The 72089-nt window shown below is 43.1% G+C and overlaps 1 protein-coding gene across 6 annotated transcripts; it reads left to right on the forward strand.

The window, feature by feature from the left end:
• Positions 1–25412: 25412 nt before the first annotated feature.
• On the forward strand, positions 25413–53265 carry GATA2 (GATA binding protein 2). Of its 6 annotated transcripts, none has more exons than XM_034431494.3 (6): positions 25413–25666; positions 36886–37356; positions 38741–39364; positions 42403–42581; positions 48557–48682; positions 49633–53265. In XM_034431494.3, the coding sequence occupies exons 2-6, from the start codon at positions 37128–37130 to the stop codon at positions 49930–49932; spliced, it is 1458 nt and encodes a 485-aa protein (XP_034287385.1). In that variant the 5' UTR covers positions 25413–25666; positions 36886–37127; the 3' UTR covers positions 49933–53265. The 6 variants fall into 6 exon arrangements, with proteins under 6 accessions (XP_034287385.1, XP_034287390.1, XP_034287386.1 ...); XM_034431499.3 differs by having other exon boundaries at positions 42436–42581; XM_034431495.3 differs by lacking the exon at positions 25413–25666 and adding an exon at positions 36120–36443.
• The last annotated feature ends 18824 nt before the right edge of the window (positions 53266–72089 follow it).

Consider the following 72089-nt stretch of genomic DNA (forward strand, 5'->3'; position numbering starts at 1 on the left):
TATGTCACTTTTTCTTGGAAGCACAGGGCAGAGCTATGAAAAACTTAGGCAATGTCATCAGGACAAATATTTTCTTCTAAGCCAAGCTGTAAAAGGTCGGCCCTGTTTGTTCCATTTTCAATCCCTCTGTAACAGTAACAGGGTTGGAAGGGACCTTAGAGGTCATCTAGTCCAATCCCCTGCTCACACAGGAGACCTATACTAGGGATTCGAACCAGGGGTGGGTTCTACTTACCTTTACTACTGGTTCGCATGCGCAGATCGCTTCTGATGATGTCAGGGTCAGTGGGTGGAGCCTCCTGCCGGTTTTACTACCGGTTCTATAGGACCGGTCTGAACCGGGGGCAACCCACCATTGATTCGAACCACCAAACTGCCGACCTTTCTGATCAATAAGCTCAGCGTCTTAGCCACTGAGCCACTGAGCCAGGCTATCTGAAATAATAATCTGAAATAATAACATTGTGCCTTGTGACAAGATGCTAGGTAACTAAAATGTTACATGTAGGGAGATGCTGGGCTGAATCCAGAGCAAAGGAAGTGGTGTGACTTTTGAATCCCTGCCAATAGTAAATCTGCCTGCTTGCAACATCTCAAAAGGAGAATCTCTTCAACTGCAGATCAATGAACCACATCTCAGCTGAAATTGAATTAGTTCAATTGGCAAGCAGAGACAATGGCATAAAGTCACAAAGGCCCAGCCCAGTTCAAGAACTGTGGAAATTCTTATGTTAAATGATTTATCTGTTCTGAGGAAAGAAGGAAGGGGATGACACCAGTCATTGTAATACTGAACTTTGCTTGGAATCTGCTCTAACTCTCATGTAGCAGTTTTCAGTGCTAAAATAACAAACTTGGTAATGGGAGAAACTCACCCTATTTTGATTCTAGCAAAAGTTCTGAAGGCATTTTGGGGCTTATGTTGGAAATATGCTAAAAACTTTATTTAGTTTATTTAATGTTTTGATATCTAAAACATTTCACACTAATGCAGTGTGAAAAGCAATCCACACTAACCAAGTGCTTTATTAGCAGCCACTCAAGAGGAGCCATGTAAGAACATTATTCAGATGAGTACAAAGAAAATCACAGCAACCCAGAATACCAAAGAAAAAAGAATAAACAGGCTGTCTATGGAACATCTTCAATTATATAATAATCTTAATCTATAACAAACATGCAAGGACCAAAACAGTCACTATGTAGGACAGGCAGGAAGGAAATTAGCAGAGCGCCTCTATGTGAACTCCATCTAGCAGTCAGAAGACACAGTGAAAACTCCTTAATCTCACAACACATGGACAAATTCAACCATAGTTTTAAATGGGAAACTGTGAGCATCCCAGTCCCAGTTAAATCCAAAAAATGCTAGGGAATTTCCATAAGCTTGACATTCAGACAAATCAGCCATCAATAGACACAGAGAAAAAAAACACATTTACACATTATTTAAAGTAGACAATTAAAAAGTTAAGAAAGAAACAAAAAGATCAGAACATCTTTTTCTTATTTATCTCCAACAACCAATGCCCAGATAAACAGGGATCAACACCAGACAAACAAGCAAGCAAGCAGAAAACAATATCCTAATCAAGAAACTACCACAGAGCAAACCACACCCCCACTAATACTGACAAGGCAAGCTACTAAAGATATAAAGAGGAAGCAAACCCCACACTCACTAGCACTGATGATGTTATCTAGTTGGGTAATGAAACATCTGCAAGCAAGCAATCAAGCTCAGAAAGCACCATGGACTTCACAGTTCAACCCTGTGCTACAAACATTATCTTCTATTGGTATCTGCAGCTGTAGCTGCACCTGTGTCTCTATCTCTATTTCTCTATCATCTATGTATCTATTGTAGTACTTTAAGAAATACCACTTTAATCCCAGCTCATCCCAGACTACTGAAGCGTGGCCAGAATGATACACCAGCCTTATAGAAAGAAAAAGAGATGACAAGGGGGACATAGACAGACATCGGTTGCCATAGGTTCATGGATATGCAAGTAATTTAGAAATAATAATCAAATATAATTTTTTAAAATGATTATATGGGGAAAATAGTGATTGTGTGTTCAATCTGCAATCCACAAGCTGTTGATAAACAACTGGACTATCTACCACACCTTATTATAATTACTGATGTTTCGGTGGGGCTTCCATTAGACAGTCCTTAAAGTAGAAAGATACTTCCAAATAGAATTCTGCATGAAAATGGCATTCATGGCCTCCCTGTGCACAGCTTCTGACTCATGAAAATAAGTGCTATTGTTGGTCTTCTCATAGAACTATAAAAGAGGTTTTTAGGGTTTGGGTTTAGAAGTACAAAACTGTGGGCCTCAGAGTCATCTGGAGCCCAAAATGTAAAATGTTCTTCACTCAACATATGTATTCCAACCCAATAGAATTTATCTATTGTAACATTAAAAAGCTCATGTATTTTTAGAAAAAAAAATAAAGGCAGTTTTATTTCAATGGGCTTTCAGTTGTAGCTAAGTGTGATTCCTGCCCATGGAAAGGCAACAATATGGGAACAATTTAATTCCTAATGAAAGACTATTCCAGGGTGTGATTTGTTATTGCTGGTTTATTATTACTGATATTTTTATTGTTTTATTTTGTTGCATATAAAATTTTAACTTGTTTTAAACAGCCCAGAGACTTTTGAGTTGGGTGGACTATAAAAATTGTAAATGAAATGTAGCAAGGGCCACCAGCTTGGATAGTTTAAAAATGAATTCATTTTATTCACTTATTCTGCAGTACTAATAAACCTACCACAGTTCCAAAAGTCTCTGGGCAGACACAGTCTCTGGGTTGTGTCCAGAGGCAGACCCACAATGAGACAAAAATAAAATGTAATAGTAAATCAATCAATCAAAACAATGTCAGAACCTGAAAATAATCACACACAAAAAAGCAAGATAACCCTCAGATTAAAAACCCCAGTAACTCCTCAGAGGCAACTGCAACCAAAAGTGCACTGAAATAACACTCTTTGTCTTATTTTCAGAATTGCAACAACGTGATTGCATATTTTGCAGGGGGCATAGAGACTATTCTAAACCGGCGGGAAAGACAGTTTGATCTAGTGGTTAAGGTACCAAGCTAGAAAGCAGAAGATTGTGAGTTCAAGTCCCGCATTAGCCATGAAAGCCAGCTGTGTGACTTTGGACCAGTCCCTCTCTCTCAGTTCAATGCACCTCACAGGGTTGCTCTGGTGGGGACAATAGGAGGAGAAAGGTATATTGGATACGTTCGCACCTTGAGTTGTTTGTAAAAAATAATAAAGGCAGCATACAAATAAATAAATAACCATGAACCAAGTGCCCGGATTGCAATCATATGACCACAGGAATGCTGTGACAGCCAGAGTTCACCTCACAGGGTTGTTGTTGTGGGGGAAATGGGAGGAGAAAGGTTTACTGGATATGTTTGTCACCTTGAATTATACGAAAATACAAACAAATAAAATTCCAGAAGCTGTGATCTATTCTAGAGAAGGCTTGCCTTCTTACTGATACTTGGTGAATGTATTTATCATGACTATGATCATGATTCATCACTTATATCTTTTATTTACACTGAGAGCTTATGCACTGAAGACAAATTCCTTGTGCGTCCAATCACACTTGGCCAATAAAGAATTCTATTCTATTCTATTTTTTGTGGACCTCATGAATTTGCCCCTCTGGCAACTGGACCAGGTGGACAGATTCAATTTTACGGAGGCCTTGTCTGATGAATCCTTTTGCTGCATCATTTTGGCCTCTAAACATAACAATCAGCATTTAACCAGCACTCTAAATGTAATAATCAGTGGAGCCTGGAAGCCTACTGGCAATTAATGCAGGGATGAAATGTGATCAGTGGTGAAATCCAATTTTTTTTTACTACTGGTTCTGTGGGTGTGGCTTGGTGGACGTGGCAGGGGAAGGATACTGCAAAATCTCCATTCCCACCCCACTCCAGGGGAAGGATACTGCAAAATCTCCATTCCCACCCCACTCCAGGGGAAGGATACTGCAAAATCTCCATTCCCACCCCACTCCAGGGAAAGGATACTGCAAAATCTCCATTCCCACCCTACTCTGGGGCCAGCCAGAAGTAGCATTTGCCAGTTCTCCAAACTACTCAAAAGTTCTGCTACCAGTTCTCCAGAACCTGTCAGAACCTGCTGGATTTCACCCTTGAATGTGATTCTACACCTGATACAATAACTGCATCAGTTTTCAGCTTCTGGATTGTATCCAGAGGGAGACCCACATGCAGCATGTTGCAGTAATCTAGTCAAGTGGTAGTCAGGGCATGAATATCAGCCTTTCAACGTAGATTAGAACAGGAGTCCAAATCCAAATGATACATGAGAACAAAGGAAGGTCAAGTCTAAGAGACACTCTCTCAAATTACATTTCTACCTTGGACTCAGATATATATATATTTAATTGGGCTACTGTCTTAGTTGTGGACCTTCCCCCTGTTTCTCAAAGCTTATTCCTTATTCCCATTACAATAAATTACTGAAGTCAGGATTTCTTGATCCAGATGAAAGTGGTATAGTAGCCGAGTTCAATAAATGCATGGGAAATCAATAGGTTTTTTTTAGTAATGATGGCCATATGTTTATCTGTTGGGAAACATGAGCAGGTGTAGAGGGAACGGCCTTGAAGGACAGGAAGAAGAGCTGCTACCAAAGCAACAGTCAGATAAGAGAGCTTGAGCCCCTACCAAGAAAGTAATTTGTAAAGTAAAAAGTAGGAAAGTAATTTCCTACTTCACACAAAGATAAAATAAGAGAAGAGGAAGCACATTCAGACTTGCAAAATTCTGCTACTGTAGCTTGTTATCATAAAAAATAGTCCTGGCCTATATGGCATTAGTTTCTTAATCTTGGCTCATAGCAGGAGTGTTTTACATGCTGGACTACCAATACTTTTGGTCTGAACCTGCACAACTCTTTTGATATTGTTAAGGTGATTCTTTAAAGTTACTTTAGATCAGATGTGTCAATCACAAGTCCCATGGACCGGATGCCACCCACGAAGTGGTAGGATTAGCCCAGGGAGCTGTCCTGGAAAATGTAAGGGGCCGACTCATGTCACTTCAGCCCAGTCTACCCAATGCAAAGAGGAAACATCGGGCCAGTGTGGCTTCGGCCTGGTCTACCCAGTGCAAAGAGGAAACATGCCAGCAGTTGGGGAGTGGCATCAAGCTAGCCACGCCCACCCAGTTGGCCATACCCACCCAGTCAGCCACGCCTGCCCAGCCCCTCCCCCGGGTCAACCACAGCCCTGATGCGGCCCTCAATGAAATTGAGTTTGAACCGCTGCTTTAGATGTAGGCAGAAAGCATACTTTTGAACTAAGGCCCTCTTCCTGCAGCAGTCTGAAGACTTACCTGATCCACACAGACTCTTTACTCAACGCTCCTTTCTTTATAGTTTTTTTGTTGGCATTTTCCCTAACAGTTCTCATGAAGCCAATACAGAGTTGTTTCATCATGCAGCTGCCTTGTAAAGAGATTGGGGGAAAAAAAGGAAACAAGAAAAACAAACACCTCAAACAATGGAAGGACCTTTTTTAAAGTCAATAGTTACTGCTTGTTAGCTATGAGTAACCGTTTAAATCATTAGCTCCTGGTGGCAGTTAGCAAAGCCCCATTCTTCTCAGCTGGGCAGTGGGTGACGAATGGGGTCAGCTCAGCACCAGCCTAGTATTCCAACAGGAGAAAAGCCAGACAGCATTTTGCTTAGATGGGTGGAAACGGGCAAGGGAGCCTTGAACACCAGAGAACACTGGATGATGGATTGGCCCGGCAAGGTTGATGCCTGGTCATTCATTGGTGAAAAGGAAGGTTAAAGAAAAGCCCCATTTCAGAATGAAGCATCCTTTCCTCTTTCTTCTGCCACACTGCAGTAGTCTTTAAAATGCTATTCGACTCTTTGTTTTTTGCTGCAACACACTAACAACAGGGATCCCCAAACTTGGCAGCTTTAAGACTTGTGGACTTCAACTCCCAGAATTCTCCAGCCAGCATAGCTAAGAAGTCCACAAGTCTTAAAGCTGCCAAGTTTGAAGACCTCTGGACTACAAGCTCCATCTCTCCACCTGGAATGTGAGATTATGGCTTTAAAGTATCCGTAGCAGAGTCTTCCTCGATCCTGCTGCACCCTCACAATGTGATAGACTGCAATTCCCATTATCCAGTGGTGAAATCCAAATTTTTTTACTACTGGTTCTGTGGCTATGGTTTGGTGGGCGTGGTGTGGCTTGGTGGGCATGGCTTGGTGGGTGTGGCAGGGGAAGAATACTGCAAAATCTCCATTCCCACCCCAGGGGAAGGATACCGCAAAATATCCATTCCCACCCCACTCCAGGGGAAGGATACTGCAAAATCCCCATTCCCTCCCCACGCCTGGGGGAAGGATATTGCAAAATCTCCATTTCTCACCCCACTCTGGGGCCAGTCAGAGGTGGTATTTGCCAGTTCTCCAAACTACTCAAAATTTCCGCAACTGGTTCTCCAGAACATGTAAGAACCTGCTGGATTTGACCCCTGCCATTATCCCCATCAAGCTAAGGTAGCCATTTTGAAGGGAAATGTTGAGCTTGGGGAATGCTGCTGAACAGGCAGCATCTTCTAATTGACAACAGTCCCAAATGTTTAGTTTACGCTTTCAGTTTAGCCGTGCTACTCATTTGCTTTTTTTTGCTTTAAGCCTGGCGGACTTCATCTCCCAGAATTCCCCAGCCAGCTTTGGGAGTTGAAGTCCTCCAGGCTTAAAATTGCCAAAGTTGGAGACTCCTGTTCTAAACTCTTTCAAGGAAATGCCATACACTCCGATCCGTTTATGAGGCTTGTAGAAAGCAACCATTCTATGCCTCAGACGTTACCCATGACTTTCTTTGACTGATAGACTCCGGTGAAGTGGATAGTAAGCCCTCTTTTAGCTGTCCCCAGAGAGAGAACACTGGGAACCTTACTGAGCAGGCTGTTTCTGGCAGGTGGTCATTGCCTCGCTTTAAAAGGGGACATTATTGGCAGAGCAATGAAAGAGACTGTGGTACATAATTCCTTAAGACGCCCATTCTGGATTTTTCTCTATTTGATAGCTATCACCCTACCTTAAATCTTCAGTTGTGGGAAGTTATTTTTCTTGTGGTCAGAGCACTCTAGAAGAAGTGGATTACCAGCACCCTTTTTGGTCAGGATAATGCACCCAACCTGATTTTCCCAGACCTCTCTACAGCTTTTTCACCAGGGTATTATTCTGGACTGACTGCAAGGGGCAGGGATTAGAGGGACAGGTTTCCCATCGTTCCCCTCCTTTGTTGTGGGTGATTCTGGGTATTGGGGAAGGAGAGATCAGTCAAGCAGTTGCTTATCTTTGAGGTGGAAGAGCATTTAGCCCTTTCCCCCATGCTCATTTATATGAAGCCACAAGGAGAAGTCCTCTGTCAGTTTGGGGTATGGTGATATGAAAGAACCAACCTGCTTGTGGCTTCCCCACAATTTCATGAAATGGGATAAATAAAGGCATTGTTTTTATGGAACAGCCTTTTATTTAGAAATCAAATTATTCCTGTGCAGTATTGTTGCCTTTCTATAGATTTTAAAAACTAAGCTATTTCAAAGTTATTTGGGGTATGAAAGGATGCCAATTATTGGTTGAATGCAGTGGTGGGATTCAACTAATTTAACAACCGGTTCTCTGTCCTAATGATTTCTTCCAACAACCAGTGTGCAAAACTGCTCAGAAAGTTAACAACAGGTTCTCCCGAAGTGGTGCGAACTGGCTGAATCCCACCACTGGTTGAATGTATGTATAATGAGAGGTTGGCTAGATTGCTCTGTTTTACTCTTGATTGAGTAATAGAGTGGATATTCTGTGGTATTTTTCTTGATGTATTGTAAACTATTAAGGTACTTTTTCTGACTGCAGTGGGGATAAATCCACCAATCAGTCAAACAACGAACCCATAGAGGAGTTTGGAATTCTATCTGAGCATTTGTTTCATCCAATCTAGTCGTAATTGTCCAAAATCAAAAGTCTAGACTCTGGAGATGCCAGCAAGTAGTTCTTGATTAATTCAGCCAACTAGATATTCTAAAAATGGTAGAGTTTTTAATCAATACACAATATTCCTTGATAGTTTACATTTGTGAATTCAACAAGAATTAAACAATTCCACTGGTATTGTCTGATGTCTTGTTGTTTGGGTTTGGCTTGGCACAATATATCAGTCTGATCATGTTGTTTGCAAGCCATTGTTCTTGCTATAGTGCTGTAGGTGAGCTATTAGATGTTATTCAGCAAATCATGGTTAAAGCAAAATATGATCTAGCACATTGTGTGAATCTATAACTGTTAAAAGTTATGAAGAACAAACTCATAGGTAATGATGACAATAACACTGACAATGATTGCACCTTCATGTCAATGTTGGGTCCTTGTGACTGCCTAGACAAGTCTTTGCAGCTTTCTTGGCAAGATCTGTAGAAGTGGTTCACCATTGTCTCTTTCCTAAGATCAAGAGAGAGTGACTGGCCCAAGCTGGCTTCATGCCTAAGAAGGAACTAGAACTCAAAGTCTCCTGGTTTCTAGCCTGGTGCATTAACCCCTATACCAAACTGACTTTCTAATGAATTAGGTGTGCTCTGATCTTTTCTTGGGATGCGGTGACTCAGTGGCTAAGATGCTGAGCTTGTTGATCGAAAGGTTGGCAGTTCAGCAGTTTCAATCCCTAGTGCCGCATAATGGGGGGTGAGCTCCCATTACTTGTCCCAGCTTTTGCCAACCTAGCAGTTTGAAAGCACATAAAAATGCAAGTAGAAAAATAGAGACCACCTTTGGTGCGAAGGTAACAGTGTTCCGTGTGCCTTTGGCATTTAGTCATGCCAGCCACATGACCACTGAGACATCTCGGACAGCGCTGGTTCTTCGGCTTTGAAATGGAGATGAGCACTGCCCCCTAGAGTCGGGAATGACTAGCACATATGTACGAGGGGAACCTTTACCTTTACCTTTAATCCTTTCTTCTGTTAGGCAGGTCCTCTTGATTCTCTTTGCACAGGTCAAGTATCAGCCAGGGAAGGTTAAAGACTGGGGGCCAATAGCATCAGCACCCTACAGCCTCTATTCTCAGCAAATTAGCAGGCTCTCCTTCCATATTATCAAGAAAAAACACAATGAGTTCTGTCATGGGATGTCCTCTTCAACACTTTGGGCTGCTGTCTCTGTCTCTCCTTCTGTGAGTTCTACGAAAGAGACAGTTCTGTGCAAAACTGGGCCACGTTCATGTGTAGCTTGTCCCAGTGAGGCTGTAAAACATAAGATGTATCCGACCCTCCTGCAAGAAGGAAGAACTCATGAGATCTGCCAAATATATTGGTGCCGGATTATTTAGGCCTTCTTGGTTCAAATCCACTATGTGGGAATGCTCTTGAGATAATTAATTGACAGCTGGCATGTTTGTTTGTTTTTTTAAAAGCATTTTCCATTCTAAAATGCAGGATCCCATCAATGTCATCTCTCTAGTGGCCACTTCAGAGGCCTCAGCTAAAAACACAAAACAACTGTGGAATCATATGTTTCCTGGTGCCCTGGATCACTGAATTTATCACCCGTGCCTCTCGTGTTTTTCTTTTATGGAATTTTATGATTTCTTCATGTTGCAGGGAAACTATTCCAGCATGTCCTTTTGCAATCGATTAGAAATTAACACAGCTCCATTCCAGCTAGCCAGCCTGATCCTTCATTGGTCTCACACCAGAAGCTACTGAGCCAAAAGAAAATATATGTGTTTATAGCTTCAGCAGGGATGATTACAGCAAGCTTCCTGTTCTACCACAATTAAACAAACGGTGGCTTACAACAATATGTAAACTCCAGCCAATCCTTTCTACTGACTTCTGTAGCTCACACACATTTCCGAGACTGGCTCTATCCTGTCTTGTTCCTATGTGGCCTTCATACAAATCTACACTTAAAGGTTAGATCTCTTACAATGAATGAAAGGTTTTGAAACTAGAACATTATAGCTCTCCTCAAAACTTTGGATGTGAAGAGGGAAATACTCTAGCAAAAACCTGCCTAAGCAATACAAGGATGTGGAGACTAAATGTTTTTACTTCTGACATTAATAGTCTATCAAAGAAAGAGAGAAAAAAAACTGCAGTAGAAGACATAGATGTGGATATGCAGGTAGATAGCCATTTTTATTCCTACTCCTATTTATTCTGCCATTATTATCACTCCCCAGAATTTCAGCCTCGACTTGATTGGATGAGTCCTCAGCATAGTCATCCTTAGGATAACCCTGAGCACCAGCATTTCTCCTTCAAATGTGCTTTGAAGCAATTCCTCTTCCACTGTAAACCAGCCCAGGTCAAAACAGTTGAGCTGCCCAACAGAGATAATTGTGTGGAAATCACAGCATGGATCAAACATCTTGTCTGGATGTGCCCTGCAGGTACTGCCCTTTGGGACTGCTATGGGCTCAGTTTAATCTGGGGAAAACTGTACTAATCTGAAACCCTTTCGGGATGTGATCTCTGAAAGCCTCCAAACTGAATTATCATGTGACACATTTAATGCATCTGGAAGGGAAAATTATTAGATATAAGGGAAATAATCATATTAACGGGTTAACATCGTTTTGATTAAATTTAAAATGAGCTTTCTCAGTTTTGACTTGGTATCACCATCTTCTTTGACTGAATTCTATTGCTCGGATTGTGACCCAAAGCATGCCAGTGATTGTGGCCCTGTTTGTCTCAACCACCATCTGCCCATAACACACACTTTAGCACAGGTAACAATAAACCACACTTCAGGGGAATGAATTGTAAGCTGCCCAGAGTTATTGACTGAAACGGGAGGCTAACAGAAACAAACAAACAAACAAACAAACAAACAAACAAATAGTTTTCTTCACATTCTTAGTCATCCCCAAATTGTAAAAGAAGGCATTTTCTGAAGGCAACTCGGAGTGCATTTGCACACATGACTCAGTATGTACTCTACAGTTGCTATAACAGGTTACTCTTTTTACAATTTAACATTTGTTTCTTTTAATTCTGGCTTTCCTTACATTGGGATCTTTGCAGATATTTATGTAATTACTATAGTGTAGTACGGGAAAGGAAGCCACATCAAAATATTAATTATTTTGATCCTGCTAGCTCAGGTGATTGAGGCCTGCAGAACTGATAACACATTCAGAGATGCTTCCTTATTCTACATCAGAACTGTTTAGTAGTCCTAGCATAGATTCTGGCAACAGCTTGCCTATGCTTTCAGCTAAAGTATTCACAACATTGATGTATTAGTTGATCCTTTTGGAAATAGGAGTGCCAGGAACTGAACCCAGGACTGAACCCAAATTATGATGCACAGCTTGCATATATATAGCTACACACCACTACCTGCTTAGCCTCGGCTGTGGTACTGAAAAGATTGAATGTGCTTCTGGCCAATAAGAAGCCAAGGAAGTTGTCCCTTTATGGTAGGACAGCTGCTGATTCTTCTGTACTGCCTTTACATTGGCCCAGAACACAGTTAAGAAGATCCTTTCCAGTGGCTTCAGAGGCTTCAAAGTTCTTTGTGGCATCTGAAAGGCTTTATCACATTGTCCAATATAGAAGTTATATCAGGCTGTATGTTCCTGTGATTTATGGAGAAGCAAGTCGATGCCTTGCTTTTTTGAGTAGAAACCAACACCAGACTGAATACATGCTCTCAGCTTTTCAGTCTAGCCTTCAGTGTCTTTCCATAAGTGCGGTCCTGTAGTCCAAGGAAAGAGAGATCTGAAGCTGTAGAAATGGCAAGGAAACATATCTGAGTGGCTCATTTTGTAGAGGAAGGCTGTATTGATTTAGGAGACAGAGGACACTCTGTGGTTTGAAGGTTTTGGACAGAGATGTGGATGTTGTCTCTCAGGGATGTTGTAGGAGCATCCGGCATGGATATGCTAGACTGAGTACTGGTCTGGACAAGATGAGCCTCAAAATCTCTTCTGATGATAAATTTAAAGTGGAAGGCTCTCACAAGCTCATGAGAAGGAAGATAGGATATGCAGGAATTAATAAATGATGTATGATGGTGAACTTTAAAAAAATGTATATCTTATCTTTAATACTTTATAAATAACTCAAGAAGACAAACATACCTAATATCTTTATTTTCCCAACAACAAACCTGTTAGGTTGGTTGGGCTGAGTGAGAACCCAAAGTCACCCATCTAGCTTTTCCTGCCTAAGGTAGGACCAGAACTTTCTGTCCTCTAGTTTCTAGCCTGATGCCTTAACCGCTGGACCAGACTGATTCTCTTGTTTCCATAAGACCTAGTGATAGTCACCAATCTTGGCAAATTGAAAAATGGTAGACTGATGAACGGTCCTTAGTGGCTTCTTCTATTATATATTATATATAATAATATATTATTATTATAATAATATTATTATATTATTTATTAATATTATTATAATATATTATATATTATATTATAGTTATGTGCCTCTCTGTGATTAGGATGGTTCTGATACAAGCTTTTGGGGATAACAAACAGAAGGGTGCTCTTGTGCCCCTCTCCAGATTGGGGCCTCTTATGGCCATCTGGGTGATCATTTAGAACTGGAATGATGGTCCAGATGGGCCTTGAGACTGATCCCCAAAATGAGAGTTGATTTATTTACTTAGAGCAGGGGTATCAAACTCAAGGGCCGGGGGCCAGATCCATCCCACCGGGTGCTTAGATCTGGCCTGTGGGGCTGCCCTGGAAACAGCAAAGGGCTGGCCCTCCCGAGCTCCATTTTCACTGGCAGAGGGATGCAGGAGGCAGTCGCAGCCGAAAATGGAGCTCGGGAGCCCGTTTTCTCTGACAGAGCGCTTGGGCTACCACAGGCGCCCACGACACCAGTGATGTTGAGCTGGCCATGCCCACCATGGCCATGCCCACCCCGGCCCCCTGAGGTCAAAAACAACCGTGATGTGGCCCTCAATGAAATAAAGTTTGACACCTCTGACTTAGAACAACAATGCCAGAAGCTTCCCAAGGTTCTTGAATAGGTCTAGCATAACTCAGAAAATGCTTTCTTAAAGAATCAAATCAGGATCAGGTTATTATCCAATCCTCTTCTCCCCCCCACAACCAGGGTCTTTGGAATCACAGGAAAGGAGATATCATAGAGTCACCTGCCAATAACTTGGACAAGGAGATGGCATGTCTTGGTAATAGAAGTACTTTGTTTCTTTATATAAACATTTATATTCTGCAGTTCTAATTCTTAGGAGCCATTCAGGATGGTTATCAATGGTTGTAACCTATTAACATTTGATTTGGATGTTTTGCATTATTTGCAGTTCTGAAACCTGAATGTTAACAAAAACTTCTAAGTATTGATATTCAAAATATCAATTTTCTTGTTACATGTTAAGGTGGCATTTCCTAGCCAATCTTGATAATAATTCTGAGAAAAGCTAGACAGTGTGGGACATAATTAGTTCTTGGATGGGAGACCACTAGGAAATCCTATCAGAGTGGAGTACAACCAGAAGTTGAAGAAACATTCTCAAAGGGAGCAGTGTCAAACTGCTTCTGTTTTGCTGCCAAAAACAAAACAAAAGGAAGATCAAAATGGAATTTACCATAAGTCAAGATCAACCTGTGAAAGCTTTAACCTTTACTCCATAATAAAACAACCCTTTTAATAATAATAATAATAATAATAATAATAATAATAATAATAATAATAACAACAACCGAGTTGCTAAATTAGTCCACTGGTCATTATATATCCAAAAAGTCATGGAAACATAAAGTGGAAAAAGTTATAGAAAATGAGAAGGTGACGATCTCATGGGACTTTCGAATACAGACGGATCGTCACTTGGAACACAACCCGCCAAATATCACAGTTGTCTAAAACTGAAATGTACAATTTATTGACATCGTGGTACCAGGAGATGCCAGAGTCGAATAAAAAGAACTGGAAAAAAATCATGAAATATCGCGACCTGGCCATCGAAACTACATGGATATGGATGAAACATGTAATAGTGATACCCATTGTCATCGGGGCACTTGGTACCATGTCCAAGAATTTTATAACATACATCAGCAAATTTCAGCTTCCTGCAATATCACCAGCGGAACTGCAAAAAACTGCGCTACTTGGAATATCATACATCTTAAGAAGGTACTTGGTTGATACCTAGGACGCTGGCAGCAACCCATATCTACCATTAGCACCACTCAGTGGTATTTGTAATGCATTTTTGAATGTTCATTGACTGAGTTTCATATTTAATGAATAATGATGATGATGATGATGATGATGATGATGATGATGATAATAATAATAATAATAATAATAATAATAATAATAATAATATCCAATGAATTCCTGGTTAGCAAACTGTCACTAACACTCCAAAGAGGACCGGTAGGTGGCGCTCCCCACTTGCAAATCAGACCAAAGCCAATTACATGTTCAATATCAGTGGAAATCATTGCTGTTGATAGAGATAAATGGGTAACACACCACCTATGTAACAATAGTTTTATTTAAGATGAACTTTTCATCAGCTGCTAATCATGATTTTTAATGCTTTGCTTTGCATTTTCTGTGGAGTAAAACCTCAGGAGAACCTACTCTTGTGTGGAAAATGAAAGGGCATTACAAAAAAAATGAATGTACATGGATTCTAAATATTTCAGGTTGTATGACTTTGTGTTTGACCTTAGCAGAAGATGAACTAATCCTGCAATATAATAGACTTTCATAGAGATATGGAAAATGGCTGCTTTTTTATCTCCGTTGCCATGGGAACCATCAGGGAGAAGGCCTAGCTGAGATGCAATAGGAGGTTATTAAATGTGTGCTTGTGTATATTGGAAAAATACAGCTTTTTGTCATCCTGTGTCACTCATAGGTCTTTAATATGTAATGTTTAGGTTATTAATAAACGAACACAGGTCCATTTTTAGAGGGAACAACTGTGAATGTAGCTGTAAAAAAATGTACAAGTTGAACATTTGCAAAAACTCTTTTATTAGGAACCAAAGTGGGGGCTTTTTTAAAAAAAAAACATTGCCCTTTTTTGCTCTGGTTTTCCCCCAATGGTTACAATTTCTTCTAACTGGATTAAATAAAGAAACACAGCATGTTCCATTACAACAGCAAGATGATGATGGTATTATTTTCACTGTTTTGCTTTTCACGGCAGGATCTACGATGTAATTTACACCCCTTCTTTCCTAGCCCTAAAGTTGTGGAAGGTTGCTTTTCAAGCTCTCTCTCTCTCTCTCTGTGTGTGTGTGTGATGAACTGTGCTCTGAATCCAGAGGGGAAATTTCTGGGGGCAGATCTTCATGCAACTAATATTCCAGGGTGCTCCTTAGATTCCCTTCTCTCTTTCAAATCTCTTTCTCTAGCTTGGAAAGTACCGATCAGAGTTATCAAACTGGAAAGGCCTGTTCTGGAGCTAGACAGGGCAGATTTCCTTCTCCAAAAATCAGCAGGGGCCTGATCATCTTCCCCTTTCCCCTGAGATCACCAGAGTGCCAAGGCCAACAAGAAACACGGGTACTCCTGATTTCTGAAGTTAAAAGTCTCTGTCCTAGCACAAGAATATGAGGAGGCATAAAGGATTGTTTGCTAAAGAGGAGGTCACACAAGCCACACATTGAAGACACCTCTCCCACCAGGACACAGGTCAATAATATCTATCAATAGTATCTATCCGGGAGTCCATTGAACTCTGGTGGAGAGAAGCAGGCAAATTAAAGAGCTTTCATCCAGTGTGGCAGGCTTGAGAAGGGGCTGGACAGGTCTTCTCTTCCCAGGACTGGGGAGATGAGGGAGGAAACTGGAAGGAGAACACAAAGGTATTTCAAGGTTTTTTGTGATGCATTGCCTTAAGAAAGGTTTGGAAACCCAAAGGGGGTGAGTGAATGGAAGGTAGGGCTCTCTCTTCCTAACTCCATTGGTAAAGAGAAGCTAGTCTTCCTTTAAAAAATACACACATTCACCATACCTAGTTGAACAGGAAGGAAAAGTAGGACACGGGTGCAATCTTGCTTCTCAACCTTGTCTAAGCTGAGGTGATGTGGTTTGTGGTCCAGGAGATGGCCAAATCTTTCCTGAGCTACCCAATGGGAATTTTTCCCCACCAAGCACCTGAATCTGGAGAAAAGGGCAGTTTTGATTTTGGCCAGGTCCTGATTCCTCGCCAAATCAATCAATCAATCAATCAATCAATCAATCAATCAATCAGACTAGAGTTGAACGGGACCTTGGAGGTTTGCTAGTCCAATTCCTTGCCCAAGCAGGAGAGCCTGTATCATTTCAGACAAGTGGCTTCTTAAAACCCCCAAGTGATGAAGCTGTTCCACTGGTTAAGTTTTAAGTTTACGTATTTTCCACTGTTCTCACTGTTAGGAAGTTTCTCCTTAATCCCAGGTTGCTTCTCTCCTTGATTAGTTTCCATCCCTTGTTTCTTGTCCTGCTGCCTGATGCTCTGAAAAACAAGTTGACCCCCCCCCTTCTTTGTGGCAGCCCCTCAAATACTGGAATACTGCTATCATGTCCCGTCCCCCCCCCCCCTTAGTCTTTCTTTTCTCTAAACTAGCCAAGCTCAAATCCTACAACCATTCTTCATATGTTTTTTTCGTCTCCAGGCCTTTAATCGTCTTCGTTGCTCTTCAAAGACCTGGGGCTGCTCTGCCAGATTGACTTGATGCTCAGGTTGGCCAGGGTGGGAGAACACTTTAGGCGCGTCCAGCGAAGCAGCGGGAAAACTCCGGAGTTTCTCTGCCCCAGATAAAACAGTTTGTGAGAGCACCGGAAACTTAGTTGAATCTTTCCCCAAATCTCTGCAAGGACCCTTCTCTTCCTCCCCATGGAACGAAGACAAACGCCCCTGAGGTCAGCCAACAACCCGGCGTTCCTTTCCCAAAAACGAAGAATCTCTGCAAGACTTCCTCCTCTTCATTTTGCAGGCTTGGCCCCTGCAAACAGCCCCTTCCCTGCTCAGGCCATCCATCCCCTCCCCCCGGGCCTTCCGAGGGTCTCCCAAGAGCTCCCCCCCCGAGAGATTTTTGGTGTGGCACAGGCGAAAAGTCACCCCACATCTGGTTCTTCCCTTTCCTCGGGACTCCTTCGAGGCTCCCTCCTTTTAGGTAGGACTCTCCCCCACCCCCTCGATCCTAACCAGCGCCTAACTTCGTTCGGGGTGGGGGGATAGAGATGGAGAGTTTCTCAGGAGGTTTAGCTCGCTTGTTGGAACACCCCCTCCCCCCCAAAAAAGCTCGGATCCCCTGAGATTTGGCTACCCCTGGAAAGAGCGGTCCTCACGCCCACTATTAATAAAAGCAAGGAAGCCCACCAGAAAGATATCATCATCATCATCATCCTCTTAATGCTGTTGCTGTTGTTTGTTGTTGTTGCTATTATTATTATTATTATTATTATTATTATTATTATTATTATTATTATTATTATTATTATTATTATTATTATTATTATTATTTCTTCTCTCCTCGTGCCCGCCCTCCCGCCTATCTGCCGATCAAACGCGCCGGGATCTGCTCTGGTAAATGATGCATTAGATGCGGCGGCTGTATTTGTCGTGCGACTTTTGAAAGGGTCCCGATAATCTGGAAGCGAGAGATAAGAAGCAGCATTTATTCAGCAGCACTTTGGAACCAATTTCCAACCCTGCTCAACCCCATTCTCCTGCAGCCTCCAGGAGCCCAGGAGATAAGGATTGGACTATTCATTATCTTCACCGGGAACAAAGATTAGCTAGCAGAGATGAAAAATTACTCCTGGAGAGTAATAATCGGGGGGAGAACCTCGGGAGCTGCTGAGCTCAGATTCGCCAGGCTTCGGGGAGCCTTTTTCTATATATTAATACGTGTGTGTGTGTGTGTGTGTGTGTGTGTGTGTATACATACGCACGCGCGCGCACATACAAACCCATATGTATATATATATATATATATATCTACCTCCAAATCGTTATTTAAACGGAAACAAAGCAGGGCTGAAAAGATTAGACTGCCTTTAAAATAGCACAAGAAACAGAGGCAGGGGGAAAAAAATTCTCAAGGCATTCCGTGTGCATCATTTTTTTTTTCCAGAATGTGGAATGCGATTGTTCCCCCCCCCCGCCCCCTCCGCGAAAAAGAAACGGCTAAAAACAGCATTTTCTTTTTCTCTCTGGTCTCTGCCCCTGTTTTTTTGTTTGTTTTGTTTTGTTTTGTTTTCTGAATTTAATCCCGACGTCTTCAGTTGAAATCAAGCCAAGGCAACTGAGAAGAGCAAAAAGAAAGAAAGAACGAACGAACGAACGAAAGAAAGAAAGAAAGGAGGGAAGGAAGGAAGGAAAGAAGGAAGGAAGGAAGGGAGCCCATACCGGAGATTTGGGGGTGGTGTGGTGGGGGGACGGGGTTGATGGGGAAGAGTGAGAAAAGTGGAGAAGGAAAGTTGGGTTGTTATGAAATCGAGGATCAAGGTCTTTCCTAGAGGCCCCGCCACCCTTCCGGAAACACAAATAATGGTGATAGTAACGACGACGGTGATGAAGGCTAAATTGATTATTTGTGCCCGAGCGTGTCTACAGAGAGAAGGGAAGAGGGGGGCGCGTACACGTCCTGAACTCCCACGGTCAGCAAAGGTTTCTCTCGCAGGTCCCGCGGGTTCAAGCCCCGCCGAGGCTGAAGAAAATCCCCCTTTGACTCCCTGTCCCAGCTTTGCAAATAATTTCAGGATTTATTTTATTTTTTTCCCTCCCCGTTGAGAAAATATTCTGGCCTCAACATTAAGATTCCAGTACCTGAAATCTCAAACGGAGGGCTTTAAAACAGAACTTGGATAAATCTGGATGCGTATCTCATCTGCTAGAAGCGAGGTCGGTAATGACACCAGTTTCTTAGGCTCGGGGCTGTTTCGGCCTGATAAGCATTATCTGTAGCCTATCAAGGGGGCCTTTCCCCTCTGGAGTACATCACAAAGGCGGACAGAAATGCCAGCAAAATAGGAGATTTCTTCCCTCCACCACTGCTATTGCTTTCTCCCTTTTTAATTTCTTTTTTTTCTTTTTAATTTTATAACCCACCTACTGTATTATTCTTCTCCGTCAAAATCCCCCCCTCCGCCTTCTTCCCCGCCTTCCTGCTGTATTTTGCCGCCGCTGCAAAGTTTTCTCGTTCCTTATTATGAATATAAAGTATTTTGGGATATCCCCCCTCCGTGCTCTCTGGCTTTTATACGGTCCTTGCAATCGAGGGGCAGATACATAACCCTTAACATGGGACTTGGATTAGTGAAGGCCTCCTCATTCCTAGTAGGTATGGAGGCACCGAGGTCGGTGGGACTTTCCATACGAGTACAGAAAGTGTAGTTAGGAAAAACGGGGGTACTTAACCATCTAAGGAACTGCTCCGCTTCTTGGCGGGCCTCGAGGTTAAGAGCGCCTTGGCATCTGGAGGAGAATTGGCCCAACGGTCGGTAACTCGCTCTCCGTCTATCCTACTCCACAAGATTGTTGTTTGGGAAAGAAAGTGGAGATTGCCACGGGGTGAGCTTTGGGCTCTTGGAGGAACGATGAGACCAGCGCAGAAGAGATCAATAAAATGCAATAAATGTTCGATTGCCTGCCTATCTAGGAGTGTTTGTGTGTGTGGGGGGGGGGGTTGGGTTGGGTGGAAGAGCAGGCGGCAAATAACAACTACAACCCTACTCTAACATCTTTATAGCCCCACGAGAAATTAAGAGCACAGGAAGGATTTAGCCGGCTTTAAAAGTGAAGCGGCAGCGTCTTTGATTTCTAAACATTTCCCAACCTATTAGTTCCGGTTGACTCGCCTAATGGACCCAGAATTTATGAATTTCAGGATTTTCCCCGTTGCCTTTTACTCAACAGTGGCGGGCGGGCCGGCGACTGCCTTTATCACTGCCCCCTCCTCTCCCCCCCCCCGTTTCCCCGCCGCATCTTTTCCATCTTAAGGCGGAAGAAGTACCACCATCGTCAGGGTCCCCCGTCCTGGGGTTCAAGGGGTTGGAGGGAGGTCACGGGAGAAGGTGATCACACGGATGAAGGGATTCGGGGAGCGCTTTTCTCCCCTCCCTCCCCAAAGAAGGAGATCAATAATCCATGGGGCGGAACGCGGAAGTCATTCCCTCTCCCCTGGTTGAACTCATTGGAAATTAAGGGGAAATGTCTGGAGCAAGAGGGATGGAAGGGATAAACTGGAGGATGCATTGGGGGGACTCCCCGGACTCGCCCTCCCCACCCCCACTCGCCGCCGCGGCAGCTTCCACGGAAAACGGGCGCCTCGGTTTTCGGCTGCCTGGCTGGGCGCAGGCCCGCCCGATGTCCTCCCACCCGCTCCTGGCAAATCTGAGAGTCAAGTCGCGTCGCCAGTGACAGGAAAGGCAACAAAAGGTGCCAGGCGCAGACAATGCGAGGGGCTTGTCGAGATATTGTAATGATGCAAATGAAGGCGAAGGGACGAGCTGCCTTATTATGTACATAAAAACACCCCTGGCTCGTCACACCAGCCTTGAACGCGGGAGAGTGTGAGCAAGCGAGAGCCCCCGAGCTCGGCTGCCAGGTTGAAGGGGCTTAGCCCACCCACCCCTTCCCGCCCGCCCTGGCAGCCCTTCCTCCTCCTCCTCCTCCTCCGTCCTGCCCTTAGCAGCCCGCTGTTGCCTCCCCTCCTCCCCAGCGGCTCCCCCTTTCTCCCCCCCCCCGGAGCGTCAGGACGGAGGCGAGAGGGCGGCGGCGCCGGTCGAATCCAGATGTGCCAGCCGCGGAGCCCGGTCTTGCTGGCCCAGGAAGGCAGCGCCTGGTAGCCGAGAGCCGAGACTCTCCCAAGGGAAGAAACGGTCCTAAGGGAACTAAGGAGCGCGACCTCTGGCGCAGGGAACAGCGAAGGAAGGTAAGGGGACGCGGCGGAGCGGCAGGGGGGTTTCTGCAGAAGCCACACCTAGAGACGCACCTGGCAGACGTGGCCGGACTTCTTTGTTCCTTCTCCCACCCGGCCCTTTCGGAAAAACAGGGGCACCGAAGGGGCGAGGGGCTCGCGGCCCAACGAAGGGCTGCCTAAAAGCGCTGCGGACAATGTCTCGCAGGGGGCAACTGGAGACCGTTGGGATTCTAGGCACAACAAGGAGCCCTTCTTGCCTGGGACACAGACAGGACCTGGAACGCTGTTGGGACAGGAGAACCGCCGGCCTGGCCTGGCCTAGCTTGGCCTGCTTTGCTCCTTCTGTCGCTCACTCTCTTGTTGCTGTGGCCGGTGTTTAAACCACTTCGGCTTTGGGAAGGTTTGGGTTGAGGACCCGTCCAGCTTGGAATGAAACCAGGGAGGATCAGTTGAACTGGGGGGGGGAGAAGGGAGGGAGAGAGGGATAGGAGGGAGAGAGAGGAAGAGAGGAGGAGAGAGGGAGAGAGACTGGAGGGAGAGAGAGGGGGAGAGGGAGAGAGAGAAAGGAGAGAGAGATAGAGAGAGAGAAGTGAGTGAGAGAAAGGGGAGAGGGAGAGAGGAGAGGGAGAGAGAGGAAAGAGGGAGAGAGAGAGAAGTGAGGGAGAGAGAGGAGAGAGGGAGAGAGAGGAAAAAGGGAGAAAGAGAGAAGGGAGAGAGAGAGGAGAGAGGGAGAGAGAGAGGAGAGGAGAGAGGGAGAAAATCAGGCTCCACGCGTGAATATGAGGGTGAAGGTATGTCCGAGCATTTCAGAGCAGACCTATGCCTATTGGGGGAGAGGGTGTATGCATGTATACAGAATCAGAGGCGCATTTTTTTTTTAATAAATAGGAGACAGCTCGTTGGGAAGTAAAATACAGTACAGGATAGAGCTGCTTTGCTGGCTGAGGGGATAAAAAGGTCTCGAGCGGGCAAAAAGGAAGGAGGCCGGTTACTACCCCGCAGTTTGGCGTTCTCTGTGTCTGCGATTAAAGGCGCAAAGATAAAAAAAAGAGTTTACAGAATGGGACGCCAGGAGCTTCCAAGCGACAACGCCTTGCAATCAGAGGTGTGGGCAGAACCTTCCTGTAAGTCGAGAGAGAGAGATGCGCGTTCTCTCTCTCTCTCTCTCTCTCTCTCTCTCTCTCTCTCTCTCTCTCTCTCTCTCTCTCTCTCTCTCTCTCTCTCTCTCTCCCCCTCCCTCCCTCCCTCCCTCCCTCCCTCCCTCCCCCCCCTCTCTTGCCGCCACGTCCTTTTCACCTTCGGCCCTGACGGAAGAAAACTTTTATCACTTCCATTTTGAGGACGATCTTTCACGGGGGATTCTGATTGTAACAAATAAGCCAGAAGTCCTAGTAGTCTTGTCTTTGGCTGGGACCAGAAAAGGAAACCGCCGAATAAGGAAGCGCCCGATTCTTTCAGAAGTCTTCTCCTGGATTCCAGTTTCGGGGACAAATGTTTATGTAAACACACACACACACACTCCCAGAAGGCTTGCTATTGGGATTGGGTCACAGCCAAGAGAGAACTGAAGAGGCCGGGCAAAGAAAAGTTTAAAAGAGTGCCGCGACACTCTTCCATTTCTACTCTTTCTCCCCTCCTCACAACGCCCCCCCCCCCCAATCCCCGGGCCAACACACAGACACACTTTCTTATTGTTCTGAGATTTGTGCATTTTAAAAAGACGCCAGGAGATTTTGAGGGTTTTCCTTCTTCCCTGGAAACCCCCCCACCCCTGCAGCTCTGAAGAGCTCCGGCTGGTATCCATTCTGCACCTGCCAGCTCAGAGAGGCTGCTTGGTCCCAGTCCCGTGCAGAAAATGTGCACAGCTTTGCATGTTTTAAAACTCTCAAACTCTAGGCTACAGTCTTTTCTTTTAGGGTCTTCTTCTTCTTCTATAATTCTCTTCCTCCTCCTCCTCCTCTTCCTCACTAGCTTTTAAAATATTTGCTTTTCTTTCCCCACCGTCCACCATCTTTTGTTGGGGGGGGGGAGACACACGAGAATGGGGGAAAATCTCCCCCCCCCACCAAATCATTCAGGCACGATTTCAATCAAAAAGTAGAAGAGTTTAATAAGAGGTTATTCTGAAGGATTAAAAAAAAGTAAAAGCTCCAGTAATCAGCTACAGTCTAATATTGAGGGAGTCTTAAATAGCCATTTCCTATCTTTGTTACAGTGACCACAACTATCTACAAAAGCATTGCAGGTTCCTTTTTTAGAACGAGCTTTAACATTATTTTCATGAGTAAAAAAAGTGTAATTAGAAGATAGTAATAAGATACCACTTCTTTTAAAAACTAACAATAATAAGGCTTAGAATAAAAGCATTTCAAACAGGCAGAAATATACACATTTTTTTTTAAAAAAGGAAGCTGTCCAAATGGAATTGAACTGATCTCTTTGTTTTATTTCAACTTTATCAATATGGCAACACCCCTTATTTAATTGAATCTGTATTCATAAAACGCTGGCCGTTAAATTTAGATTTAGCAGGCATAAAAGTCTTTGTGGAGAAATATCGTACCACTGTTTTATACTTCTCTCGTTGAAGTTTTTAGATACATTGGCACAATAGACAACGCTATATAATCACAAGAATAAAAAACCCCATGCCTTAAACATTTCATATATTCACATCGAAGAGTATTTGCCTTGAACAAAAATGTATATTTAAATTGCAAAATGTCAGAATTTCTTTCGTGGAGAAAAAAAATATTCTGGATATTCCTTGAGACCGACTAGATTCTTTTCTCCTCGTGTCCAGCTCGGTTCTTCTGAGAAAACGAGTGGAAACGAAGAATAGTCGGAATCTTAACATGAAAAGAACGATTCGGACTTTAAAATCTCCCGTGCTGCTCTTCGAGAGATAATTGGTTTCGGTTCCGAAACTCAGAGGCATGTGGGCTCGAGTTTACCAAAGGCGGCATTCTCCCACCACTGAGAGTTAAAATCTGAAGCGGGGAGGGGGGGCGGCCCTGACAAGCCAAATGTATCTTTTGATTCAGAAACCGCTGCAAAGCCAGCCGGAGACACGTCAGAACTCGGCTGGAAAGAGAGGGGGGGAGAGGGAGGGAGGGAGGGAGGGGGCGGGCGACTTTAGGGGCTGACAAATTGCGCGTCCTCGCAAATGTATTTGCAAGCTGTCAGGTGCATCTTTGGCCAGACTGTTTGAAAGAGAGCGACCAAGAAAGAAAGAAAGAAAGGCGAACAGGTAGGACTTTTAACCTTCAGCAAAAGAGAACCGGGTCTCCAAAGGTAGGAAAGACCGAATGAGAAGGCAGAGAGGCAGGGAACTTCCATTATTTTCCTTTTCTTGTCTTAATTAGCCAGGAACATTTAAATATATAAAAGAAGAACTCCAAAATTCGGCTAGCTTGGTGAGGATGAAAGCATTTTATACCTCTGGTTAGCAACCATTTAAACTAAGGTTTGACTGCCTGGAAATAAGAAAAGAAGAGAAGGATGGCGACCTCAGCCACAATCATCTAGCCTTCCCAGTTCTTCACAGCCAACCCTTCGGCTGTCAAGGCAGAGGCAGGGGAAGATTGTCCTGGGCTAAGGAGGAAGTGTGGGAACGCTAAGGGCCTGGTTCTGGAAGGAGAGAGCTTAAGCCAAAAACTTGGACAGGGGTGGCTTTAATTTCCTCTCTGACTTGGAAGGGCAACCCCACCGTTTTCCCCATTCCGCCCTGGAAGGGACAAGCGATACTCCTGGGGTGAGTGGGGGTAAGGGGATCCTTTCCCTCCGTTGGGACACTTCCTATGTGCCCGCCTCCCCCACCCCTCGCCGGGTCTCAGTCCTACTCAAGGGACAAAGCAACGAAGAATCAGCAGCTACAGAATAAACTAAAAATTTCCAGCGTCCCACTAGTAGTGACCGGTGCAAAAGGAGTTCTTAGCTCTAGGCCTCAGCACCGCGCATTTACTAGGAAGCAGCTCAGCAGCTGGGCACATTGGGACTTTTACTTTGGAGTAAAGCACGCTTAGGATCTCCCGCCAGGCCTTGCACTTCCAGCCGCAGTGGCCCCTAGATAAAGCTTCTGAATAACCCCCCGAGGTTTTCGTTGCATGAAATGAAGGGGGAGGGGGAAGAAAGAGAACGGCAATGTATTTCGGGGAACGGGAGCAACGTGGAGGGGACTCCGAAACCCCCACTACGCCCCACGGTTGTCTTGTGTCACTGCCCCCACTCCGGGGGAGGGGAGGCACCGCGATCCTCTCTAAGGAGAAGGGCGGCTCATTGCATCACCGCCACTAGCGCGGCGCAAAAGCTCTGGCTGCTGCAGCTGCAAATGAGTTCTGGGGACGCTGTTTGCTGGACTGCTAACCCGGAAGACAAGAGCGGGGAGGAAGAAGTGTGTGTGTGTGTGTATGTGTGTGGTGTGTGTGCCTGTGCGCGCGCGCGCGTGTGTGTTTCTGACGCTAGTTGTACGTGATTCTATTTCTGTACCTGCCTCTGCCAGTTTGTTGGAACAGTGCGAGGGGTCGCCGCCGCCGCCGCTGCCTGAGCCCCCCCCCCTCCGCTCTCCAGACCAGGCAGCCAGTCTCTCTCGGCTGCCACTCCTCCCGGCCGCTCCCCCTCCCAACCCCTTTTTCCCTTTGCCCGCGGCTGGCATTGGAGCAGCTGCCTGTTGTCGCGGCCGCCGCAGGGATCGGGCGCCCGGAGGGAGACCACCCTCGGTTGCGGTGAGTATCCAGGCTGCCTTTGCTCTGCCCCAAAGAGAAGTCGCTCTGCCACAGATCGTTCCTCTGGGGTGTCTGGTGGTCCGGTGTAAAATCCAGTCGGGTCCTTCACCGGAGTTATTTCTCCTTCTCCTCCTCCCCAGTTACTTTCTGATTCATCTCTCTGCTGACTTTCTCCGGGCGAGAGGCGAGTTTGCAAAAGGCTATTTGCAAAGAAAGTAGGGAGGGCAACGCGGTTGTGTGCCGAAGAGAGAATTTAGCGCTTGGCCTTTGAAGTTTGCGACCAAGACCCGCCCTAGATCAGCGGGACCGAGCGTAGCGGCCGCTTCCGAAGGTTTCCCTTGTTTCTGCGGGAGAATCCCGCGGCAGCCGAAGCGAAGTTCTTGCTTTCTGACCACCAAAAGGGTGGCCGAGTTGGGTTGATATGCAAGAAAGGCGGAGGGGTGGGGGGGAGAGAGAGGTTTTCCTTTTGCAGAGAAAAGCCAGGGGGCTTTTTAAAGAGGAGATCGAGCAGGGCAGGCTGGAGCGGGCGAGAATGAACTTAATCTCAGGCGTGTGGCTGGCGGGAAGTTTGACACCCAAACCAGGAGCGAGAGAGAGAGAGAGAGAGAACTCTTGAAGCGAGTGTCAGTGACAGGAGCCGCAGGTGACAGGACATCTAAGAAGGAGGGCGCGTTTTAGAGAATGAATAACGCAGACAACTCTGTCTTAATCGGACTTCCCAATGACACGCCTGGCTTCTGGTTCTACAGTAGCCTCTTTCCGGTTCATTGTTTTTTTTAAAAAAAGTCTCTTAAAATGGGATAAATTGGGGGAGGGGAAAGTATGCAGGAAAGTGCGTTCATGTGTGTGTGTGTGTGTGTGAAAGAGACAGAGTGAATATAAACAAACACTTTGCTATGTCTGTTTAGGCACAGGTGTCTTTGTAGCTGAAAATACACATTCGAATCGTTGCGAATGTGTCTAGTCGGCACAAAAATGGAGGAGGATAATCTCCAATATATACTCGATGTCCGAGAAAATATAACAATCGGAAAAAAAAGTTTCCTTCTCAAAGCAGAAAAATGAATGGGGAACAATTCGCAGCAAATTATGAGGTTAATCATATATTAAAAGGAAACGTGTTTTTTCCCCCAAACCATAAGCTTGACAATAGAAAATTAACGAGAAACAAAAAGTTGTATTTTTCTAACAGTGGCTATAATATCGGTATTTTCCTTCCACAAATTATTCAGGGGGAGAGCTTTTCGTTTACCAGGAACAAACTATAAACTTACCCATCCCTCCTTGTCCGGAGGCACGCATAGTATTGTATAAAAAAAAATTATCCACATCCCCATGTATTTTAGGAAAACCATCTGCAAGTTCAAGCAATCTGTTCTCCTTCTTCCCGCGGCTCCTCTTTCCGTTTTGACCCGAACACGGGAGGGTTTGGTGGTGGGAAGATAGCGCAGGCTGAATCCTCGGCTCAGGGAAGCAATGGGGAATGGGAGCCGGCTGGCTGCTACCGTGCCGCGCACTCCTCTGCCCGCTCAAGCGGCTTCTCTCCAGAGAGGCGTTTAATGAAATGGACGGAATGGTTTGTTTAACCAGCCGTGGGAAGAAGCGGCCTGCAGCTCGGTCCCAGAGAATGAGCTCAGCAGTTGCGCCTGAGCTCCGCGTGCGGGTTTCAGCGACAGGGGGAGAAAAACTAATTCAATCAGAGGCCCCCAATGCGCCCGCGTTCACGGACCAGAAGACATCCTGCTCGGCGGCTTTCTTGTACGGAGTTGGCTGCATTGAGAAGAGAGATCGTTCCGTCTCCACCTCACCATCACCACCCGAGCCCTCCGAAGGAGCAGGACTCCTCGCCCTAAAGAGTTCAGAAACCAGAGCCCTCGTGCCGCCCCAGTTGGGGACTGGAAGAAGACTTTGAAAGAAGAAGGCGCAGCTTCCCTGGTTGCGAGAAGGCGAGAATCCGACCTCCACTAAACAGGAGCCGGGCCAACCCGGCGCGATCCTGAAACCCCTCACCCCCTTTCTCTCCCACCGCCCTTGAAACGCAGAAGAAGCCAGTTTGTAAAGGGCGAGGGGGCGGGCGAAGCGATTGGACCAGGCTCGCCCAAATGATCTGGACTTAGAAAGCAGGACTGGGGATCTGATCCGGAGCCAGGAAGAACACGAGCGAGAGGGCCGCGCGCCCTTCCTCGAGGCTTGGGAGAGAACCGCGGCGCTGCTGCTCCGAGGATTAGCCCTTTGCCGGTGGGCAGGAGAGAGAGAGAAAGCTCAAGGAAGATTCTCCCCAGAAACCAGAGAAAGAGGGTGGCGCCTCCACTGCTGGGTTTTTTTATAAAAAAAGGGAAAAGGCAGCTGTGATACTAGTAACAATATCGATGGTGGTGATGATGATAATGGTATTTATTATCAGCAACAGTATTTATTATCAGATAAATACCGCAGTAGCATTTATTATCGGAACAGCAACAGTAACCCGAATAATGTTGCAAATTCTGCATGGTGAAAGCTTGGAAGGGAGAGTTGGGGGTGGGTTGGGTTTTTTAATTTGTGTTTGCCTTTTAATCTGCTACATGTTTGCAGCAGGATGCCCTTTCCTTTCCCGGCGGGTGCCCAGTTTTGTCAGGGAGAAGGGCCCTAATTCAGCGCTGATCAAAAACTGGCTGTAGGGTAACTTGACCCGCAGCTTCAGGGGAGTTTCCTGGGCAGTTTTAGGGTCTCTCTCCCCCCCCCATTCCATAAACCAGCCAGTTTGATTAATCTTTACAATTTGTCTTTTAAAACAAACAAGGGCGAATTATCAGCTCGTTAACTGAGATTTTATCACTTGTCTAAAACAAACCTTCCCCTTCCCCACAGAAAGATCGGGTCTGTTGCCTGTGGGGAAGTGTGATCATTTTTTTAAAAAAAAATGATTTTAATTGATAATACATTGCTACGAATGTATTAATGTCAGGATTAACCGAATGGTGCCGTTAGCCGGAGGGATGCAGCGGTGACATTTCCTTTTATCCCATCAGATTTCAGTGATAATCTCGATATGGTTGCTGGAATGGTTGGCGATATCTAATGCAAAACGCTGGCTCGCTGCTTAATTAAAATCTTGCTCTGTTGGCCCCTGAATCTCGCCGCGTTGTTGAACCTGGAAGCGGGAGAAAGATGCCCAAATCAAAACGGTTTATAAACTTTTTGTCTGAGCCTTATTTTCAGGGAGTTCTTAAAAATAACGCCCTTTTCTTTCGCCCGCTTTTATTTTAAATAACGTTCTGCTGTTCTACGTACTATGCAAAGAAGAGGGAAGATAATTTAAAAGGGCAGCCAGATCTCCCCTCCACGTCTGGCAGAGGTAGCAGGCGAGTTTTCTTTAGTCGTTGCTTTCTTGCTGAATTCTCCACCACCCCATTAGACTCGGGCTGGCCTCGTTTTTGTCCCCGATTCCAAGGCAACCGGTCTCTCAGGTAGCGATGGGATCTTGTCTCCTCCGCACCTCCTTTCCGGACTCTCAATTTAGTAGATCCGAGTCCGCCGTTTCCGAATGTCACTTTCCTGGTGGCTTGCTGCTGCTGCTGCATTGTTTCGATCCCCAAGCGCGCGCACCCGCGCGCACGGGCGCGCCTCCCCCCCCCCATTACCACCTCAACATGTGTGGGTCTTTGTGCGTGCTAGCTCGAGCACGGGGACTGTAAGTTCGGATGAGAAGCAGAAGCTTGGTTGGAAAACCAGAAAGGTTGGTTTGGAAGGGGATTGGGGGAAAGCAGCAGCAGCCTCAAGGCCCGGGAGCGGCTTGCTCGCCTTTGCAACCTAGGGCTGGCCTGGCGGTGATGTGCTGCGGTCCAGCGGCACCTTTGTCGTCCCCCCCCCAGGCGTCCAATGACCCTGAAGGACAAGAGGCGCCTTCTAGACTCCAGATCTCCCATCTGCCGGGCAGGATCTGCTGCTGGCAAGAATGTCGCTTGTCTTCTCGCTTTCCAGCCGTGGGAAAAGAGGAGTGGCCTGGTTTGGCCGCGTAGGTGCCTTTGCAGCCCCGGGTTTCGGCCTCCGTGCTTCTTGCCGCAGAAAGATTGGTGGGCGCCTTTGCCACACCGGCTCCCCCCACCCCAACCTCCTCGCCCCATGCCCGGAGTTTGGCGGCTCCTCTCTGCTTTGAAAGGAGGTCTTTCCTGGGAATAACATGCAAAGGAGGAGTGGAGGAGGGGGGGGAGGCTGGGGGCAGCGGAGGAGGCTGGAAAGGAATTCAAAAGAGGCAGCGTCCCAGTTCCAGCAGGGGTCCCTCCCCTCCCCCGCACTCGCCCTTCTCCCCGCGGCGACCCGGGCCGGGATACCCGCTAGGAAGCTCGAGGGCAGGGGAAGGGGGGGGGTTGGGGAGGCGGGGGGGGGAGGTCGGAACGGGCGCTCCAGTGCGCCTTCCCGCCTGCCCTTGTTTTAGAATCTGGAATTGTTTTGTCTGGGTGGGAAGGTGACCGAGAGGCAACGGGCGGGCGGGAGAAGGGTGGCGGAGGGTTCAGATCCCTGAGCTGCTTTGGGGGGGGAGAAGGTGGGCGGCGTATAGTAGCGTTTGGGGGGCTTATTATTAACAAGTTCATTTCCGGGCGAATTTGGCAGCGGCGGGTGACGTCAGAGTCCAGGCGTCTCCCTGACTGGGGCCGCCCGGTTGGGAGAACTAGACTCCTTATTGCCCGGTTCCTGCCTGTCAATCCTCCGTTTCCCCTCCCTTCAGAAAGGTGGGCTTCTCTCTCTCTCTCTCCCCCATTATGCAGGCTCCAAAAGGCAGAAGAGAGGTAAATTGACCCGCCTTTCCTTGTTTCGTGGGGAAAATGTCCACGAAAGAGGCTAGCCCAGACTGCCAAGTGGTTGGCCTCTTATTTTCCCTGTCCCCCAAATTCTTTGGCCAATAAAGTGAAGGTTTAGGAAAATTAGCTTTCTTCCCGCCTCTCTTTCCCCTCCCCTCTCCCCCCATCCATCGCGGGAAATGCGGGATTGCATACGTTCAACAGGTATTGGGGGATTTTTAACCTAGCCCTAATCGTATTCCCGTCAATAGGGGGTCACGCGACCTGATTTTAACCCCCCCCCAATTCTCTTCCTCGGAAGTAAGTAAGTAAGTCTTTTCTTACTTTCCATCCAAAAAGGAATTGGCCACCTCAACTACTAGTCTAAGGAAGGGCGCTGCCTGATGATCACAGCGCCGCCGATTCGGACACACACACGCACAATGTGCGTAAACTACACCGTTTTAGATGAGTGTGTGTGCACCGACCATATCGCCATATAAGGAGAGAATCCATTTCATTCTTGTCCAAGATCACCTAGAAGTGCATTGGGAAGATTATGCCCAGAGAGAGAGAGAAGGGTGTGTGTGTGTGTGTGTGTGTATGGGGGAGGAACATTCAGCCACCATTTCCATTTTGTCCAGTGGGCAAAGCTGCAAGCTTTCCAGATGCACAGGACTCTTGGCGGGGGGCGGGGGGGGGCGGGAAGGAGGAGAAAAAGGGAAGAGTCCTGCCTAAACTGAAAGTTTACACATTGTCTCCCCCACTACTCCAATACAGTTACTAGTGTTTGAAAGAGTTGAAAGATTTTTTTTTTGTTTGCCTGCCCTGTTTCACTCTCCTGCTCATTTTATCCCATATAGATAATTCATATTGACACTCGTTTCATTGACACCAATGAGTTTATACAAAATGGATTATATCTCCTTTAGTGACCCCAAATAAAAGGCGCCACAGCTGCTTTTCTGTTTATAAGTCCGGAGAATGTTAAGAGAAGTGGAAGCACGCCCCGGAGTGGGGGTGGGTGGGGAAGGGCTTCAAGTAATAGCCAGGAGGCCAATATCAGGATCATGACAGATCTCATCCCCTTGTGTTTACTGCTAATACTGAACATCAATTGTGCTACTGAGAAGAAGTGTGCAGTTTCTTCCCTGTTATATTTTGGTAGCTATATGTTGATTCGTGCTTAAGCCCCATTTAAACCAATCAAGCATCCATTTTAAAAATACACCCCCCCCCATATTTGGTCCACAGGTGGTGAAACTTGAACTTTTCTTAGGGTACAAGTGGCTAAAGAAAGCCATTATATATTAATCTGGTCCATAAATTTAAAAAGATGATTGATTCTGGGTTTCCCTGGTGCTTAGCCTTTAAGAAGAGGCTTGAAAGAGTCACTTGACACAAGGATGTTGTGTTTTGGAAGAGTTGGTGTGAGTTCTTCACAACTGTTACCAAAAGGTGTTGGTGGTTTCTTTTTCAAAAATTAGGTAATGCTCAGGGTGACAAAGGAAGAAAACTGTGTGGGGGCATTTCTGGCAGATTTGGGAATTAATTCAGACCACCAGTTTCTTAATCTCCTTCTGGGAGAAAAGTTGCAATTCTCTGCAGATCCTGCTTTGCCTGAGGTAATCTGGTTTTCTGGAACATAAATATATCTAAAATTGCTTTATATAATCCCTCATTTACAAAGACGAAGATGCCTGATCTGCCACAATTAATCTTTTAGACTTTAGAGAAAGATGCCACAAGCTCCATTGTTGTAAAATATACTACATCACTTTCCTAAAAGAGGGAAAGACGGACAGATAGGCAAGAACACTTGTTCCTATGGTCAGTGAAGAGTTTTATTCTAGAAAGAAATAAACGATTTTGAGCCGAGAAACAGTATTCTCAGGAAGATCATTTACAAAGAACCTGATGCATTTCTGTGTGAGGGAGCCTATGCCTGTGTTAGGCGGCTGGGTACCTTTCTACTGAGGCCTCAGAGAATGAAAGTACTCTGGTTTTATAGATGGCATCACACCGGATTACTCTCCTAACTGGATCTCCCACTCCGCCTTTCCACACTGTTTTACCTACAGGTGGGACAACCTGGGTCTCTGCTGTGAGTGAGTTCCGGTTGATCTGATCGCCTTTAAGGATTTCCGAAGAACAGGCAGGAGTCAGAAAGGCCTACAAACGCCTCTTCAAATCTCCGCCTAGCCCAGGGCCTGTCTTGCCTGCTTTCCGGAACAGAAAAGGGGACAAGGGCCAAATAAAAAGAAAGGAATCCTCTACTAGAGGAAAAGCGTGTGGGGCAGGATGGTGGGGGTGGAGGAGAGCTGGGAATTTAAAAAAATATATTTTTTTGCGTTCAGAAGAAACTCTGGGCAATATGGCTGAGATCGGCTTCAACAAGCTTGCTCTGCAAACCAGCTCCCTTCTTTGCCAACCCTTCCGCTTAGTTTAGCTTCGGGTGCAGCACCGGTCCCACCTGACTTTGGGGATAATGAGGGGATCCAAAAGAGAGGGCCAGGCGAAGAGCGGGAAGAGGGGGTGATAGTGGTGAGGAGAGTTGATTTTGCTGTCAGAAGTTCTATCAGCACTTCACCGAAATGGGTTAAATCCTGCCCCGATTGCCCAAGGGAAGGCAGAGACAAACGACGACAACGGAAAGGAAAAGGGGACATATTAAACACCCTGACTAGGGGATTAAGGCTCTGTTAAATTTACTCAAAAGCACATAGGATTGGGGCTGCGCGAAAGTGAAAGGAAAAACCTAGGTTATTAAGGTAATGGGGAAAGGAACAAAGAAGGTACCGGGCTTATTTACCGCGAATCTCCATGATCTACCGACTCCTTTCAATTACCCACCCACCCATTTGCCGGGTGGGAGTTACAAATACGGAGACATCTCCGTCCAGATCTCTTTCGCTACCTACCAGAGTTCCCGCTCCTCACAACCAGCAAAGTTTGGCTATGGGATTTTCTTCTGGGTATGTATTGCAGAGGGGGGAGATTTGTGTAGCAAAACCCAAGCTGATCCCCTCTAAAATGATGAGCCGATGCTAAAGTGTGCGCGGGGAGAGGCCAGAGGTCCCCCCCAAAAAAATCTGACCACAAGTTGCAGACACGAATGGCAGCCGCGTACGTGTTGGGAACAGAATCTCCAGAAACACCCCTGAAAGAGGAACAGACGGAAGTAGTAGGCTGTCATTAAAATGGAATCTAGTGAATATAACAATGGATATATTAAAAATAACCTCCGTCCGGTAAAGAGTGAGAGTTCCTGGAAGTTAGAAATTTTGCACAACTCAAAAGACTTGCCGGGCATCCCCAGGGCTCTGCGGTGGAAGAGACAAATCCCCCCAGAACGAGATAAATTACCCGTCCACTCGCTGCCCATTGGCAATAGGGGGTTTAGGAAGCAGGTCTCTCACGGAGGACGGAGGGGTGGGGAGGAATTCATGCCTCCTTCATTAGGAGAAAGAGCGAAGGGGAATCCGACCTCCACTAAACAGGAGCCGGGCCAACCCGGTGCGATCCTGGCAGGAGCCCTTTGCTCCTTTCGCTGCTAGGGAAAACCGGAGGGAACCCCCCCTTTTTTCTCTCTCTCCCACTGCCCTTGAAACGCAAAAGAAGCCAGTTTCTAAAGGGCGAGGGGGCGGGCGAAGAGATTGGATCGGGCTCGCCAGATGAGCTGGATTTAGAAAGCAGGACTGGGGATCTGATCCGGAGCCAGGAAGAGCACGAGGAGCGAGGGCCGCGTCCTACCTCGAGGCTTGGGAGAGAACCTCGAGGCGCTGCTGCTCCGAGGATTAGCCCTTTGCCGGTGGGCAGGAGAGAGAGAGAAAGCTCAAGGAAGATTCTCCCCAGAAACCAGGGAAGGAGGGTGGCACCTCCATTGCTTGTTTTGCTTTCTTTTCTTTCTTTCTTTCTTTTTTTAAAAAAGGACATTAACTATCAATACAATTTTTTTTTTGGAAAGAAAACCCGACTTAGCCATACTAAGTGGCTTAATGTAAAAATGCCGCCAAATAATTGGTGTCCTCAAGTGAGGGATTGATTTGAAGGGAGGGGGAGAAGGAATTATTTCGAAACAGGTTTTTTCGCCAATCAGTTGCTCTTTTGTGGGTTTCGAAGCGATCCTTCCTGGGTTTGTCTTACCTTGGACGGCGCCGAGCGAAAGCTGCGGAGTCCGGGGCCGCCAGATCTTTCTGTAGCCACCCAACTGGCGGCTATTAGGAGCCGTTTCTTAAGCGGAGGGGCTGAAAGTCCCTCTAGCTTTCAGCCAACAGAAATAAGATTTTTAGGGTTTTAAAACACAAGGTCGTTCGAGTGTATCCTCAGAGAGTTAAAATGCATCTAGAATTTAAATAGGAAGGCCCATTCTGTTAAACCGCCTTCAGTCACTATAAGAAGTGAAAAATAAAAAATAAAATAACGTGGGTTTGATTTTTCTTTCTTTCTTTTTTTGGACCTGTAAATGGCCTGATTTCCTTTGATCTTACTGGGTGCAAGAAATTGCAGAACAGCTATAAATTCCAGTTGGTTTTGTGAGTTTACATAACACACAAAAGGCTGTTTTCTGAAAGGTTTATGTTTTCAAAGTAAATCTGGTATTTCTGTCTGAATCAAGATATTAAGATTTTTTTTTAAAAAAAATCAGAATTATACTTATTTATACTCAAGATTCATACCTATAATTACTTCCAAGTTGACTACTTGTGTTGTGTTGTGTTTTCTACTATAAAGTTATTTTGTATTTCAAATACGCGAGGCCTTTCTTATCATAAATGCTACAGCTGGCTTCGGAAGAAAAAATACACTTCAGTACAAGCCTGAATGTATTTACTTCTTCCACACAAATCACATTTGTGTCTAGGTAAGAGGCTCATGAAAGTTGCAATTCTAGAGAATGAAATAATACAAATACAATGAACTACCTACTACAACTGGGAGAAAAGAAACTGGACACGCACAATACGATTCTAAAGTTAAAGATATTCCCACCTTAAACACTAACTTCAAGTTTCAGCTGTGGTGTATTTTCATAAACTACCCAACAGAAGTGTTTGACTTAAATCAAGCCCATAAATGAAAAAAAAAAAAATCCCATTTTAAAATGTTGGGTCGATAGGATTTTTTTTGCGGGGTGGGGGGTGGGGGTGGAAGGAAAGGGTCTCTAGCAAATATTCTGTTTTTCAAACCTGGGAGATATTTCGTAAACCCCCCATTCTCCTATCCTTTGCCCTGCCTCCCGGCGGCACCTGGTGAAATATCTTTGCCCGGAGTCTTAAACCACCACCCTCAAACTACTTGGGGTTATTTAGTGCCCGCCGCGGACTTTATAAAACTTTGATATGGGCCGGGGACTCAACAAAATCCTCTTTTTGTTTTGTTTTTTGTTTTTCTTTTTTTTACAAGAAGCTCCTCTGATAGAGGAGAGAGCTGGAGTGGGGCTATCTCAGAAGTTATGGCAGAGAGAAGTCGAAAAGGCAGTGGAGGGTGGGTGGGTGTGCGCGCGGGGTGGGGGTGGGGGGTTGAGGGCGGGGGAAGGGGGGGGTGGCGAGCGTCTTTCTCTTTGGCGGGTTCAGCACTTTTTAGCTGTTTGGAGCAAAACGAGGGAATGGATTTTCTGGGGCCAATCGCAAGGCGAGACTAGACGCCGAGCTGCTGATTGGCTGGACGGAGGTTCTTAGCCTGTGCGTAGCCCCTAGTTCATGTCTACTGAACTGAGTCCAGCTGGCGCCAGAGCTGACACAGGATGCTTTGGGGATGTTACAGAAAAGGCCAGAATAAGTGGAGCTTGCCATCTGAGTAAGAGCCTCCATCCAACCCTCCTCTCTCGCGCTCTCCTTCGACTCTCCCTCCCACACTAAATTTTTTTTCCTTTTTGCATTTTCATCCTCCAAACAATCATCCGTCACCCCTCCCCCCCACCCCCATTCCCCCCCACCCCTCCCCCCCGTTTACAACCTAAAGAAACTTTTCAAACATTTGGAGTTCGAATTCAGTCTGCTTGGAAAGATCTCCTTGTAAGTATGTTTGATGAGCTGAATGCGGGTTGGTGGGGTGGGGGGCGGGGGGCGGGTGGGAAAGCGACGCCTGGTTTTTATTTTGCAGAAATATAAATGCTTTCCCAGTTTCTTAACCCCTTTAGGATTCTTTTGGAAAATGTCAGCCTGAACTCCTTTGTAGGCAAATGTAGATCAAAGATCTGCCTTCTGTCTCGTATTGTTATGGTTAAAAGAAGGTCGTTCTGGCCGTGTTATTCACGGCAAGGGCAGCCTAACGAAGATGCAAAGGCCGGGTGGGGGGAGGAATAGAGTGCGGTGGACGCCATGGATGGGATCGCTTTCGCTGTGCTCTGTGCCTGCTTCCCCTTCTTCCGCGTTTCCCTGAGTCCCTGCCGCGGTCTCTTCAGTGTAACCCCTTCCAAAGGCCCGCCGTGTACTCATCCTTCCCTCCTTCTTACAGGTGGTGATCCCAAGACGTGTGGCAACCGGAACCTCTCTCTCTCCGCAGCTTCCCGTCCTTCAAAGAGAGACACCTTTTCTTTTCTTTTTTTACCCCCCCCCCTCCTTCCCCTTCCAAGGCCACCTCGCAGCTTCTGAGAGCTCTACGATTTTAAGCCAAACGAAACTAAAGGCAAAACGACTTGGGGTTGGAAGGAGGCGGGGAGGGGGGGCTAGGGGCGGAGTGGGCAGAAACCCACCGAAATGGAGGTAGCCACGGACCAGCCACGCTGGATGGCCCATCACGCCGTGCTCAACGGGCAGCACCCGGAGACTCATCACCCGGGACTGGCTCACAACTATATGGAACCGGCGCAGCTCCTACCTCCGGACGAAGTGGACGTCTTTTTTAACCATCTGGACTCCCAGGGCAACCCGTATTACGCCAACTCGGCCCACGCGAGAGCCAGGGTTTCCTACAGCCAGGCACACGGTAATTTTGCCCCCCCCTCCTTCTCGCTTCCCGTTTTCTGCTTCGGCCTCCTCCTGCTGATTGACCTCGGTGGAGAAGCGTCCGGAAGGTTTCCGGGCAAAATGCAGCAGTAAGAGAGAAGAGAGGGTGAGCCAGGGTGGGCTTTTCATCCTAGGGGAAAAAATAGAAAGAAAAAAAAAGCCTTAGCTCGTCAGTTGGAGGGCCGCTTTTAACTGACGGCGGGGCTGGGGGTGGTGGGGGAGAACAGAAAAGGGAAGGGACGTCCTTGTGCGTGGAGGAAGAGAGGGTTATTAGAGGCATTTTCGCAGCCGCAAGGCAGGCCCGTTTTCCGGATACGAAGATCTTAGCCTAATTCGAAACACTTTTTAAACGTTTGTCCTTTTGTCAGCGGCCGTATAAGAACTGGAAGGGGGGGGGGGGAGTTTGCCAAGAATTCAATTTTTGTAAAATTGGAAAACAATCGCAAAACAGAGTGTTCGTAATAATGCCGCCTGTCTGCAAGCCTCTTTGGGAAGCAGCAGCAAGCGGAATTGGGGGGAGGGGGGGGAAGAGAGCCTCCTGTTCTTGGCTTGCCAGCCCGCTCGCGTTGACGTTTTACTTCCCTCCACGTTCCAACTAAGTTTTGGCGTCCGATGGTGGAGCAGTGGGGCGATATAAGACGCCTGCCCGGCTCTGCTTTCCGTCACTTACGCTTGATCAAGAGTGGGGGAGAGGGGGGGCAGCTGAACCGGGAGAGGGGGGTGGGTGGGAAGGAAAGAGCCAGCGGACAAAGCAGTGGTGGGATTCAGCCAGTTCGCACCACTTCGGGAGAACCGCTTGTTAACTTCCTGAGCAGTTTGGTGAACTGGTTGTTGGAAGAAATCATGAGGGCAGAGAACCGGTTGTTAAATTACTTGAATCCCACCACTGGGACAAAGTATCCATATTTGCATACTTTTCTCCTAAATCCCCCACTGATTTCCCCGAGGAGGCCCTACTAGATGGCTTTTAAAGCCGGCATCTTTTTTTTTAAAAAAAAAAAACGTTGTGCCTGTTTTGTTTTTTTGCGTGAGAGACCGCAAAGAACTGGGGGTGGGCCCGCGTTTCAGCCCCCTCCCCTCCGCGGGTTCAAGGGAGGGCAAGGAAAGGGCAGCTGAACCTCTGCCTCCTTCCAATTCTGACCTGCGTGGGTGATTTGGGAGCAGACCTTCACGTTGGCGGGTTTGGGACGGACAGGTCAAGGGGGGGGGAGCGCGTCTGCTTGTCTACCAAGCCCTGCTCCAGCATGAGGGAAACCTTTGAGGGGTGGGGGGTGGGGGAAGGGAGAGGCGAGAGTGGGAGACAATCTTTTTACCTCAGGCTTTTGGCCTGCCTGGCTGACTGGCGCCTTTTCCTCCTTTCCCAGCCCGTCTGACCGGCGGCCAAATGTGCCGGCCTCACTTGCTCCACAGCCCCGGCTTGCCTTGGCTGGACAGCGGCAAAGCGGCGCTCTCGGCGGCTCACCATCACAACCCGTGGACGGTGAACCCTTTCACCAAGGGGCCCTTGCACCCTTCGGCGGCCGGCGCGCCGCCCGGCGCCATCTCGGTCTACCCCGGAGGCAGCAGCTCCGCTTCGAGCGCCGCCTCGGCCTCCTCGCTCACGCCGGCCTCCCACTCCGGCTCGCATCTCTTCGGCTTCCCGCCTACGCCGCCCAAGGAAGTCTCGCCGGACCCCAACGCGGGAAGCAGCGCCGCCTCGCCGGCCTCCGCTTCGGCCGGCGGCGGCAGGCAAGATGACAAGGAGCCCCTCAAGTACCAGGTGGCCCTGGCCGACGGCATGAAGATGGAGAGCGCCAGCCCGCTGCGCAGCAGCCTGGCCGCTTCCATGGGCGCCCAGCCGTCCACGCACCACCCCATCCCCACCTACCCTTCCTACGTGCCCGCCGCCCACGACTACGGCGGCAGCCTCTTCCACCCGGGCAGTTTCCTCGGGGGCCCCGCTTCTAGCTTCACCCCAAAGCAGAGGAGCAAAGCCAGGTCCTGCTCAGGTAAGACCGCTCTCCCCCCTTCTCCAGCCTTTCTGAAAAGCCTTGTTCAACTCCTCCTGCCTTCCAATCGCGGGTGGAGGGTGGGGGGGATGGAGAGTAAAAGTTTTTCTGGTGGGAATTATTTAATTAATGCCACGTTGGAAATCGTTTTTTTTGGCATCTTGAACCTTGGCTGCCTGCTTTGCCTTTGCTGTCTCTGGGATAAGTGTGGCATAAATGTTGTAAATTTATTAAATCCCCCTGTTACAAATAACAGCCATCGATTGTTAATAACAGTTGTAATATAAAAGGAGGGGCCTGAGAAGGGGTTTTGTTTTTCCTTGTGAACTGCAGTACTCAGGATTTCTTCTGTTTTAGATCATTCACAAAATAAGAATTGGAAAATATTCCAGGAGGTGAAAATCTGTACACGTATTTAATAAGAGCAACAATTTTGATTTAAATAATTTAGACATGATAATATGGATCATGTTTCTTTCCAATTTAGAAAATACTAGCCCTCTCCCCAAATATATTTGTCTAATGCAGTAGTTAATTTTTTTTAAATATGCACGCACAGACAAACACAATCTGAACAGAACTGAAATGAACTCTTAACTACTATTCTCTATTCAGTCCTAGTTTAATAATTCCAAATAAATGAATCACCACTTTGATCCTGTAACTGTAATAATCTAGGGAGATAACAATCATGATTGCAAGTATTAGTGGGCTTCTGGAGCTGGGTCATTTCTTCAAAAACTCTTCTTGATGTATAGTTAAATATGTTAAAGGATAAGCATTAAAGACTTTTTTTTTTAAATGGCCAGTTTTAAAATTTCCTGATCAGATTTGAATGGATTTCCATATTCCTACATTTTTGTGAGAATATGTAACAAAATTAAGTTATCAGTAGTTGTTCTGAGAATGTGGAGCACAAGAGCATTTCCAGTTTGTTATTTTTCATAATTTTAGTTTTTGCTAATTAATTGGCAAGCCAGGTCTCTCTTTTTGTTCCAGTCTCTGATCTCCATAGAAGTCACTCATTGCTGAGCCCAAAAACTGCCATAATCCATGAAAAAAAAAAAAGACACACAAAGTTCGTAGATCAGAATTATGCAGATAAAAGAGTTTATATTGGTAAACCTCTTAATGCAACCCCATGAAAATCTGGGACAACTGAATTCATTGGAAAAGCCTGATGTGCCTTACACTCTTTTGGGTGGGATCCCCATTACTGAAAATTTTAGTTAATTTGTTAACTGCTTAATAAAGATGAACTTTATCGTAGATTTCTGTTAACTTTCAATAAAGTTCATCTTCATTAAACAAGGGACTTTATATAGGCTCAGCTGTTAAGGACTGAAATTTACAAGCTCTTTTTCTTATAACTTGTACAGAACTTTGCTTTCTCCAGATCATACAAAGTTCAAACATAGTTTACATAGGACTGCAGGCTTCCAAAGTACCTTTTAAATGATAGTTTAAATGAATCTAATAAAACGTGAGGAACATCATATGTCTTAGTTAACTCCAGTTCATCTGTTTGTTAAACCTGCAACTTATTTGCCTCTCTGTCATTACCTTTACAGATTTCAAGCCAAACATGCTCTTAGATTTCTTTTTAAAAAGACGATCAGTGTAATAAATAATACTCACATGAAACCAAACTTAGAATATTTTATATTAATTTAATGTTGTAATGGCTTTATCAGTAAAGATGAAATTTATTGCAATATCAAAGAAAAACAAAACAAGATACCTTTGCACCTCTTTTCAACATGGCTAGTAATTCAGAGACGTAACTACTTTTAGGAATGTTGCAAGAAAAGTACAGCAACTTTTTGTTGCGTCTCTGTTTGGATCACCCTCTTTAAAGAAATTCTGGAATTTTGTGTTATATGCAACAGCGATAAAATACTTTTTTTTTTTAATTGGCTACTTTTATAAACTGCTCTCCATTGCAATAGGAATCGTTGGGAAATTTGGTTACAATCTTCCTCCCACGACTTCTGTTCTCATTTGCCATAGTCAACACTGTTTATTAGATGTAGAAGTTTCCCTACATTTTGTAATGGAGATCCTGTCTTGTAGATAAAACTGGGGAAAGTTCGTGACCATTTAATGTTTTTGTAGGAGAAGCAAGACTCACGACAAGGCGACTCCTGCAGCTTCCTGCTTAAGGAGGGACAAAAGCTAGGAACTCCTGGCTTCACAGAGGTCCCTCATTTTTCACTCCAGCCAGGGCTGTTTAAAAACCACCCACTCCATAGATTAAAGGAGACACAGACACAGCTGAATTTAGTATGGCCAGCTCAAGTTACTGCCAAAGTGTATTTCCTCTGCATTAAATACTGTATGATTTGCATAAGCTCTGCTCAAAGAATTTCCTTGCCCTCAAACAAATGAACTTTTAGTTAATATTCTTACCCCCCCACCCGCCCTCTCCTTTTAAAAAGAGACTCCTGTTGAACAAGCAGCCGTGTTTAAGCATTTTGAGCCAGATCAATCTTAAGCCCATAACAAAGAGAATGCATAATAAATTAGATTTTGGATACAAGGGTATATGGAATGCCCAGAAACAAAAGTGGATTCTGCTTCATTCTAAAGAGTGCAACATTTATAAGAAAGAAAGAAAGAAAGAAAAAAAAAGAATTGGGTAAGCCAGAGGAAGAGAATTTTTCTCTAACCCCAAAACATTAATGAACAAAGATTGTGTATTCTTGTTTCAGTTCCAATATTACTTCTTAGATGTTGGAGAGAAGAGAGAGGAAAGAACAGCTTATGACTCTACATTTTTGGAACAGGGTCTGTTTTCTCATGTGGCAGCTGTAATAAAAAATACCCCTGTCTAGGTTAGACAGCGTTATTGTTACACGAGAAAGCAAATGCTTGAAAACTGCATGTCCCTACCTTTATTGTATGTACTGTAAATGTTGTGTCACTGACCTGTCTTTTTCCTCCCCTTTTAAATAAATTGAATAATAACCTGCTGTTTTGATATCTGGAATCTACCTAAATGGACAATGCAAAAAGCTTTTGTGAATTTGTTTTTAAAGAAAGAAATCCGGTTTCTTCGTGTTTCCATTTAGAAGGCAGAGAGTGTGTCAACTGTGGAGCTACTGCTACCCCTCTCTGGAGAAGAGACGGTACCGGGCATTACCTGTGTAACGCCTGCGGGCTATACCACAAAATGAACGGTCAAAACCGACCTCTCATTAAACCTAAGCGGAGACTGGTAGGTGCCTGTTTCTCTATCAGGTTCGGGGCAAAATAGTTTCATGGGACCATCCCTGCATTTGAAGGAAGAGGGTACAACCTGACCCATCTGTGGGATTCAGAACTTGCATGGAAGCTAGATACTCTCTGCAACATGAAGGCTGTGTCACTGAGAGGCCACAGAGTAGCCTAGGAACAAACGGCTAGGATCCCACCCATAGTAATTTACATGCCAGGATATAAAACAATAGCTATTTCATATGGGGATATGTATATGCATTTGTATACTCTTAGTATACTCTTGACTACAGATTTAGAAGTCCTGTGATTTATTGCCCGTACAACAATCTTATGAAGTAGGCCGGTGGCACAGACTTATACTGCCTCGCATGCTTACGTTCTGCCTGTCTGTATCTTTGCAGCACATTCCTGCCTGTTTGAGAGTTACGTGCCCAATTAAATCGGCCTACTTCTTCCTGTGCATTATTCTGCCTCTTTTATCCAGAAAAGACAGCTTTAATTCATTTGACCTCTTGGACAGGTCAGATGGACGCTCAAACTGAAAGAATCACTTTTGCCTGCCTGCCCTCCCAGCTGAAAAGTACAAAAAGTGACCCAAAACAGAAAGTATTAAAAAAACCCATAAAAATAATAATAGATGAGTCAAAACTGGTTCTGTCATTATTTGGATGGTTCTGTAGTCAGAGATTCCATGGTAAAACTAACATTAGCCTTCTTTAGAAGCGATCCTCCGATTGCCCTTTTCAAGGGCTGATTATTTTTCCATGGAGTCACCTATACTTTGTATTTTCATTTCAGGGTTGTTGATTTTTTAATTTTTGAAAAAAATGCGGAGCTCCTGGTAGTAGTTTCCTATCCGGATATCTGTATTCTGAAGATAAGGAAACTTTGTGTATCTGTTTCCTGGCTCTAAAAGCTTTAAAGAGTTTCTATAGGCAGGCCATGCTATTCAGGCCGTCTGTTTTGAAATTGCAAATAGGCTCTGCTGTACAAATATTTGTTTAAAAAAGGAGAAAACACACACACACACACACACACACACACACACACACACACACACGGAACAATGTGATTTAGGGGGACCAAAAATGCCCTTGCTCTTTGGCAGGGGGCATTTTTTCCAGAATGATTATAAGGCTGAAGGAACGGTTCTAATGATCTAATGCTGAGACAGGATGCAAAGGATTTTGAGGGTCAGAACTTCAAGCGGGCGATTGTCTTAATGACTTACTTTTCTTCTGAAGTGATTGACACAACTAGAAAAATGTTAAGATAACAGGGAAATGTTATTGTCTCTGACAGGGCAAACTCCATGCCAGACTAAACGGGATAGGGTGCAGCGTTAAGGGCCAGTGTCTAGCAGGACACTGGAATAAGAAATAAGGAATCCCAAATATGCAAACATAGGTTTCTCTCTCTTTTTTCACAAGTATGGCTTTTAGCAGGTGAGTTTCTAGAGGTATATGTGCGTGTTAAATTTTGGATCAGAGAGAAGGCAATTTTAAAAGTTGGAACAAATCAATATAGTCATCATTCTCTTGTCCGGTGAAAAATAAGATGCATTTTAAAACCCAATTTTATCTTGTCACATCTTGAAACAAAAAAAAATTGAATAGAAAGGGGACTATTCATATATATCATACTAAGCCTATAGCCTAATAAAAGAGAATTATCCTATTCTAGCAGGAGCCTCATTGCTTCAATTGATGCACTAGTTTGGCATCTGTTAATTCAGTGTTTCCAACTTTGGCCACTTGAAAATGTGTGGACTTCAACTCCCAGAATTCCCCAGTCAGCCATGTTGAAGTCCACACAGCTTCAAGTGGCCAGGGTTGGGAAACACAGTTTTAGACTCAGAAGTTCCTGGCAGCAGTAACCTTTTATGGGGTTTCAACAAGAAAAGGAAGTATACTTGACTAGTTTAGGTATCCCCTTTTCTTAAACCTTGTTGCATTTCCAGTGAATCAGCTCAGTAAGAGTTTTCTGGCTTACAGTCTTGCAGATTGGCAATAGCTGTAGATGAGTGGTACAGCACATTTTTTTTCATGCAGACAGTTGGAGGTTCAACTCTTGGTAAATGAAAAAAAATTAGTTAGATGCACGGGAGAGCTTTTTCTCAGGGTCACTTTGGTATTTGGAGTAGACTAAACTATATGGACAAAACAGATGCAACTTGTTTTAAGGCAGCTTTTTACAAACGGCATCAGAAAACTCTCTTAGTTAGCAAAATGACGTAATTGCGGCTTCTCCAGTGTATTCCTGGTCCCATTTAAAAAATTAAAATAATAGTCTTTCTTCTTGTTGTTCTTTATACGCCAATTAGCTTCAGTTAGATTTATGTAGAAGAATTGTCCGCAGGATTGTGTCTGTTATTCTCTCAGTTATCCTTAAAAGTAATTTAAATTCTACTACTTGACATAGATGCCACATTCAGCTATACTGAATTTTTAAAGGGTCAGTTATATTCTACATCCTTTTAATGTGTGTACTAGTTACAGTCATTGATTTTCCTTTCTTACTGTTGAAGTGTATGATTCTATTATATAAAGTTGTACACAGCCTGGATTAGTGTGGGTCCCATTGAAACCAGTGGGACGTCAGTAATAGTATCTGTTGAAGTAAAGGAATATCTTTATACATCTCTTATTATTCTTGAATTTATAAAAGAAAGTTGTGCAAGATTAATGAAAAATTGAATGTGCAAGGTAGATAAGTATAATGGGGGGAAGTATTAATGTGTAGCATACATAGCAAATTAGGCTCTCTTAATTGCCTCGTGCTTTCAGATTTGTTAGACTACAATTTCCATAATTCTCAGACATGATAACCATTTTTAGACTATACATAGTATTAATTGTCTTGTAGTGGAGATTGGACAGAGTATTAACAAAGCCTGTTTTATGGGACTCCAAATTTAGATTAAAGAAAGCACTTTCACCACATTTATTTGTGGACACTTCAGCTTGCTACATCCTGGGCTCTCTTCCCTCTTCTTCATTCTGAGATTTTTGAAAATATTAAGATTTAAAATTGCATAGTTCGCATGCTTTAACACCAATAGCAGAAGGACAGGCTCCATCTTTATTTTCAAGAATGCGTCTTAGTCTCAAATAAAAAAAAGACGAGTTGTTGCATAATTGGCGCGCTATTTGGCAGTAACCCTAGCTGCTCACAAAAAGGGAGATAGTAAACAGTGGAGGAATTTTGAGAAATGGAACTTTTAGATAGGGTTGGTTGCATTCTGGTGATTTGGTACCTTATATCTGGCTGTTTCCCCCTTTGTAGTAAATCAGTGAAGTTTTCTGAACCAAATCACTAAAATTCTTCCCCTTTTATGATAATGCCCTCACCATTTTCTCAAGGTTAGAATGAACCCACAAGCCTTTATACTTGGGCGTCTGATCTAAATGATGTGAAATATTGGTCTGATTTCCCTTCTCAATAAATCAGGGTTATATAGTGGCTAGCGGTATTATTGCCTGGCTGCTTCCAAAATCAGCAGAGAAATTAATTCGATTTTAAAAGACCTCTCTCACAGACTAAATATTTTATGTGGAGAAAAAGCATCTATATTTCCACATACTGCCTCAAGGGGGGTGGGGGGGGGCGGGCAAAAATATTTCCTGAAACAGGAATCCTTTCCTACCAAAGATTCTTTTGTAAAAGAGAGGGTGCATTTTCTTCTACTCTTAAAAACTTCTGAAATGACCCTATTGTTTTCAGGGTTATGGGTCACTCCGCCAAGAACCAATTTAAAGGGGAAAGGCATTTTGTCTGAATGTAAATCTTACTTTCATTTACAAAATCAGTCCCCCCCCTCCCCTTTAGGGCCAAGCGAAAATTAATGCAATTCCTATTGGAATCCATAGCAATCTTGCCACATATTAGCACAGCAATGTATTATTAGTACAAGTCATTTATTTAAGCTGCTCAGAACTTCAGCCTCAATACAAAGATTTATAGAACAAATGAGCTAATCAATAGATGCTGCTGTTAGGCTGGCATTTGTTTGCTAAAGCGTAGCAAATTCATGGGGGCCAATTTCATTTACTTCTTTTAAGATACGAAGAGACAGTTATCAGTTATATATTAAAGTGAAAGCTGTAATACAGCTGTACCCCCACCATCTTTACAAATATGGTAGTTATGTGGAAGAAAATATACTGAACTCTTTTTCAGTGTAGCATTATAGTTCCCTATTACTACAATCGGGTTGCTGAGGCAGGAGTGTTAAGTACCGGAACAAGTAGCCTAAATATTCCAAATCCTTAAATTGCAAGTTATTAAAATTAAATAATTAAATTTGTCTTTGAAAGGATTAAAGCCTTTTGGTCCTTATTAATCAGAAATGGGGCATTTACATAGAGTTTAATTTACCTTGTTTTTATGAGTGATGGTGAAAATACACTCGCTAATTAAAAGTCTGATATTTGTAATGGTCTTGGCATTTGAATACGCCATAAGAATAGCAAACAAATAAATGCAGAGAGGAGTTAGAGGCAATGAGACAATGCAATATATTAACATAATTAAGGTTCTGTACCTTGTAATGAATTTAAGGACTCCTGACTAGAGAGAGGAACCTCATAATCACACCAAGCAGTCATGTAGATGTTCAACAGAAGGGCAAAAAATACCAAGCCCTGAGGCACTTCACAAATGAGGAACATAAGCTTGACCTCTCCCCATTAACATTGACTACAGAAAAAGAGGAAAACCACTGCAGTGCTGTGCCCCCACTCCCAGACCCCACAGTTAGGATTCCTAGGTCCAGTGACAGCCTCTCATGGGAATATATCACCGCCTCCTTCAAGGCCAAAGGAACGATACCCTCTGTCACCTTCACATAGATCTAACTGCAGGTCACCTCCTAAACAGATTTAACAGCTCAGGGGGGACTGGATCTCAAACACTGGAATACTTTGCTTCTAGTTCTGTGGACTGTCCATTACTTCAGGAGGCAGAGATTCAAATTCATGCCGGATAAACTCAAACACAATGCCCCAGGTTCCTCAGTCCAACTCTGAGTGTATCTGAGAATTTATCCGCCAGTTAGCCTGAATATTCTTCACAGTGATCCTGTAGGTTTTCTTGAGGCTCCTCCTCATTTGAAGCAAGATTCTGTTTTGACATTTTTATGTCCAAATTTCCTAGTTAAGGGAGCTACTGTAGATTCATCCGTCCTTAGCTTTGTGTTCTGCTGCTTTAAGCAGGTTTTGCCTCATCCAGTTCTGAGGCTGGCTGGGAGAAAATGAGTTAAAATGATGAAGTGGAATAAGAAAAGGGAAGAGTAGTTATCTGCAGAGTTCAGCTACTTCAGCTACTTGGCCTACATATTCATTCTTTTCCAAGTTCCCACTCTTCACGTGTGATATAATAGTTTAAAGAAGTTGAATTAGAATTCTGGGAATTGTAGACCCAGTATATCTGGAGGGCATCAGAAGTGGAGAACGCCAATGAAAAGAATATCCCTCTACAGGCCTGATACATAAATAGTATGTACTGTAGGTGGCTGACAGACAGGCTCTGTCTCTTGATTTTTAGATGTGTTCTCACTTAAAGAACACCAACTTTCTCTGATTTCCGACATAGCCCTGAGTTCTTCATGCATAGCTGTAATTTACTATTCATTGGCTAGTTGACTTCCCCTGCCCATGTGCAAAGGATGAGAGGACAATTGCTTGGAAGGGGAGTGGGGAGACAGGATTTCGGTAAATGCATAAAGCTATCCAACACTGGCAAGAAAATGAGGACGTTGATAAGCTGTTACGATTTTGAGTTGGGTGTGGAATTCACATTATCCATCAAATAGTTCATGTATGTTTGAATGACACAGCCACAAAGCAAAATAAAAAAGACTGAGAACTTTAAGAGAGGGTGGCTGAATATTTAATATTTAATTTAAAATCAATGCAACAGTCAAAACCAAAATAACATCTTCTCCAACATCTATTTATTTTCATCTTTAATTAGTCAGCTGCTAGGAGAGCAGGAACCTGTTGTGCTAACTGCCAAACTACCACCACAACTTTATGGCGACGTAATGCCAATGGGGATCCAGTTTGTAATGCCTGTGGACTGTATTACAAATTGCACAATGTGAGTATTTTCTTGCCTTGTGTCTTCTTTTGCTTGCTTAGCTGAGATTGATGCCTTAACTGCCTGCTGTCCAGTAGCCTTTGCATTCATTGCAAAGGGACCTATTGAAAAAAAAAAAAACTAACTCTCTTTAATGTTCCCCGGGGAAGTCATAATCATTCTTTGTTGGCATAGTGATGCTGGGTTCAATAACATTACAATGTGTTAGCTTGGCTTCTAAAGCCCAGATAATCTAGGCAAAAGAGAGTTATTGCTAAAGCATATTCATTTCTTCCCTACTGTACCCAAGTAATGCAGAGGATATTTAACACAGTTTTGTATATATATCTCAAGGTGAGGGAGTTTTAAAACTCCAGGTATGAAGTCAATGTGGAAATGTGTGCAGAATATTCTGTGTGTATATAGATAGAGGTAGAGATACATGTGCAAATATGAAAGGCAGTTTGATGTAGTAGTTACAGACACTGGATTAAAAACAGAGAGATTATGAGTTGTAATCCAGCCTTAGGCATCGAAGCCCCATGAGAAGTTTTGGGTCAGTCACACTTTCAGCCCTATGAAGGCAGAAGTAGCAAACCACTTCCAAAAATATTGCCAAAAACCCTGCATGAACCCTGTCCATATAATTGTCAGGAGTCAAGTTTGTCAACCCCCATACAAATTATCTAAGGATATAGAGGTGATTTATTGTTAAAGAGCCAGAGTAAGGGAAGGAAGAGTGAAAGCAATCTGATTATACTTTTGATTTTGATGTGTTCTTATCCAATAAAGTTAAGCTATAAACACAAGTTGCTGGGAGAACAAAGAGAGAACTATATAATGATGGATTTGGGGGAGGAGGGCACAAAATGTTTGCTGCTCTGAGAAGATTTAGGGGGTTCAAATATTTTTCTTTTTGCAGAAAAAATACCGCTTTGCTTGCAGGAGCCTGATTTTCTCATTTCTTGCAGGTGAACAGGCCACTGACCATGAAGAAGGAAGGGATTCAGACCAGAAATAGGAAAATGTCCAACAAATCCAAGAAGAGCAAGAAAGGCTCTGAATGTTTTGAGGAACTGTCTAAATGCATGCAGGAGAAGTCCTCACCTTTCAGTGCTGCTGCCCTGGCTAGTCACATGACACCAATGGGCCACTTGCCACCCTTCAGCCACTCTGGACATATCCTCCCAACTCCTACCCCCATTCACCCATCTTCCAGCATCTCATTTGGGCATCCACATCCATCCAGCATGGTCACAGCTATGGGATAGAGTTTAATGACTCTCACAGACTTCCAGAACTGGGCTTGGCCTAAGAGGACAGGAAGGAAAGACTTTGCCCAGGAAAGAAAGTATAAGGAAGAAAGAAAGGAAAAGGGGATCTTGTTCCAGTAGAATTCAACTCCTAGTGCTAAATGGAAACTTTGCAATGATGGGTCTTCTGCAGAAATGCTTAATGGTGCCTGTTATGCACTTTGCTCCCTCAGGTAAAAGGAGAAAGAGGAACTCATCTGTTTGATACGATACCTGCTTGTCCCAGTGGAAAGGAAGGGTGGCCAAAGTAGTGAAAGAAACTAGAGCCAGCTTTCCTTTCTCTTTGTTCATTACTGTGAATATTGTAAAGCGATTAACCATCTCCTGAAGCAGAGGAAGTTCAGTAGTAGCCACCCTTGCTGGATTTCTACCATGGATTGTGTTTTGTGGGGAGGAAAAATGGACAACTTTATTAAAAAAAATCTACTTTTTAAGGAACCAGTCACATAAAAAAAAAAATTATTTATTTTGCTCTTGTGCTCCAGAAAGAGCTTCAAAACTCTTGCATGAAATTATGGATTTTTTATTTTATTTTTATTTTGTTTAAAGAAACATGCAACCTAGTAGAAAACAGTTTTTCTAATTATTATTTTTATTGCTCAATGGCCACATTTTTGTTTCTCTTCATTGCTGTTAGATTTTTTTTTTGGAAAGAAATCTACTAGAAAGGGGATGTGTGTGAGAGAGGGAAGCAGTTGGCTTTATCATTGGTTACAAATAGCCTCAGGCATGGATTATTCAGACATAATTTTTGCAGTCTCTTTCTCAGTGTGAATATCTTGATGTAAAAGTGTGGCATTCTACAAGAGAGCAGATACACTGGACAACTGGCTGAAAGGTTTTCCATAGGGAACACTCTTGTTGTGCCTGGAGAGTAAAATAAAGGGAATTCCCACCTCAAACCATTTGCCTGTCCTAAAGGCCACCTCTTTCCTCTCTGGATTGCAAGTCAGCATAGATATCAGGTAGCTTCTCATAATTTATTTCATTGCCTTAGCCCAGACTTCCCCAGTTTGGCATCCTCTCCCCAGTTAGGCTACAGTTACTGTCTCCTCAATCAGTATGATTCATGACTATTCCATTAGAAAGCAAGGATGTCCCAAGACATCTCACTGCCAAAGGCTGAGAAGAGATTACCCTCCTCCCTATTTAATGCAGAGGAGCTAAATGAATCAGTAGGTGGGCCTTAACAATAATGTGGTGCTCCTTTCATGGCTCAGTCTGCTGGGTTGAAAATCTTGCATTAGAACCCACAATTTCTTTTCCGAGGCATTTCTCCCATTCAGGTTTATGACGATTCCCTGTATTATGCAAAAACAGATTGACATGGTAGTGAACTATCTTACACAGACCAGACAAACCCATGCTGGCCATTGCAGCAGCTATATTCTGCAGCAGCTGTCTTCTGCTGCTTTCCCTTTTTCTTCTGTAAGATTGTTTAACAAGGGGTGCCAAGTACTGAACCTTTGAAACCTTTGACAAACAAAATATCTATGCTGCTAGGTAACCATCGCTCTTTCTTTAGGACAATGTTTCTTAACCTTTAAACACATCTTTAAGGTTTGTAGACCAACTCCCAGAAGTTGGTTTGTAGACCAACTCCCAGAATTCCCCAGCCAACTTGCTGGCTGGGGAATTTTGGGAGTTAAAGCCCATATATATTAAAGTGCCAAAGTTGAGAAACATTGCTCTAGAGGACTATATTCTTAGATTTAAGATATAATTTCAGTTCATGGCAGAAGGGAAACCCTTTTAAGAGATCAGCCTGAAAAGAACCCTCATGGTGGTTCAGTTTAATCTGTTTTCTTAAGAAATTTGCCCAAGACACATAAACATAGAGTTCATCTCATACTATCTTATTAACACTTTGGCCAAGCAGAAATGGAATTTGCCAGCTGTAAGCACAGATGTTGTGACAAATGCTCTGCTTGACTAGAGGTGGAAAGCAAATAAGAAAATGAAGATCTGCAAGGCAGGAGGGAAAAAAAAGATATTTTCAACTCTTCTGATAGATCAGATATAGCAACATCAAAGGAAAGTGATCTGCTCATGGGGAAAATGTGGTATATGGTTTCCTATAGCATACATATATATATATATGTAGATAGATAGATTTGTTTTTAAAGAAAATCACAAGTGTTCAGAAACAAAGTTGTCTCCCATTCTGAAACCATACTGTACGTAAACAGCTGAAGAATAAAACTCTTGCCAGTGTGAAATGTATTCTATTGATTGTTATGATCTGATGACTTTCATGATCACAAGGTCCAATATAACATATGATGTACATATGTAGCTATATTTCTGATGAAAAAAAAATGACCCCAATTAACAGAGGGGATTGATAATGTAAATCGCATAAAGCTAACTCTGTGGCAAGTTTTTAAATGTATTTTTTTTCCATTTTTTTTTCAAGTCAAGCCCAACTTGTATCTTTAACTGCAAAAGTCTGCTTAAAACAAAAATCCAGGTGTACATTGTTTTTGCTTTCTCCTAAATCTGTAATTCAGTTTTTGGTACAAAGGACCAAGCATTCCGAGCAAATGCCTTTTCTGACTGTTTTGGTTTCTGTAGGCATAATGTAGTTGCACTTTGTGAAGAAATAGAAATGACAGAATACCCACCACCACCACAAAAAAGCCCCCTCAAGAAACCCCCCAGACCAAAACTGAAAGAAATTCCACCTGGGATAAATATTAATTTCTGTTAGCCAAGATGGAAATTATTTACTCCTTTTCCTTGATTTGGGTGCATGTGTGTGTGTGTATGTGAGGAAAGGGGATTTTTAACATATATGGTACAGTTATCCACCTTTTGTAGTAACCAAATTCCGTGAGGGTCAGAAGTGGGTGGGAATGGCTGGGTGAGAGAATGAGGAAGATAATAATGCTAGGAAACAAATCCACCCAGTACCACTGCTGCCCTCTCAAAAGCGAGGCCTACTCATGCCCTCCTTTTAGGAAGACTGAGGCTGCACATCACAAATGCTTGCTGGACCAAGTCCAAGGTTGACAAAGTGCAATAGATTGTCAGTCACTGCAGCATAAAAGTACCACAGTCAGGATTTAAATTATTTTGTACTTAATATCAGCATAAAGATTTGGCAGTATTTTCTGGTCTTTTTTTAAAAAAATTGGCTTAATTTTTGGATTAGTGAACTAAGTTATTGTTAATTATGTACAACATGTTTATATATTGTCTGTAAAAAAATGTATGCATCCCTCATATTCCTTCAAGGTGAATACTGCTAAGAATAATAATAATAATAATAATAAAAAAGATTACCCCCTTTTTGTGAAAGCAATTCTTGTTCTACTTCATGGATCCTGGATTTTCCTGTTCCTGTGCAGGATGACCTCACATTCACGAGGCAGTAGCATTGGTGTAATGGTGATGGGTGGGGGAGAATGGTAGAATATGGAAGGTCACAGATGGAATAGAAATGGACAATTTTCTAGAACAAGCTTAAAATGTATAAAACAGTTTATGTTTGGAAAATGTCCCTGTGCAATGAAGATACATTAAACCTTCAATATAGCTCCTAAGTTGATACTCAAGAATCTAAGCTGGGGATTGTCTTGCTAACTGGCTCAGGATGTTTTATATTGAAGAAGTTGGATCAGAAGATCCATGGTACTAAATTGAAGTGACCTAGATAAGATGCCCTCTGGAAATCTCGTGCATTCTTCTGGGCTTACTATCTAGTTCCTTGGTTCTGGTGATCTTTCATCATCTCTGTTCTGAGTGGCAGTGATTCTGGAACACTTTGTTTAAAGTGTTTTTTAACTGTAACTGTGCTTATCGACTTTATTGTTTCGTAATAAATGGAGGAGGATGGCACAGAGAGAAACTGCACTCTGAGTGCTAGAACTTTATTATATGCTTTTAATTTATTAACTAAATTTATAAGGCTGCCCAACTCAAACAAATGATAAAACAAAAACAAGAATACTGCATGAGTAAAAATGTGGCATTTTGGTTCCTCCAATGCTCAATCTAGTGTAATTAATTAAAAACATTTAGAAATTTATGCAATGATAGGAGCCTGTTAACTTGAAATAATTTTGGAGTTTAAATTTTAGTTAGTTACTATGTTCATAATAAAAACATGAGCCTAAAGTTTCAAAAAATGAGATTCCGAGTCCCTTAATAAAAGAAAATTGTATACAGACTAAGTAAAGAAATAATCAAGCATTTCTCCCTGTATAAGAAAATCACATACGTTAGAGAGTATGATTCCTCAAATCCAGTGAGCCACAGACAAACAAAGCAGGCCAGGGAATTTAAAAAATGCTCTGAGAACCACCAGCCGAGGACTTGCTAGTAGCTGATTTTTTTTTATTAAGCCATTCAGGATAATTTCAGTATTTTAAGATTTGTTTCTCTTTATAATTTGAGTTTCACTTGCATGGTTTCTGTCAGATATAAATTCCAGGTAGACAACCATTTTAATCTAATACATATTCTGATTGGTGTAGTTTTACATTTGCATTTTAGAACAATTCCTATTTCTCTGAAAGCGCACTTAGCTAACATTCAAATGCTCTAATTGTGGATTGGGTAGTAATGTAATTTAGAATTTGGCAGTTCTACCAAGAACATGAGCTTTCATAATGCAACATATTTCATCCTATTTGTGTCTATTGGATGAAATCCAAAGAAATGGGATGAGCTGGAACTTAATCACAGTCTTAAGCATTTAAGGCTTTTTTGTCCTAATGGGGATTTCAGTTGTTCCAGATTTCTTTGGACTGAATCTTAAATATTGGTGGTGCCAATAAGGAGGTCCCAATCTTACCTCTTGCCTCCATGGTGACTTAATCCAGTGTGTGTAAATAATTCCAGTTTTCCCAAAAGCTATTATAGAGTAGCAAGAAATCAGGTAATTATGCAGACTAAGGTATATAAAGAACACAGATGTTTTGTAAAAAGTGTTTTCAGAGGTAGGGAACTCTAGAAGCACATTTCTTCTCTTAGGGACTGGTTTTAGTTGGGCTATTCCTCCTGAAACTTCCTACTGTCAAGCTAGCTAGCAAAACAAATACCAATTTTTCTCATTGGCAAAAGTTTCTTTGCAGTGACTCTTTACATTACAATTATATCTGTATTTTCAGCAATATAACATGATAAATTTAATGATATTTGCCTTTAGTGTACATAGTAGCCTTCCCAAGGCTGGAAGTGAGGATTGACATGCATGCTCAACTCCATTTTGGATTAATGTTCACTCAGATGAAATTTAAGGCAGGATTTATTCTCTAAGGCAGAGATCTGCTTTCCTTTGGCAGTGCTATCTTCTGAAACATAGAGGCAGTAGCTAAATACCTGCACAACATAATTTTCCTTCATAAACTTCACCACAACTGGCACCCACATCTAGGAATCCAAATAACTCTGAATGCTAGGTCAGAGGGGATAATTTCAAGGCAAGTTTTATTTCATTATTATTGCATTTACAGAAAGAAAAACAAATCCAGCTTCTCTGTCATACTAAAGTGACCAGTTCCAGCTGAAATCAATCCTAGTTACTTTGTTTTTCCTAAGAAATGTGTGGATAATGCACTGTACATATGTATGCATATGTCTGTTTTTATCACTCTCATTCTCACATATACACTTTTCCGTCCTTTCAAAAGAAGGAAAAACAAAGATAAATCAGGGGAATAAAAATAGAGGCAAGGTTGAAGAAGAGGACGGTAGAAAAGAAAGAAATTTCTATATGTATTGGCCAAGTATCTGCAGAGAGAGGAAGACAAAATGAAATTTCTGCCTCATTAAAAGTAAAAAAGGCTCGGAGTTCTAGTACAGTAGATGTTCTTCGAGCATGAACTTTTTGACATGCTATTTTTAGGGAGACTGAATCTCCCTTTCAGTATTATCAATTCTGTTTCTGCAAATGCAAGACAACTCTTCCAGTTCAAAGACAACTGAAGAAATTCTCCCATTTTCTTTTTGTGTATGTGTGTGTGTGTGTGAAATGGCAATTGCTATCAATATATCATTAGAGTTTTTCCTTGTTGGCACCATAGCACTAAAGACTTACCATCTTTGAAAAATCAAGCCATCTTTCTACAATTTGATTTTAGTGTTTGAACATATTTCTTATTGATGGTGATTTAGGATTATGTGTCATGAAGGTGTTGTTGATTCTTAGTAACCACACAGATATTTTCCATGATATCTGTCCCTAACCTAGTCCTTCAGTTCTTCCAACTGTGCTCTCATAGGTACTCTAACAAAGTCCATCCACCATACTGCTGGTTGCCCTCTTCCTCTCTTTTTGTCAACCTAGCTAGCATTAGAGTCTTCTCTGGACAGCTAATTCATTGTATAATGTATCCAAAGTGGGATAATTTGAGCCTGGTCATTTGCAACTCAAGTGAAAACTCTAGATTGGTTTATTTGATGGTGCATTGGTTTGTTTTCTTGGTTTCCTTGGGTAGCAAGACAATCTGTCAGCAGTAATCTGCATTGCTTGCTTATTGATTTGAGGTGGGTAATTTTATTTATTTATATTCATACACTGCTTTTCTGCATTCAGAAGTGGTAAGGATTAAAAATACAATACTACAATAAAATTAAACATCAAACACTTTGCAAACAGCTGATAAAACTAAGCAGTCTGGAGATAAGGTTCATAAACTGAGAGAGAATATAAAGGCTGAAAAGAAAGAGAAACAGGTTTTTGCTCATTATCTCAAACCTACAGTAAAAGGTAGATTCTCACTCGAGACAAACTTGACTCCTGATGACTTTGTTTTCCTAGCGATGCTATCCAAGTGGTTTTCCACTGACATTCTCTAAACGTTTTATCTATTTCCTAGTTTAGATAACTATTTCCTAGTTCCCTCTTTTGCGGGAGGGAATTCTGCTACGCTTGTGCAATATTATATCTCTTTTGTTCTTATCAGACTCACTTCATAGCCAACTGTGGCAATTAAAATATTGAAAAATTGACTCCATCAGCTTAAGTCAGAAGGATGGGAGAAGCCCTCGCACCACCAGTCTTAGGGAAAAAGGAATGGGTCTGAAGAAGGGTATGTGGATGTGTTCTACAAGAATGTGGCCTACAAGGAAGAAGGGATGGAACTGATAATGCCTTGGGAAGAGAAAATTGGGATTCTACATGATAGTAATTTTCAAGTATTTTTCACAGTACGTCCTTAAGTCACGTGGAAGCAAAACTATGATTAGTTTTCTATCATTTGATTGTTGTGAGCTTCCCAGAGTTGTTGAAAATTTAATGCATTATTATTATCTATAATGCACTAATGATAATCTTAAATTACATGAAGGCAGGGTCTGGTTGAATGTTTTTTAAAAAATTAAGTGGCATGTACATAAAATTAAGAATTGTTCAACAGTGGAACTAATTACCAAGGGATGTTTTTAAATCAAGGTTGGATGATCATCTGTATGCAACAGTTTACTACAGGTAGTCCTTGACTTATAATCATTCATCTAGTGATTGTTCGAAGTTACAATGGCACTGGAAAAATTGGCTTATGACCAGTTTTCACCCTTACAATTACTGCAGCATCCCCAAGGTCACATGATCAAATTCAGGTGCTTGGCAACTGGTTCATATTTATGACCGTTGCAGTGTCCCGGGGTCGTGTGATCACCATTTGTAATCTCCTCAGATGGTTTACCACAAGAAGAGTCAATAGGGGAAGCCAGATTCACTTAATGACCATATGATTCAATTAATAACTGCAGTGATTTGCTTAACAAGTGTGGCACAAAGGTCATAAAATGGGGGGCACGATTAAGCTTAGCAATGGAAATTTTGGTCTCCATTGTGGTCGTAAATTGAGGATTACGTGAATGGAATTTTGAAGTGAACTCTTCCAAATGGATTCTATGATTCAGAATTCCTGTGAAGTTTCTGAGACTCAGAATCTTTAGGTTGCTACAGGCTAGGGGTGCTATTCAGCAGGTTCTGACAGGTTCTGGAGAACCAGTAGCGGAAATTTTGAGTAGTTCAGAGAACCAGCAAATACCACCTCTGGCTGGCCCCAGAGTGAGGTGGGAATGGAGATTTTGCAATATCCTTCCCCCCAGGAGTGAAGAGGGAATGGAGATTTTGCAGTATCCTTCCCCTGCCATGCCTATCAAGCCACGCCCACAGAACCGGTAGTAAAAAAAATTGAATTCCACCACTTCTACAGGCCTACCTTCTTTTCAACTCACTTTCTCCATAAAAATAGTTTATGCCCTGTCAGTGTCCTGATCTTGTTTGCCTTTGGATCCCACTGTTGGGATTTATGTTTTAAGTACGCTTAATGATCATGACTCAAACACCTAAAAGATTAGATTAGAGGCAGCATTTGATGTCAAAACCCAGGAAAAATATTCAGGATTTTTAAAAGGCCCACCTTTTTAGATTTTGTTTTGTTTTGACTGCTGTGTTTGATTATTTTAACATAACAAAGATGCCTGATAAAATAATACCTTAGTATTTCACGTTTTTATTGAAAATGTCATTGTTTATCTGCCAGGGTCTGAAATAATGCTTTTTCTTTGATGGTAAATTCAGTAATGCATGCAAAGTTCTTAAATTAATTGGGTGGCCTATAAATAGTTATATCAGGATTTTGCTTTTTTATTTCCTTGCCAAACATATATCACCTCTATCTTGAAAACTAGAAAAAAAGATGGTAAAGAACCCGCATAGTGTTAAGCATATAAATCAAGGACAAATGTCTGGATCTTCTTCCCTCTTTCCATTTCTTATATTAATTTTCCATTGGTGAAAGATATCAGATTTTGTTAGTCCCCATGAATTATTATTATTTTTTAAAGTGTAGGCTGGGCAAGAGTCAGGCTCACTTCCTGTGAACAATGACCCTGACCTGGGGAGTGAGAAAGGAATGCAGATATTCCTTTCTTGCACTTTCCTTTCAGAGTATTATGAAGGAGCCGGGGACCAATTAGTGCTGACCTCAAGGGGAAGCTTTGAGGAGAGAGCAAAATAAGACTGTACGGATACTTTCAGTGAAGCAGTTAAGAGGGTGAAGCCACCAACATGTAATTTCTGCCCAGGTATATACAATATACATATTGTTTCTTTCTTTCTTTCTTTCTTTCTTTCTTTCTTTCTTTCTTTCTTTCTTTCTTTCTTTCTTTCTTTCTTTCTTTCTTTCTTTCTCTTTCTTTCTTTCTTTCTTTCTTTCATAATAAATTAATTAATTCTATTTCTATATTTCTATTATTATTATCATCATCAATCTGAATCAGTCCAGACCTTTATGAGACCTGATAAAGGTCTGTTTATTGAAAATTAGGGACTATAATCTACCACACTGGTCCAATGCAGATTAGTAGCTAAATATTTTTTTGACTTTCCACTTTAGGGCTGAGAGAGTGACTGGCCCAAGGGTCTCCCTAACTACCTTAACCACTACCTATCATACAAGCTGTCGTCTGTCTGTCTGTCTGTCTGTCTGTCTGTCTGTCTGTCTCTACCTACCTACCTACCTACCTACCTACCTACCTACCTACCTCTGTTTAATCTATCTATCTCTGTTTCTGTCTCTCTCATCTACAATCTATATAATCATTTCTCTCTCTCTCTCTCTTCATCTTTCTGTCACTGTGATATTAAATAAGTTATCTGGGTACCTTCGAGACCGTCTTCTGCCACCAGTAGCCTCCCACCGGCCAGTCCGCTCCCACAGAGAGGGTCTCCTCAGGGTGCCATCGACCAAATTATGTTGGCTGGCTACCCAGGGGGAGGGCCTTCTCTGTGGGAGCCCCTGCCCTTTGGAATGAACTGCCCCCAGAAATGCATAAGACCTCCGATCTCCGTGTATTTCGCTGTGCCCTTCGCTCTGCCAGGCCGGGCTATCAATGTAAAGATTTTATTTGGTTTTAAATCTGGGATTTTAAATTTGGGGGTTTTATAATTGAGCCAATTATTTAATAATTTTAATTATTTTTAAATTTTGTCTGTCTTTGTGCTTTTAATCAGGCTGTACACTGCCCTGAGTCCTTCGGGAGAAGGGCGGTATAGAAATAAAATTAATAAAATAATAAATAAATAAAATACGTCATTTCAAAATAATTCCAAGAGACCCATTTCACTCCTTTGACTGTAGCTCTTTTCTCAGGTGAACTAATGCTGATCTCCCTGTGTCTTCACAAGCTGCAGGTTTTGAGAAGGTGAGCTGACTAACTCTCAATTCAGCTGCTCCTCCAAAGAAAATGCTATAAAACATTTTAGCAAGTTATTTTCAGGGCAAATAGTTTCCCACTGGCAAGAAATCTGACCTTTTTTCATCTCCTGGCTCTTCAGGTCTCTCTCTTTCTCACTTCACCTCTCCCCATTCTGTATGTTTATTTGGACTGGTGGCTTTTCTGCCTTCTTGGTTTGCCACTGATCTCTTTTCCCCCTCTCCGTGAAAGATAAGGCATTGAAGAAAGACAGGGGGGCTGGGTGGAGTGCAGATTTTCCTACTCCCCCATTTCCTACCCAGATGGCATTTCTTTTATCCCCCTTCCACACAGTTCCACAGAGAGAAGGACATATGAAAGAGTGTGTGTACTTAGAGCCATGGTGGCGCAGTGGTTAGAATGCAGTATTGCAGGCTAATTCTGTTGACTGCCAGTAGTTTGATCCTGATCAGCTCAAGGTTCTATCTTTCCGAGATCAGTAAAATGAGGATCCAGATTGTTGGGGGCAATATGCTGACTCTGTATAAAGCTTAGAGAGGGCTGTAAAGCACTATGAAGCGGTACATAAGTCTAAGTGCTAGTGCTACTTGCATGATAAGGGAAAGGAGCCTTGGTAGTACAGTGGACTAAAGCACACTGTTATTAACATCTGCTGCTTGCAATTACTGCAAGTTCAAATCTCACCAGGCTCAAGGTTGACTCAGCCTTCCATCTTTTCAAAGGTAGGTAAAATGAGGACCCAGATTGTGGGGGTAATAAGCTGACTTTGTATAAATATACAAAAGTATGAAGGCTATTGCTTAATGCATTGTAAGCCACCCTGAGTCTCTGGAGAAGGGTGGCATATAAATTAAAGGAAAAAAAAATGTGGCAAAACCAGTGTCCTACATCAGTGGTCCCCAACCTTTTTATCGCCGCGGCCCGCTGAGCGCGCGCAGGGGTGGGGGCACGGCCCAGGAGCTTTTGCGCACGGCCCATTGTGCACGGCCCAGGAGCCTTTGCGCTGCAGCGTTCATGTCCCCCGGCCGCTGCGCGGCCCGGTGCCAGGTACTCCATGGCCCGGCACCGGTCCGCGGACCAGGGGTTGGGGACCACTGTCCTACATGACAGACAATTCAGAGAGCTATCACATCTTAGCCTGACTAGGTGGCTCAGTGGCTAAGACACTGAGTTGTCGATCAGAAAGTCGGCAGTTTGGCGGTTCGAATCCCTAGTCTCCTGCGTGAGCAGGGGGTTGGACTAGATGACCTCTGAGGTCCCTTCCAACTGTGTTACTGTTACCCTGTATCTCTCAAGAGAGATGCAAAGGCTTGGTTAACCTAAAGGCTGTCTTCAGATTACCCCTTTGAGATCATAAAGAGCTGTGGAACTCAAATTAAGAGCCAACACAGGAAAGAGGCTGAAGTGTAGGACTAGGTGAAGACATTCCAGGTCAATGTTCCCCACCCAATAGAACCTTTTGGCTAGTCAATATCACTTGGTCTAACCTATCCAAAAGGAGGGAACTAAGGACTTTGGAGTTGTGGAGATCTGCTATATATGTAATAAACAGTGGTGGGATTCAGCCAGTTCACACCTATTCAGGAGAACCGGTTGTTAACTTTCTAAGCAGTTCAGAAGAAATCGGTTGTTGGAAGAAATCTTATCTTGTTTCTTTTCCACTTTACAGGGCTAATCCTGTAAGGAACTGAAACATTCTGGTTTCTAGCCTAATCTTTATCGCCCTGCTTACAGAAACTGCCTCTCTGGTGAATCCTTATTACATTGTAACAGATAAAGCGAAGCGCCCATCGACGTGAGTGATGTTGAGTTGACCACGTCCACACAGTCACATGACCACCGGGCCACGTCTATCCAACTGGTCATTAGGGCAGAGAATCAGTTGTTAAATTATTTGAATCCCACCACTGGTAATAAACAGATACAGAAGTAAATGACTATTGAAAGGGGTTCAGTTGCATTTTCTTGAGATAGGGGCTGCCCTTCATCTAATTGTGATGAGTATGTTGATTTTCACAAAGATCCTCCTCCGCAGAAGTGCACTCGGTTCTCCTCTTGGTTTCAGAAGATGTGGAGCTGGTTATCCTAAGAGTCACTTGTTTGTGAGATATAAAAAAATTGGCTATAATAATTTGAAGAATAAATTAAATCCTGTAGGTGTGTATTTATGCACACATGCACCAGCACTACATAGCACCCCAGGGGGCCACGATACTTGTGGGTCTGGTCTCTGGTGATTTATGTTCATCTCACCAAATCCAATAGGATGGGCAAGAATGCTCCAGGCCTCTTTTGTGAAGCCAGGTCTTCTCCTGGGACCTAGCTGTATTGTCTTGAGATGTATATTTCCATTTTTAGTTAGCTGCCCTGAGTTAAAATCCCAAAGTGCTTAATTCAATAATGAAACATTCCAAGATTTTTTAAAAAAATTCTTTAAAAAATTCTGCCTTTATTATTTTCATAAATAACTCCGAATGAAGAACATACCTAATACTTCCCCCTCCTCCTATTTTTCCCACAACAGTTACCCTGTGAGGTGAATTGGACTGAGAGAGAGTGACTGGCTCAAAGTCATCAAGTCGACTTTCATGTCTAGCCTGATTCCTTAATCACTAGACCAAACTGGTCTCAAACCAAACTTACTTACTTACTTACTTACTTACTTACTTACTTACTTACTTACTTATTTATTTATTTATTTATTTATTTATTTATTTATTGCGATTTATATGCCGCCATTCTCCCGAGGGACTCAGGGCGGTTTACAAAATCAATATCCAATACAAATCACAATAAAATTAAAATCAACAACCCAATTAAAACAATTTAAAATTATAACAATGTACACCCATAAAGGATCAGTTAAGTTGACGAAAGAGCCACGTCTTCAACTCACGACGGAAGGAAAGAAGGTCGGGGGCTGTCCTGAGCTCGGTGGGCAAATCATTCCAGAGGGTCGGGGCTCCCACAGAGAACGCTCTCCTCCTGGGGGCCCCATCCCTGGCCCGCCAGAGATCATTTACTAAAGCGACCAATGCTGTTTCCGTGCTGTGACCACACCTGAAACCAGATTGGTAAGGATCGAGGTAGTCTGTTTCCTCCAGGAATTGAGGGAATTGCTGTGCCACCATGGACTCAACAACCTTCGCTAAAAAGCAAAGGTTGGAGACTGGACGGTAGTTGTTAAGAACATCAGGGTCCAGGCTAGGCTTCTTAAGGAGGGGCCGAACCACTGCCTCTTTGAGTGCAGCAGGGAAGACCCCTTCCCTTAACGAAACATTTCTATGTTTCCAGATTGTTTTAGAACAAAGTGGCAAATATAGGGCCTCTCTCTAAGATTAGAAATAAAAGTGCCTTTAACTAATAAGCAGAAACATAGGATAAGCAGAAATGATGCTTCTTTTTTTTTAAAGGTAACTGTGTAGCAAGTACCTATTTGTTGCAAACAATTACCTTCCAGTCATTATAAACTGTAGGGTTGTTTAATTCTTTGAAAATTGGTAGACAGAATATGCCCAAGGGTAACTATATCATGTCAATGTGGTTTGAAATCAGGAATGACTCATCCAGTGCAGAGGTGGGTTTCAGCAGGTTCTGACCAGTTCGGGAGAACCGGTAGTGGAAATTTTGATTAGTTCAGAGAACCAGTAGTAAATATTCTGACTGGCCCCACCCCATCTATTCTCTGCCTCCCAAGTCCCAGCTGATCGAGAGGAAATGGGGATTTTGCAGTAACCTTCCCCTGGAGTGGGGTGGGAATGGAGATTTTACAGTATCCTTTCCCTGCCATGCCCATCATGCCACACCCACTAAGCCACACCCACAGAACCGGTAGTAAAAAATTTTGAAACCCACCACTGAGCCAGTGGCATTATACCTTTGTTTCAAGCTAAACTGAAATAGTGTGGGAAAATTTAAAATAAAACACTTTATTATTCCATACATTCAAGGCCTCTCAACCCTTTGTGAGAATATTCACAATTTGAGTGCATTTAAACTGGGAACAAAAGTTGGGGTATATAAATTTTGGCCTAGTGGGTAAGGAACCGGGGTAGAAACCAGGAGATTGTAAATTCTCGTCCAGCTTTAGCCATGAAAACCAGCAGGATGATTTTTGGGCCAATCCTTCTCTCTCAGTCCAACTCGCCTCACAGGATTGTTGTTGTAGGAGGCGGAAGATGTGTTGGATATGTTTACCATTTTCAATTTATTTGTAAGACAGGGAATGACTGAATGAATATATTACCTCAGCAACAATTATGTTCCTTTTAATATTTATAAGCTTGATTTCTTTTACATTTTCTAACTTCAAATTCCAATTTTAAGAAGTCTGCTTTAAGAATGACATGCAAATATTCCTGGTTTAAAAGTTAAATATCAAACCTCACATGCACCACATTTATTTAGGTTTGGATCTGGTTAACAATATCTTTTCTATTACATTTATAGCCTGTTTCCCCTGTATATAAGATAAATTACAGGCAACTCTTAGAAGTAACACAGTGAAAATTCTAAGCCTTTTTTCACTTCATCTGTACTATATCTATATTCTTGTTGAATGTCTAGCAGTTGTTTACCCAGCTTGGTTACCTGCATAACAACTTTCTGAGGTGGTAGATCCATCATTTTAGAGATAGGGATGTTGAAGCTCAGAAATAATGGCTTGCTAAAGGTTAGTATTAATATCTCAAAGCAAAGCATTCAGTGCTTCACACCTTACATTGTTTCATCCAGCTTAAAAATAAAGGTTTAGAAATGAATAGCTGTAATGGAAGAGGTCATCTCTCTTCATTCTTCTGCTAGCTTCCTTGTGATGTAAGCCAAGAAGCTGAGAATTTAACATCCTATGGTTATTCCAAACTTCTGTTTCCTCACAAGGGCCTTTTCTTGTCCTCTCATCCTTATCTCAAGATCCACAGAGTAACCCAAGTTCTAAAAGCCTCAAAAATAGGCCAAGCCTTTTAGTTGTTCTTGAAAGATGTCCGTGTGAACTGATCATTATAACACTCTCAGCAGCCAAGTTTATTATTGCCAAGTCAATGGTAATAGAAGTAATATAATATTTCTATGTGCTGCTAAAAACGCTGGGAACAAGGATGACTGCATTTGTGTACAAGACTCAACTATAATTGAGCAAAAGACTGAAAAGTCTTTTTTTCCCTCTCTCTCTTGGGACAAATTGATTAGGGATAACATGCCAGTGAAAGTCAAGCCTGGAGCCAAAATAATTTTATCTTTTTTTTGGAATGGAATGGAATGGAATGGAATGGAATGGAATAGAATAGAATAGAATAGAATAGAATAGAATAGAATAGAATAGAATAGAATAGAATAGAATAGGTTTTATTTGGCAAAGTGTGATTAGACACACAAAGAATTTATCTCCAGTGCAGAAGCTCTCAGTTATCACTTCCTTCTTTCTTCTTGAGTGAACGATGAGGAGAGAATTACTTGAAGGGAAAAATCAAAAGGTTGGAGAAGAACAAAATCTCCTATGCAAGGTTTATCTTCAGCTGGAATTGCACCCAATCCCAGAACTAAACTGGGGGAAGTGGGGAATGGGAAGGAAGTCAGATCAGCTGGGAAGACAGATTTTCAGGGAAGAAATGCAGGCAGAAGAAAGATTGAGTATTGATGCCAAACGTGTTTGGCGATAGGCAGTTAATTCAGGTGACAGTGTAGAATCCTGTGCTTTGAGCTCCAAGTCAAAACAATTGCTCTTTAGAAACAGATATACTTCCAGGCAAGACTGCTCAGCCTGAAGGTCCTTTATGAAAAGTGAGATATAAGTGAAGTGTTTTCATTATGTAGCTTTCTCCTGCACATTGTGCTATCAGCCTGTTTTCTTAGATGAAAATAAGTTTAAATAAGAGCAGGGCATAATAGATTCAGTACAGTTCAGTACAGAAAGCTTTACAGCTTTCTTCATTTTAGCTTATCATCAAATGTTTTAATAAATCCTGCATTGTTGTGATTGTATGATTTTGGCAGAATTTGAACGCTGGAAAGTGCAGTGATGGATTTGTTTGATTTTGTAACACAAAAGGGGAAAAACAGTCCTTGGCTACACCTTTGTTTTCTGTCAATCAATCTCCTTTCTGGATTGTTAGCTACATAGCAGGGCTAAAGTTACAGGTTACACGCAAAACTAGGTTCCCACAGCGCAAAGTCAATCTTTGTTCCTTTTTCCAAATACCAATTCTGGACTAGATTCTTCAAACTAAGAACAGTGGAGAAAGAGGAAGGGATGTCAAACAAGCCAAGGGAAAAAGGGCTGGGATTTGTGCGGTTGTGCCTGCTACCTTGACTTACCTCCTCTGACTGCAGATGCTCCTGCAGATGCTCAAGCCCTCCTCCTTTCCTCCATCTTCTCAGGTGCACAGAACCTCTAATTTTGTTCTTTCACAATGCAAATCCTCTCTAGCTTATGGCTTTTAAGTTTGTCAATAGTTTTTTTTATTTAGACTCTTTTAACGGCAAGAAAAGCAGCTGTGCAGAAATATGGCATCTTGCCTCTTTGTGCTGGAGGATACTGATATTGCACTAATGCAGGGGTGGGTTCTACTTACCTTTACTACCGATTCGCATCGCGCGAAGTTTCTGCGCATGTGCAGATCACCTAGGATGACGTCTGGGTCAGTGGGCGGAGCCTCCCACCGGTTTTACTACCGGTTCTTGCGAACCGGTCTGAACCGGGGGCAACCCACCACTGCACTAATGCGCTATACTATTCATATGTAAAAATATTGGGCCAAAATAAATGGTTATCCTTAAACATAGAACGATATAACCTTCCTCCAATTCTATTCTTTTTATTCATTATCCATTTTTCTGTGATCAAATTGGGGCCTGCCATCAGAAAAAGCTGTTTGTGGCTACCTTAAAACCTGAGTTTCCTGAAATGATTTGGATAATCATTTTTTATATATATATTTTTTGTTTTATTATGCTGTTTTGACATATCTCCCAAACATCTGTCCCTCTTTTTCTTTTGTTTTGTTCACACTTAATCTAGCTGAAGTTTACAGCAAATCAAAGCCATCCACAGGCAGGGATTGTCTAAATATGGAAAACAGGAAGTGAGTAACCTCTAACAGGAAATAGTTCATCTGATGGAGGCCAAGACCTAAGTTCCAATGCTTTTAAGAACCACTTGGAATAAAGCCAGTAAAATGAGGTTGGAAGAAATACTTTAGTACAAAGGATTCTGGGTTTTACAACAGGGAATTGCTTGTGGAAAGGTTTATTAATTAATTGCTGATTTTACAGTTAAGGGACATTTAAAAGGAAGGGATGAGATAGTTTTTTGAAAATGAAATACATTTTCTTATTAAGAATTCAACAGACAAGAAAGCAACAGAATTGGTAGACCTAAGAATTTTTGCACCGTTTAAATGAAATAAGAACCAAAACAATGGTCACAGCTTATTTCAAATGATTATAGAGTGCAATGGTGTGTTTTCCCCCCACCCAACTCAATCTGAACTTTCAAAGGGATTGGTGGCAGGGGTGCTATTCAGCAGGTTCTGACAGGTTCTGGAGAACCGGTAGCGGAAATTTTGAGCAGTTCGGAGAACCCGCAAATACCACCTCTGGCTGGCCCCAGAGTGGGGTGGGAATGGAGATTTTGCAGTATCCTTCCCCTGCCATGCCCACCAAGCCACACCACGCCCACCAAGCTATGCCCACAGAACCGGTAGTAAAAAAAAATTGGATTTCACAACTGATTGGTAGGGATGGGACGTCATTAGGACAGAATTTCCCAATCCTGGCAACTTTAAGTTATATGGACTTCAATTCTCAGAATTCCCCAGCCAGCAACTCCTTGTATTTTAAAGTTGCCAAGATTGAGAAACACTGTATTAGGGTGCAACAGAACTCCATCTGTATCTTAAAATATCACTTTGGGAAAACATATGACATTAAATTTAGGGCAAGGGACACTTTGCTAATGAATGTTAACACCTCCTAGCCTTGAGGAATTCTTGGTGCTCTAAGAGCATAGAATTGCTTGTGTTGAAGCTGGGTTCATATGCCAGGATTTTAATTTCTCTGCCTTTAAAAGGGGGAATGCAAGAACTCTCATACTACTTGATTGATGTACTTTTCTGCTTTGAACACATCTGAATATACAGTATGTTGGTCTGTACTACTTATACTTCTACTATAGAGGCCAGGGGTAGTATTCACTTACCTTCGCTACCGGTTCACAAATGTGAGTGCGGGCGCGCATGCACAGAGCATCAAAAATGGGATGTGATGACATTTGGGTGGGTGGGCGGAGCCTCCCGCAGCTGCAGCTTCTGGTTTGCCCAAACCGGATAGAACCAGCTGAATACCATCGCTGATAGAGGCTCTTCGGAGGATAAATGAAAATATCCTTTTGGAATAGCAGGTAAAGAATAGAGTGGAGTTAAAACTGAACCCTTCAAGTCTGAAGTTGATACTTTGCTGTATTCTTTATCAGTAGAATAGATAATGCTCAAGTTGCAGAAAGGAAGAATAAAAATGTTGTTCTATTATGCAGAATAAGTGAATTAACTGAAGTTCTGACTATCTTTCTAGGTACATGCCTGCCAAGGCATTTTACCTTGTAAAATAATATGGATGAGTAAATTGAACTTTTGGGATACCTCAGGATGAAATATTTGAGTAATTTTAGCTAAAGGTAATGCTACCAGATGTAGAAATCCAGACAACCATTAGATGGCAGCAGAGTTTTCTGAATCCCTTTGCTGCTATCTAGGATTGTCTGGGTTTTTGTAGCCCAGCTATAGTGATCTTACATTATTTCCAATGTTGGAACTAATAAGCCATTCAAGAATTGGGAATGGGAGGAACATTTTATTTTGTTCAGTATTATCACTGTATGCATTTTAATTGATTTTACCATACCTTTTTTTGACTTAGAAGACCAGAGTTAAAAAGCAAATGCTAGTGCTCCTTTTGTTCAATAATTTTTCAAACTACTTGGCTTTATTTTTTGAATTGTTAAACCAAATTTACAAGGTTAGGAGTTCCTGATCAGATCTCCTTTCCCTAGTTGGAAGAATTCACGCCCTGACCCTTAAATCCCCCACTCCCAATTTGTCTTTAATTGGGCTGGGGTTATCCACTACAATGAAGCAAAGAGATGGGCTGTGACTCAATAAGGCAGTCTGACCACTGCAAACACATGTAGATGGTAAGCTTTCTGAGACTGGAGACTGTGGAATAGCACAGTTGCTTTGATTCATGGCTGAGAGAATAATAAAGCTAGTTATCACCCAGCAGATCTGGGGTGTTAAAACAAGAAGCCTGTGATTGCCAGGAGCTGCAGCTGGCCTTGGAACCATCAGCCTGCCAAGTTGGGAAGGCCCACCTGTTAGCTATGCCTGATTAATGGCTTTGATGCCCTTTACTGTGAAATAAGTACCTGGAGCTTTCCTCCTTTGCCCCTTATTAGTTTCCTGTGTCACTAAGCTTGTTTTTTTTTTAAATACCCGAATCTTGTGTAAATCAAACATAACACAGTTTGATCATGTATGTTTGCTTAATTTGCTGCCAGTTGTTAGAAAGACAATGGGACAAAGTTAAGGCTTATATTTGTTTCTTCCATCTCTGTCTTTTTAGCTGTGAGATTGGACACAGTGAGTGAATAGATTGATTTTGCACTGAACTGAAGCAAGTAAAATACTGATGGGTATCACGTTCCTTTAACTGACAACTGCTTTGAAGCCGCATCTCTTAGTGTTGTGCCTGCTCATCATCATTCTTTGGGAAAGGAAAAAATTGGGTCATGCCACCACTTTGGCATGTAAATATTCCCAAAGAATGCCAGGAAAAAGTAATGTAGCCAGCATTTCCTGCTCTGGATACCCTTCAAATATGTGAAATTCATCTTCCAGAATTCTTTACTCATGTGATCACTGTGGAGAATCCTGAGAATTGAAATTCACCCAACTAGAAAACACCCAGGCTGAGATGGTGTCCAGAGCAGAGCTATCTTATGCATCAAGAAATAACTTGAAAGCTCTTATGAAGATAGAATCTGCAAAGCAGAGAATTAAAAGCCAGCCTGATTCCCTGAGGCAGGGAGTTCTGCAGATGGGCTTTAGAAGAGAAAAGCTCCAGTATGGTAATTTATTTTTCTTTTATCATTTATAATGCAATTCCATTCAAAAATTAAAAATCTGCCTCCCAGATGTCTTTAACTCCATGTTGGTCAAGATAGTTGGTGATGGGAGTTTGAAGGAAGACTTGAAGGAAGAGTAGTTGCAGAAAATTAAGTTGCAACTGCTCCATGGAAGTAGTAGCTAAGCATGAAATCACAGTGTTAATTTTTTTTAAAAAAAGAAATTGTTTATAAGTAGACATTATAAGATCCTTTGGTTATAAAGTCCTTGGCAGCCTCTAGTTACTTTTCTCTAGAGATATACAGCATCATCTTTGAGACCGTGATATCCATTCGTTTATACACTTGTCCGCTTTCATCCATCTGCTACCCAAGACTTGCTCTGCTTAGGAGATTTCAGTATTTCAGCTCCAAAGGCAGGCATGGAGGACCGATTATTCTATTTTCCCCTTAAAATATGAAAGTGGGCTGAGTGCCCAGAACTGAGTGAAATAATTAAGTTAAAGAGGACAAAATATCACAATTTTTATTCTCTTTTTTCCTCAATCTAAAATGTAACTTTTCTTCCTATCACAGTCCACCAATTTAAAAGGCTGGGCTGCTTTTCTGTTACCTGAGGAATCAGTGTTAAAAGTGAGGATGCCCTTCCCTTTACAGATCAGTAACCCACAAAGCTCCCTGATGGAAAACATTAAATTATATTCCATAATTTTGGAAATGTACCTGTACAGCACACTTATTTTTAGTCTTTCCAACTATATAATGTATATAATGCAGAAGAAGAAGAAAATTTTATTGTGGTCAAAGACCAGGACATATAAAGCCCAATAATGTAAAACATGTTAGTTGTTTATGAATAATTGCAAATGACAAAAGTAATTGGATGTATCAATTAATTCACTATTTTGTATGTGACACTACTGGTGTCACTACTGGTTCGGCTGAACTGGGACGAACTGGTAGCATTTCACCCCAATTTAGAGTAACAAGGTCATGTGTATTTGAAAGTAAAAACTGTAAATAAAAATAGAATGATTAGGAAATTGAATCAGGCCACAAAGAATGTGCTCCTACATTTAGGGATTGTGGTTCTGCTGATAGGTATTGTAGTCTAAGGTGGGTAAAGAACAGATGTTGGTTTCAGCAGGTTCTGACCAGTTCTGGAGAACTGGTTTGTGTGGTTTGGAGAACTGGTAGTAAAAATTCTGACTGGCCCTGCCCCCATCTATTCTCTGCCTCCCAAGTCCCAGCTGATTGGGAGGAAATGGGGATTTTGCAGTAACCTTCCCCTGGAGTGGGGTGGGAATGGAGAGTTTACAGTATCCTTCCCCTGCCATGCCCACCAAGCCATGCCGCACCCACAGAACCGGTAGTAAAAACTTTTGAAACCCACCACTGGTGAAGAAGCTATTTAGGAATATATCTTTGGAAAGAGATGCTAGTTCCAACTGGATATTTTTAACCTGTACCTCAAAGCTGTTATTGCACTTTTGTTCCCAAGCCTGTAGAACTAAATTTTAAAAAAATCCAGGAGCTCTATTTTTTGTTCATTGCTTTGTATCAGAATCAGACAAATTTATCAATAAGAAACGGAGGTGTCAGATCTACAAGGGCAAGGGAAATTATGGCCCAGTACTTAATACAATGTAATCAGGTATTAGTCTCAATTTTATTGATGGCAGATCCACAGTGAAGAATTACGTTGGAGAGACTTGCAATATGTTTCTGAGAAATGTGGTCTGGACTCTTTCTAGATCAGGGGTGTCAAACTCAAGGCCCAGGGATCGGATCCAGCCTGTGGGGTGCTTACATCTGGCCCACGTGG

This window comes from Pantherophis guttatus, chromosome 2 (genome assembly GCF_059756535.1).
Source record: "Pantherophis guttatus breed Tessera chromosome 2, ASM5975653v1, whole genome shotgun sequence".
Lineage (NCBI taxonomy): Eukaryota > Metazoa > Chordata > Lepidosauria > Squamata > Colubridae > Pantherophis > Pantherophis guttatus.

Coding starts and splice junctions, on each gene's coding strand:
- GATA2 (XM_034431494.3), top strand. CDS start 37,128: ATGGAGGTAGCCACGGACCAGCCACGCTGGATGGCCCATCACGCCGTG. Junction 39,365..42,402: donor CAAAGCCAGGTCCTGCTCAG/GTAAGACCGCTC, acceptor TTGTTTTTAAAG/AAAGAAATCCGGTTTCTTCG. Junction 48,683..49,632: donor TGTATTACAAATTGCACAAT/GTGAGTATTTTC, acceptor CATTTCTTGCAG/GTGAACAGGCCACTGACCAT.